Source organism: Pseudorca crassidens, chromosome 16 (genome assembly GCF_039906515.1).
Source record: "Pseudorca crassidens isolate mPseCra1 chromosome 16, mPseCra1.hap1, whole genome shotgun sequence".
Lineage (NCBI taxonomy): Eukaryota > Metazoa > Chordata > Mammalia > Artiodactyla > Delphinidae > Pseudorca > Pseudorca crassidens.
The window spans coordinates 86845818-86915899 of record NC_090311.1 but is presented as its reverse complement, the minus strand read 5'-3'; positions in this window follow the sequence as shown (position 1 = coordinate 86915899).

The window sequence follows — 70082 nt, the reverse complement described above, 5'->3', positions numbered from 1 at the left end:
ATTTTAAAGGAAGTACGCGTCCGGGGACTCCTAGGCCCCACGGGTGTGCATCGTTTTCCCTCCGAGGTCACTGAGTGCCTCCAGACACCTGTGGGCCGGCGGAGCAACGTCGAGGTCCATTGGTTGATCCCCTGGAGGACCTCTGTGCCTGCCGAGTGCTGGGCAGCAACACACTGCGCGTTCCTTGAGGAGAGCTACATCTCCAGAGCCTTCGAACGCCCTCGGGACAACATGGCTGGTGAGTGCGAAGTACCCAGGAAGACTCTGTCATGGAGCTTGTGTGAGCTGCCATGAGAGAACACTGTGCTTGGAACACTGCGAGGCCCGCCCCGTACCTGAAGTCACTCTGCTCGAGGAGAAAGTCAGCATCTTAGCACGCTGTGTCGCTACCGGCACACCCAGCATGAACCCATGCCTGGAAGTAAGGCCCTGTTTCGCCGTGCAGAAGCGGAGGCGTGCTGCAGCTTCCAGGAGGCAGTCGGCTCTGCTCTGCATGCCTTTAACGGCAGCACAGCTTTCTGGACACCTGGGAGGCTAGCCGGGGCACCCTGCTCCCGGCAGGAACACTGAGTACCCCCAGGTGCACCTGGGTCTGCTAAGCAACATCCAGGCCCGTAGCCCTTCAGAGCCCCCTGTGTGCAGGCCGAGCGTAGGGAAACGCACTGCCCTCTCCTTCGGAGCAGCTTAGTTTCCTCCGCACTCGCACACGTTCGCGAACACCGTTCTGGCACGTCCCACGTGGCCCAGAGGACTTACGCGGTGCCCTAATCGGACCTGCCCTCAGAGGAGACCTCGTCTTCGCGTTTCATCCAGGACCTCCTGACTGAAGTCACCGTGCCTCCTAGAGGACGGCGGCTTGGGTTCTTACTGCACTTCAAGTCCTGTTCCTTCTGCGGCACTGCAGGCAGCCCCAGGCCCAGAGGAGCAGCTACGGTGTTCCTCGGTTGAGACAGTTCGCCGGATGCGGGACTCCCTACTTCGATATGTTGATTCAGGGAAGGAAACGCAGGGTAACCGGTGTCTCTTGGGACTCCTTAGAAGCCACAGGGATGTACGCTGAGTGTACCCATGAAAACGGGGGCCTGCTGGAACTAGCCCTGCTTTCCCATTTTGAGGGCGGCATTCATGCCTGCCTTGAAGCTACCTGACATTCCCGGCTCCCGACAGGCCAGTGAGCCCTGGAAGAATGCTTCGGGGAAAATTATGAGTTTGCTCTCTCTAAACCAGGGGCTTCCGTGGCCGCAGCTCGGTCCGCATGACAGGCTCTAGAGCGAAAGGGAACCTCGACGTGAAAACTCGCCTCCAGGTTAGGCCCTGAGTAGCCGTGCAGAAAGGGAGGCATGCAGCTGTTTAAAGGAGTTCTCAGTCGCTTATGTCCTTTATTTTAAAGGAAGTACGCGTCCGGGGACTCCTAGGCCCCACGGGTGTGCATCGTTTTCCCTCCGAGGTCACTGAGTGCCTCCAGACACCTGTGGGCCGGCGGAGCAACGTCGAGGTCCATTGGTTGATCCCCTGGAGGACCTCTGTGCCTGCCGAATGCTGCGCAGCAACACACTGCGCGTTCCTTGAGGAGCACTACATCTCCAGAGCCCTCGAACGCCCTCGGGACAACATGGCTGGTGAGTGCGAAGTGCCCAGGAAGACTCTGTCATGGAGCTTGTGTGAGCTGCCATGAGAGAACACTGTGCTTGGAACACTGCGAGGCCCGCCCCGTACCTGAAGTCACTGTGCTCGAGGAGAAAGTCAGCATCTTAGCACGCTGTGTCGCTACCGGCACACCCAGCATGAACCCATGCCTGGAAGGAAGGCCCTGATTCGCCGTGCAGAAGCGGAGGCGTGCTGCAGCTTCCAGGAGGCGGTGGCCTCTGCTCTGCATGCCTTTAACGGCAGCACAGCTTTCTGGACACCTGGGAGGCTAGCCGGGGCACCCTGCTCCCGGCAGGAACACTGAGTACCCCCAGGTGCACCTGGGTCTGCTAAGCAACATCCAGGCCCGTAACCCTTCAGAGCCCCCTGTGTGCAGGCCGAGCGTAGGGAAACGCACTGCCCTCTCCATCGGAGAAGCTTAGTTTCCTCCGCACTCGCACAGGTTCGCGAACACCGTTCTGGCACGTCCCACGTGGCGCGGAGTTCTTACGCGGTGCCCTAATGGGAGCTGCCCTCAGAGGAGCCCTCGTCTTCGCGTTCCATCCAGGACCTCCTGACTGAAGTCACCGTGCCTCCTAGAGGACGGCGGCCTGGGTTCTTACTGCACTTCAAGTCCTGTTCCTTCTGCGGCACTGCAGGCAGCCGCAGGCCCAGAGGAGCAGCTACGGCGTTCCTCGGTTGAGACAGTTCGCCGGATGCGGGACTCCCTACTTCGATAAGTTAATTCAGGGAAGGAAACGCAGGATAACCGGTGTCTCTTGGGACTCGTTAGAAGCCACAGGGATGTACGCTGAGTGTTCCCATGAAAACGGGGGCCTGCTGGAACTAGACCTGCTTTTCCATTTTGAGGGCGGCATTCATGCCTGCCTTGAAGCTACCTGACATTCCCGGCTCCCGACAGGCCAGTGAGCCCTGGAAGAATGCTTCGGGGAAAATTATGAGTTTGCTCTCTCTAAACCAGGGGCTTCCGTGGCCGCGGCGGCGGTCCGCATGACAGGCTCTAGAGCGAAAGGGAACCTCGAAGTGAGAACTCGCCTCCAGGTTAGGCCCTGAGTAGCCGTGCAGAAAGGGAGGCATGCAGCTGTTTCCACAACTTCTCAGTCGCTTATGTGCTTTATTTTAAAGGAAGTACGCGTCCGGGGACTCCTAGGCCCCACGGGTGTGCATCGTTTTCCCTCCGAGGTCACTGAGTGCCTCCAGACACCTGTGGGCCGGCGGAGCAACGTCGAGGTCCATTGGTTGATCCCCTGGAGGACCTCTGTGCCTGCCGAGTGCTGGGCAGCAACACACTGCGCGTTCCTTGAGGAGAGCTACATCTCCAGAGCCTTCGAACGCCCTCGGGACAACATGGCTGGTGAGTGCGAAGTACCCAGGAAGACTCTGTCATGGAGCTTGTGTGAGCTGCCATGAGAGAACACTGTGCTTGGAACACTGCGAGGCCCGCCCCGTACCTGAAGTCACTCTGCTCGAGGAGAAAGTCAGCATCTTAGCACGCTGTGTCGCTACCGGCACACCCAGCATGAACCCATGCCTGGAAGTAAGGCCCTGTTTCGCCGTGCAGAAGCGGAGGCGTGCTGCAGCTTCCAGGAGGCAGTCGGCTCTGCTCTGCATGCCTTTAATGGCAGCACAGCTTTCTGGACACCTGGGAGGCTAGCCGGGGCACCCTGCTCCCGGCAGGAACACTGAGTACCCCCAGGTGCACCTGGGTCTGCTAAGCAACATCCAGGCCCGTAGCCCTTCAGAGCCCCCTGTGTGCAGGCCGAGCGTAGGGAAACGCACTGCCCTCTCCTTCGGAGCAGCTTAGTTTCCTCCGCACTCGCACACGTTCGCGAACACCGTTCTGGCACGTCCCACGTGGCCCGGAGGACTTACGCGGTGCCCTAATCGGACCTGCCCTCATAGGAGACCTCCTCTTTGCGTTTCATCCAGGACCTCCTGACTGAAGTCACCGTGCCTCCTAGAGGACGGCGGCTTGGGTTCTTACTGCACTTTAAGTCCTGTTCCTTCTGCGGCACTGCAGGCAGCCCCAGGCCCAGAGGAGCAGCTACGGCGTTCCTCGGTTGAGACAGTTCGCCGGATGCGGGACTCCCTACTTCGATATGTTGATTCAGGGAAGGAAACGCAGGGTAACCGGTGTCTCTTGGGACTCCTTAGAAGCCACAGGGATGTACGCTGAGTGTACCCATGAAAACGGGGGCCTGCTGGAACTAGCCCTGCTTTCCCATTTTGAGGGCGGCATTCATGCCTGCCTTGAAGCTACCTGACATTCCCGGCTCCCGACAGGCCAGTGAGCCCTGGAAGAATGCTTCGGGGAAAATTATGAGTTTGCTCTCTCTAAACCAGGGGCTTCCGTGGCCGCAGCTCGGTCCGCATGACAGGCTCTAGAGCGAAAGGGAACCTCGACGTGAAAACTCGCCTCCAGGTTAGGCCCTGAGTAGCCGTGCAGAAAGGGAGGCATGCAGCTGTTTAAAGGAGTTCTCAGTCGCTTATGTCCTTTATTTTAAAGGAAGTACGCGTCCGGGGACTCCTAGGCCCCACGGGTGTGCATCGTTTTCCCTCCGAGGTCACTGAGTGCCTCCAGACACCTGTGGGCCGGCGGAGCAACGTCGAGGTCCATTGGTTGATCCCCTGGAGGACCTCTGTGCCTGCCGAATGCTGCGCAGCAACACACTGCGCATTCCTTGAGGAGCACTACATCTCCAGAGCCCTCGAACGCCCTCGGGACAACATGGCTGGTGAGTGCGAAGTGCCCAGGAAGACTCTGTCATGGCCCTTGTGTGAGCTGCCATGAGAGAACACTGTGCTTGGAACACTGCGAGGCCCGCCCCGTACCTGAAGTCACTGTGCTCGAGGAGAAAGTCAGCATCTTAGCACGCTGTGTCGCTACCGGCACACCCAGCATGAACCCATGCCTGGAAGGAAGGCCCTGATTCGCCGTGCAGAAGCGGAGGCGTGCTGCAGCTTCCAGGAGGCGGTGGCCTCTGCTCTGCATGCCTTTAACGGCAGCACAGCTTTCTGGACACCTGGGAGGCTAGCCGGGGCACCCTGCTCCCGGCAGGAACACTGAGTAACCCCAGGTGCACCTGGGTCTGCTAAGCAACATCCAGGCCCGTAACCCTTCAGAGCCCCCTGTGTGCAGGCCGAGCATAGGGAAACGCACTGCCCTCTCCATCGGAGCAGCTTAGTTTCCTCCGCACTCGCACAGGTTCGCGAACACCGTTCTGGCACGTCCCACGTGGCGCGGAGTTCTTACGCGGTGCCCTAATGGGAGCTGCCCTCAGAGGAGCCCTCGTCTTCGCGTTCCATCCAGGACCTCCTGACTGAAGTCACCGTGCCTCCTAGAGGACGGCGGCTTGGGTTCTTACTGCACTTCAAGTCCTGTTCCTTCTGCGGCACTGCAGGCAGCCGCAGGCCCAGAGGAGCAGCTACGGCGTTCCTCGGTTGAGACAGTTCGCCGGATGCGGGACTCCCTACTTCGATAAGTTAATTCAGGGAAGGAAACGCAGGATAACCGGTGTCTCTTGGGACTCGTTAGAAGCCACAGGGATGTACGCTGAGTGTTCCCATGAAAACGGGGGCCTGCTGGAACTAGACCTGCTTTTCCATTTTGAGGGCGGCATTCATGCCTGCCTTGAAGCTACCTGACATTCCCGGCTCCCGACAGGCCAGTGAGCCCTGGAAGAATGCTTCGGGGAAAATTATGAGTTTGCTCTCTCTAAACCAGGGGCTTCCGTGGCCGCAGCTCGGTCCGCATGACAGGCTCTAGAGCGAAAGGGAACCTCGACGTGAAAACTCGCCTCCAGGTTAGGCCCTGAGTAGCCGTGCAGAAAGGGAGGCATGCAGCTGTTTAAAGGAGTTCTCAGTCGCTTATGTCCTTTATTTTAAAGGAAGTACGCGTCCGGGGACTCCTAGGCCCCACGGGTGTGCATCGTTTTCCCTCCGAGGTCACTGAGTGCCTCCAGACACCTGTGGGCCGGCGGAGCAACGTCGAGGTCCATTGGTTGATCCCCTGGAGGACCTCTGTGCCTGCCGAATGCTGCGCAGCAACACACTGCGCGTTCCTTGAGGAGAGCTACATCTCCAGAGCCCTCGAACGCCCTCGGGACAACATGGCTGGTGAGTGCGAAGTACCCAGGAAGACTCTGTCATGGAGCTTGTGTGAGCTGCCATGAGAGAACACTGTGCTTGGAACACTGCGAGGCCCGCCCCGTACCTGAAGTCACTCTGCTCGAGGAGAAAGTCAGCATCTTAGCACGCTGTGTCGCTACCGGCACACCCAGCATGAACCCATGCCTGGAAGTAAGGCGCTGTTTCGCCGTGCAGAAGCGGAGGCGTGCTGCAGCTTCCAGGAGGCAGTCGGCTCTGCTCTGCATGCCTTTAATGGCAGCACAGCTTTCTGGACACCTGGGAGGCTAGCCGGGGCACCCTGCTCCCGGCAGGAACACTGAGTACCCCCAGGTGCACCTGGGTCTGCTAAGCAACATCCAGGCCCGTAACCCTTCAGAGCCCCCTGTGTGCAGGCCGAGCGTAGGGAAACGCACTGCCCTCTCCTTCGGAGCAGCTTAGTTTCCTCCGCACTCGCACACGTTCGCGAACACCGTTCTGGCACGTCCCACGTGGCCCGGAGGACTTACGCGGTGCCCTAATCGGACCTGCCCTCAGAGGAGACCTCGTCTTCGCGTTTCATCCAGGACCTCCTGACTGAAGTCACCGTGCCTCCTAGAGGACGGCGGCTTGGGTTCTTACTGCACTTTAAGTCCTGTTCCTTCTGCGGCACTGCAGGCAGCCCCAGGCCCAGAGGAGCAGCTACGGCGTTCCTCGGTTGAGACAGTTCGCCGGATGCGGGACTCCCTACTTCGATATGTTGATTCAGGGAAGGAAACGCAGGGTAACCGGTGTCTCTTGGGACTCCTTAGAAGCCACAGGGATGTACGCTGAGTGTACCCATGAAAACGGGGGCCTGCTGGAACTAGCCCTGCTTTCCCATTTTGAGGGCGGCATTCATGCCTGCCTTGAAGCTACCTGACATTCCCGGCTCCCGACAGGCCAGTGAGCCCTGGAAGAATGCTTCGGGTAAAATTATGAGTTTGCTCTCTCTAAACCAGGGGCTTCCGTGGCCGCAGCTCGGTCCGCATGACAGGCTCTAGAGCGAAAGGGAACCTCGACGTGAAAACTCGCCTCCAGGTTAGGCCCTGAGTAGCCGTGCAGAAAGGGAGGCATGCAGCTGTTTAAAGGAGTTCTCAGTCGCTTATGTCCTTTATTTTAAAGGAAGTACGCGTCCGGGGACTCCTAGGCCCCACGGGTGTGCATCGTTTTCCCTCCGAGGTCACTGAGTGCCTCCAGACACCTGTGGGCCGGCGGAGCAACGTCGAGGTCCATTGGTTGATCCCCTGGAGGACCTCCGTGCCTGCCGAATGCTGCGCAGCAACACACTGCGCGTTCCTTGAGGAGCACTACATCTCCAGAGCCCTCGAACGCCCTCGGGACAACATGGCTGGTGAGTGCGAAGTGCCCAGGAAGACTCTGTCATGGCCCTTGTGTGAGCTGCCATGAGAGAACACTGTGCTTGGAACACTGCGAGGCCCGCCCCGTACCTGAAGTCACTGTGCTCGAGGAGAAAGTCAGCATCTTAGCACGCTGTGTCGCTACCGGCACACCCAGCATGAACCCATGCCTGGAAGGAAGGCCCTGATTTGCCGTGCAGAAGCGGAGGCGTGCTGCAGCTTCCAGGAGGCGGTGGCCTCTGCTCTGCATGCCTTTAACGGCAGCACAGCTTTCTGGACACCTGGGAGGCTAGCCGGGGCACCCTGCTCCCGGCAGGAACACTGAGTACCCCCAGGTGCACCTGGGTCTGCTAAGCAACATCCAGGCCCGTAACCCTTCAGAGCCCCCTGTGTGCAGGCCGAGCGTAGGGAAACGCACTGCCCTCTCCTTCGGAGCAGCTTAGTTTCCTCCGCACTCGCACACGTTCGCGAACACCGTTCTGGCACGTCCCACGTGGCCCGGAGGACTTACGCGGTGCCCTAATCGGACCTGCCCTCAGAGGAGACCTCGTCTTCGCGTTTCATCCAGGACCTCCTGACTGAAGTCACCGTGCCTCCTAGAGGACGGCGGCTTGGGTTCTTACTGCACTTCAAGTCCTGTTCCTTCTGCGGCACTGCAGGCAGCCCCAGGCCCAGAGGAGCAGCTACGGCGTTCCTCGGTTGAGACAGTTCGCCGGATGCGGGACTCCCTACTTCGATAAGTTAATTCAGGGAAGGAAACGCAGGATAACCGGTGTCTCTTGGGACTCGTTAGAAGCCACAGGGATGTACGCTGAGTGTTCCCATGAAAACGGGGGCCTGCTGGAACTAGACCTGCTTTTCCATTTTGAGGGCGGCATTCATGCCTGCCTTGAAGCTACCTGACATTCCCGGCTCCCGACAGGCCAGTGAGCCCTGGAAGAATGCTTCGGGGAAAATTATGAGTTTGCTCTCTCTAAACCAGGGGCTTCCGTGGCCGCGGCGGCGGTCCGCATGACAGGCTCTAGAGCGAAAGGGAACCTCGAAGTGAGAACTCGCCTCCAGGTTAGGCCCTGAGTAGCCGTGCAGAAAGGGAGGCATGCAGCTGTTTCCACAACTTCTCAGTCGCTTATGTGCTTTATTTTAAAGGAAGTACGCGTCCGGGGACTCCTAGGCCCCACGGGTGTGCATCGTTTTCCCTCCGAGGTCACTGAGTGCCTCCAGACACCTGTGGGCCGGCGGAGCAACGTCGAGGTCCATTGGTTGATCCCCTGGAGGACCTCTGTGCCTGCCGAGTGCTGGGCAGCAACACACTGCGCGTTCCTTGAGGAGAGCTACATCTCCAGAGCCTTCGAACGCCCTCGGGACAACATGGCTGGTGAGTGCGAAGTACCCAGGAAGACTCTGTCATGGAGCTTGTGTGAGCTGCCATGAGAGAACACTGTGCTTGGAACACTGCGAGGCCCGCCCCGTACCTGAAGTCACTCTGCTCGAGGAGAAAGTCAGCATCTTAGCACGCTGTGTCGCTACCGGCACACCCAGCATGAACCCATGCCTGGAAGTAAGGCCCTGTTTCGCCGTGCAGAAGCGGAGGCGTGCTGCAGCTTCCAGGAGGCAGTCGGCTCTGCTCTGCATGCCTTTAACGGCAGCACAGCTTTCTGGACACCTGGGAGGCTAGCCGGGGCACCCTGCTCCCGGCAGGAACACTGAGTACCCCCAGGTGCACCTGGGTCTGCTAAGCAACATCCAGGCCCGTAGCCCTTCAGAGCCCCCTGTGTGCAGGCCGAGCGTAGGGAAACGCACTGCCCTCTCCTTCGGAGCAGCTTAGTTTCCTCCGCACTCGCACACGTTCGCGAACACCGTTCTGGCACGTCCCACGTGGCCCGGAGGACTTACGCGGTGCCCTAATCGGACCTGCCCTCAGAGGAGACCTCGTCTTCGCGTTTCATCCAGGACCTCCTGACTGAAGTCACCGTGCCTCCTAGAGGACGGCGGCTTGGGTTCTTACTGCACTTCAAGTCCTGTTCCTTCTGCGGCACTGCAGGCAGCCCCAGGCCCAGAGGAGCAGCTACGGCGTTCCTCGGTTGAGACAGTTCGCCGGATGCGGGACTCCCTACTTCGATATGTTGATTCAGGGAAGGAAACGCAGGGTAACCGGTGTCTCTTGGGACTCCTTAGAAGCCACAGGGATGTATGCTGAGTGTACCCATGAAAACGGGGGCCTGCTGGAACTAGCCCTGCTTTCCCATTTTGAGGGCGGCATTCATGCCTGCCTTGAAGCTACCTGACATTCCCGGCTCCCGACAGGCCAGTGAGCCCTGGAAGAATGCTTCGGGGAAAATTATGAGTTTGCTCTCTCTAAACCAGGGGCTTCCGTGGCCGCAGCTCGGTCCGCATGACAGGCTCTAGAGCGAAAGGGAACCTCGACGTGAAAACTCGCCTCCAGGTTAGGCCCTGAGTAGCCGTGCAGAAAGGGAGGCATGCAGCTGTTTAAAGGAGTTCTCAGTCGCTTATGTGCTTTATTTTAAAGGAAGTATGCGTCCGGGGACTCCTAGGCCCCACGGGTGTGCATCGTTTTCCCTCCGAGGTCACTGAGTGCCTCCAGACACCTGTGGGCCGGCGGAGCAACGTCGAGGTCCATTGGTTGATCCCCTGGAGGACCTCTGTGCCTGCCGAATGCTGCGCAGCAACACACTGCGCGTTCCTTGAGGAGCACTACATCTCCAGAGCCCTCGATCGCCCTCGGGACAACATGGCTGGTGAGTGTGAAGTGCCCAGGAAGACTCTGTCATGGCCCTTGTGTGAGCTGCCATGAGAGAACACTGTGCTTGGAACACTGCGAGGCCCGCCCTGTACCTGAAGTCACTGTGCTCGAGGAGAAAGTCAGCATCTTAGCACGCTGTGTCGCTACCGGCACACCCAGCATGAACCCATGCCTGGAAGGAAGGCCCTGATTCGCCGTGCAGAAGCGGAGGTGTGCTGCAGCTTCCAGGAGGCGGTGGCCTCTGCTCTGCATGCCTTTAACGGCAGCACAGCTTTCTGGACACCTGGGAGGCTAGCCGGGGCACCCTGCTCCCGGCAGGAACACTGAGTACCCCCAGGTGCACCTGGGTCTGCTAAGCAACATCCAGGCCCGTAACCCTTCAGAGCCCCCTGTGTGCAGGCCGAGCATAGGGAAACGCACTGCCCTCTCCATCGGAGCAGCTTAGTTTCCTCCGCACTCGCACAGGTTCGCGAACACCGTTCTGGCACGTCCCACGTGGCGCGGAGTTCTTACGCGGTTCCCTAATGGGAGCTGCCCTCAGAGGAGCCCTCGACTTCGCGTTCCATCCAGGACCTCCTGACTGAAGTCACCGTGCCTCCTAGAGGACGGCGGCTTGGGTTCTTACTGCACTTCAAGTCCTGTTCCTTCTGCGGCACTGCAGGCAGCCGCAGGCCCAGAGGAGCAGCTACGGCGTTCCTCGGTTGAGACAGTTCGCCGGATGCGGGACTCCCTACTTCGATAAGTTAATTCAGGGAAGGAAACGCAGGATAACCGGTGTCTCTTGGGACTCGTTAGAAGCCACAGGGATGTACGCTGAGTGTTCCCATGAAAACGGGGGCCTGCTGGAACTAGACCTGCTTTTCCATTTTGAGGGCGGCATTCATGCCTGCCTTGAAGCTACCTGACATTCCCGGCTCCCGACAGGCCAGTGAGCCCTGGAAGAATGCTTCGGGGAAAATTATGAGTTTGCTCTCTCTAAACCAGGGGCTTCCGTGGCCGCGGCGGCGGTCCGCATGACAGGTTCTAGAGCGAAAGGGAACCTCGAAGTGAGAACTCGCCTCCAGGTTAGGCCCTGAGTAGCCATGCAGAAAGGGAGGCATGCAGCTGTTTCCACAACTTCTCAGTCGCTTATGTGCTTTATTTTAAAGGAAGTACGCGTCCGGGGACTCCTAGGCCCCACGGGTGTGCATCGTTTTCCCTCCGAGGTCACTGAGTGCCTCCAGACACCTGTGGGCCGGCGGAGCAACGTCGAGGTCCATTGGTTGATCCCCTGGAGGACCTCTGTGCCTGCCGAGTGCTGGGCAGCAACACACTGCGCGTTCCTTGAGGAGAGCTACATCTCCAGAGCCCTCGAACGCCCTCGGGACAACATGGCTGGTGAGTGCGAAGTACCCAGGAAGACTCTGTCATGGAGCTTGTGTGAGCTGCCATGAGAGAACACTGTGCTTGGAACACTGCGAGGCCCGCCCCGTACCTGAAGTCACTCTGCTCGAGGAGAAAGTCAGCATCTTAGCACGCTGTGTCGCTACCGGCACACCCAGCATGAACCCATGCCTGGAAGTAAGGCCCTGTTTCGCCGTGCAGAAGCGGAGGCGTGCTGCAGCTTCCAGGAGGCAGTCGGCTCTGCTCTGCATGCCTTTAATGGCAGCACAGCTTTCTGGACACCTGGGAGGCTAGCCGGGGCACCCTGCTCCCGGCAGGAACACTGAGTACCCCCAGGTGCACCTGGGTCTGCTAAGCAACATCCAGGCCCGTAGCCCTTCAGAGCCCCCTGTGTGCAGGCCGAGCGTAGGGAAACGCACTGCCCTCTCCTTCGGAGCAGCTTAGTTTCCTCCGCACTCGCACACGTTCGCGAACACCGTTCTGGCACGTCCCACGTGGCCCGGAGGACTTACGCGGTGCCCTAATCGGACCTGCCCTCAGAGGAGACCTCGTCTTCGCGTTTCATCCAGGACCTCCTGACTGAAGTCACCGTGCCTCCTAGAGGACGGCGGCTTGGGTTCTTACTGCACTTTAAGTCCTGTTCCTTCTGCGGCACTGCAGGCAGCCCCAGGCCCAGAGGAGCAGCTACGGCGTTCCTCGGTTGAGACAGTTCGCCGGATGCGGGACTCCCTACTTCGATATGTTGATTCAGGGAAGGAAACGCAGGGTAACCGGTGTCTCTTGGGACTCCTTAGAAGCCACAGGGATGTACGCTGAGTGTACCCATGAAAACGGGGGCCTGCTGGAACTAGCCCTGCTTTCCCATTTTGAGGGCGGCATTCATGCCTGCCTTGAAGCTACCTGACATTCCCGGCTCCCGACAGGCCAGTGAGCCCTGGAAGAATGCTTCGGGGAAAATTATGAGTTTGCTCTCTCTAAACCAGGGGCTTCCGTGGCCGCAGCTCGGTCCGCATGACAGGCTCTAGAGCGAAAGGGAACCTCGACGTGAAAACTCGCCTCCAGGTTAGGCCCTGAGTAGCCGTGCAGAAAGGGAGGCATGCAGCTGTTTAAAGGAGTTCTCAGTCGCTTATGTGCTTTATTTTAAAGGAAGTACGCGTCCGGGGACTCCTAGGCCCCACGGGTGTGCATCGTTTTCCCTCCGAGGTCACTGAGTGCCTCCAGACACCTGTGGGCCGGCGGAGCAACGTCGAGGTCCATTGGTTGATCCCCTGGAGGACCTCTGTGCCTGCCGAATGCTGCGCAGCAACACACTGCGCGTTCCTTGAGGAGCACTACATCTCCAGAGCCCTCGAACGCCCTCGGGACAACATGGCTGGTGAGTGCGAAGTGCCCAGGAAGACTCTGTCATGGCCCTTGTGTGAGCTGCCATGAGAGAACACTGTGCTTGGAACACTGCGAGGCCCGCCCCGTACCTGAAGTCACTGTGCTCGAGGAGAAAGTCAGCATCTTAGCACGCTGTGTCGCTACCGGCACACCCAGCATGAACCCATGCCTGGAAGGAAGGCCCTGATTCGCCGTGCAGAAGCGGAGGCGTGCTGCAGCTTCCAGGAGGCGGTGGCCTCTGCTCTGCATGCCTTTAACGGCAGCACAGCTTTCTGGACACCTGGGAGGCTAGCCGGGGCACCCTGCTCCCGGCAGGAACACTGAGTACCCCCAGGTGCACCTGGGTCTGCTAAGCAACATCCAGGCCCGTAACCCTTCAGAGCCCCCTGTGTGCAGGCCGAGCGTAGGGAAACGCACTGCCCTCTCCATCGGAGCAGCTTAGTTTCCTCCGCACTCGCACAGGTTCGCGAACACCGTTCTGGCACGTCCCACGTGGCGTGGAGTTCTTATGCGGTGCCCTAATCGGAGCTGCCCTCAGAGGAGCCCTCGTCTTCGCGTTCCATCCAGGACCTCCTGACTGAAGTCACCGTGCCTCCTAGAGGACGGCGGCTTGGGTTCTTACTGCACTTCAAGTCCTGTTCCTTCTGCGGCACTGCAGGCAGCCGCAGGCCCAGAGGAGCAGCTACGGCGTTCCTCGGTTGAGACAGTTCGCCGGATGCGGGACTCCCTACTTCGATAAGTTAATTCAGGGAAGGAAACGCAGGATAACCGGTGTCTCTTGGGACTCGTTAGAAGCCACAGGGATGTACGCTGAGTGTTCCCATGAAAACGGGGGCCTGCTGGAACTAGACCTGCTTTTCCATTTTGAGGGCGGCATTCATGCCTGCCTTGAAGCTACCTGACATTCCCGGCTCCCGACAGGCCAGTGAGCCCTGGAAGAATGCTTCGGGGAAAATTATGAGTTTGCTCTCTCTAAACCAGGGGCTTCCGTGGCCGCGGCGGCGGTCCGCATGACAGGTTCTAGAGCGAAAGGGAACCTCGAAGTGAGAACTCGCCTCCAGGTTAGGCCCTGAGTAGCCGTGCAGAAAGGGAGGCATGCAGCTGTTTCCACAACTTCTCAGTCGCTTATGTGCTTTATTTTAAAGGAAGTACGCGTCCGGGGACTCCTAGGCCCCACGGGTGTGCATCGTTTTCCCTCCGAGGTCACTGAGTGCCTCCAGACACCTGTGGGCCGGCGGAGCAACGTCGAGGTCCATTGGTTGATCCCCTGGAGGACCTCTGTGCCTGCCGAGTGCTGGGCAGCAATACACTGCGCGTTCCTTGAGGAGAGCTACATCTCCAGAGCCCTCGAACGCCCTCGGGACAACATGGCTGGTGAGTGCGAAGTACCCAGGAAGACTCTGTCATGGAGCTTGTGTGAGCTGCCATGAGAGAACACTGTGCTTGGAACACTGCGAGGCCCGCCCCGTACCTGAAGTCACTCTGCTCGAGGAGAAAGTCAGCATCTTAGCACGCTGTGTCGCTACCGGCACACCCAGCATGAACCCATGCCTGGAAGTAAGGCGCTGTTTCGCCGTGCAGAAGCGGAGGCGTGCTGCAGCTTCCAGGAGGCAGTCGGCTCTGCTCTGCATGCCTTTAATGGCAGCACAGCTTTCTGGACACCTGGGAGGCTAGCCGGGGCACCCTGCTCCCGGCAGGAACACTGAGTACCCCCAGGTGCACCTGGGTCTGCTAAGCAACATCCAGGCCCGTAGCCCTTCAGAGCCCCCTGTGTGCAGGCCGAGCGTAGGGAAACGCACTGCCCTCTCCTTCGGAGCAGCTTAGTTTCCTCCGCACTCGCACACGTTCGCGAACACCGTTCTGGCACGTCCCACGTGGCCCGGAGGACTTACGCGGTGCCCTAATCGGACCTGTCCTCAGAGGAGACCTCGTCTTCGCGTTTCATCCAGGACCTCCTGACTGAAGTCACCGTGCCTCCTAGAGGACGGCGGCTTGGGTTCTTACTGCACTTTAAGTCCTGTTCCTTCTGCGGCACTGCAGGCAGCCCCAGGCCCAGAGGAGCAGCTACGGCGTTCCTCGGTTGAGACAGTTCGCCGGATGCGGGACTCCCTACTTCGATATGTTGATTCAGGGAAGGAAACGCAGGGTAACCGGTGTCTCTTGGGACTCCTTAGAAGCCACAGGGATGTACGCTGAGTGTACCCATGAAAACGGGGGCCTGCTGGAACTAGCCCTGCTTTCCCATTTTGAGGGCGGCATTCATGCCTGCCTTGAAGCTACCTGACATTCCCGGCTCCCGACAGGCCAGTGAGCCCTGGAAGAATGCTTCGGGGAAAATTATGAGTTTGCTCTCTCTAAACCAGGGGCTTCCGTGGCCGCAGCTCGGTCCGCATGACAGGCTCTAGAGCGAAAGGGAACCTCGACGTGAAAACTCGCCTCCAGGTTAGGCCCTGAGTAGCCGTGCAGAAAGGGAGGCATGCAGCTGTTTAAAGGAGTTTTCAGTCGCTTATGTCCTTTATTTTAAAGGAAGTACGCATCCGGGGACTCCTAGGCCCCACGGGTGTGCATCGTTTTCCCTCCGAGGTCACTGAGTGCCTCCAGACACCTGTGGGCCGGCGGAGCAACGTCGAGGTCCATTGGTTGATCCCCTGGAGGACCTCTGTGCCTGCCGAATGCTGCGCAGCAACACACTGCGCGTTCCTTGAGGAGCACTACATCTCCAGAGCCCTCGAACGCCCTCGGGACAACATGGCTGGTGAGTGCGAAGTGCCCAGGAAGACTCTGTCATGGCCCTTGTGTGAGCTGCCATGAGAGAACACTGTGCTTGGAACACTGCGAGGCCCGCCCCGTACCTGAAGTCACTGTGCTCGAGGAGAAAGTCAGCATCTTAGCACGCTGTGTCGCTACCGGCACACCCAGCATGAACCCATGCCTGGAAGGAAGGCCCTGATTTGCCGTGCAGAAGCGGAGGCGTGCTGCAGCTTCCAGGAGGCGGTGGCCTCTGCTCTGCATGCCTTTAACGGCAGCACAGCTTTCTGGACACCTGGGAGGCTAGCCGGGGCACCCTGCTCCCGGCAGGAACACTGAGTACCCCCAGGTGCACCTGGGTCTGCTAAGCAACATCCAGGCCCGTAACCCTTCAGAGCCCCCTGTGTGCAGGCCGAGCGTAGGGAAACGCACTGCCCTCTCCTTCGGAGCAGCTTAGTTTCCTCCGCACTCGCACACGTTCGCGAACACCGTTCTGGCACGTCCCACGTGGCCCGGAGGACTTACGCGGTGCCCTAATCGGACCTGCCCTCAGAGGAGACCTCGTCTTCGCGTTTCATCCAGGACCTCCTGACTGAAGTCACCGTGCCTCCTAGAGGACGGCGGCTTGGGTTCTTACTGCACTTCAAGTCCTGTTCCTTCTGCGGCACTGCAGGCAGCCCCAGGCCCAGAGGAGCAGCTACGGCGTTCCTCGGTTGAGACAGTTCGCCGGATGCGGGACTCCCTACTTCGATATGTTGATTCAGGGAAGGAAACGCAGGGTAACCGGTGTCTCTTGGGACTCCTTAGAAGCCACAGGGATGTACGCTGAGTGTACCCATGAAAACGGGGGCCTGCTGGAACTAGCCCTGCTTTCCCATTTTGAGGGCGGCATTCATGCCTGCCTTGAAGCTACCTGACATTCCCGGCTCCCGACAGGCCAGTGAGCCCTGGAAGAATGCTTCGGGGAAAATTATGAGTTTGCTCTCTCTAAACCAGGGGCTTCCGTGGCCGCAGCTCGGTCCGCATGACAGGCTCTAGAGCGAAAGGGAACCTCGACGTGAAAACTCGCCTCCAGGTTAGGCCCTGAGTAGCCGTGCAGAAAGGGAGGCATGCAGCTGTTTAAAGGAGTTCTCAGTCGCTTATGTCCTTTATTTTAAAGGAAGTACGCGTCCGGGGACTCCTAGGCCCCACGGGTGTGCATCGTTTTCCCTCCGAGGTCACTGAGTGCCTCCAGACACCTGTGGGCCGGCGGAGCAACGTCGAGGTCCATTGGTTGATCCCCTGGAGGACCTCTGTGCCTGCCGAATGCTGCGCAGCAACACACTGCGCGTTCCTTGAGGAGCACTACATCTCCAGAGCCCTCGAACGCCCTCGGGACAACATGGCTGGTGAGTGCGAAGTGCCCAGGAAGACTCTGTCATGGCCCTTGTGTGAGCTGCCATGAGAGAACACTGTGCTTGGAACACTGCGAGGCCCGCCCCGTACCTGAAGTCACTGTGCTCGAGGAGAAAGTCAGCATCTTAGCACGCTGTGTCGCTACCGGCACACCCAGCATGAACCCATGCCTGGAAGGAAGGCCCTGATTCGCCGTGCAGAAGCGGAGGCGTGCTGCAGCTTCCAGGAGGCGGTGGCCTCTGCTCTGCATGCCTTTAACGGCAGCACAGCTTTCTGGACACCTGGGAGGCTAGCCGGGGCACCCTGCTCCCGGCAGGAACACTGAGTACCCCCAGGTGCACCTGGGTCTGCTAAGCAACATCCAGGCCCGTAACCCTTCAGAGCCCCCTGTGTGCAGGCCGAGCGTAGGGAAACGCACTGCCCTCTCCATCGGAGCAGCTTAGTTTCCTCCGCACTCGCACAGGTTCGCGAACACCGTTCTGGCACGTCCCACGTGGCGCGGAGTTCTTACGCGGTGCCCTAATGGGAGCTGCCCTCAGAGGAGCCCTCGTCTTCGCGTTCCATCCAGGACCTCCTGACTGAAGTCACCGTGCCTCCTAGAGGACGGCGGCCTGGGTTCTTACTGCACTTCAAGTCCTGTTCCTTCTGCGGCACTGCAGGCAGCCGCAGGCCCAGAGGAGCAGCTACGGCGTTCCTCGGTTGAGACAGTTCGCCGGATGCGGGACTCCCTACTTCGATAAGTTAATTCAGGGAAGGAAACGCAGGATAACCGGTGTCTCTTGGGACTCGTTAGAAGCCACAGGGATGTACGCTGAGTGTTCCCATGAAAACGGGGGCCTGCTGGAACTAGACCTGCTTTTCCATTTTGAGGGCGGCATTCATGCCTGCCTTGAAGCTACCTGACATTCCCGGCTCCCGACAGGCCAGTGAGCCCTGGAAGAATGCTTCGGGGAAAATTATGAGTTTGCTCTCTCTAAACCAGGGGCTTCCGTGGCCGCGGCGGCGGTCCGCATGACAGGCTCTAGAGCGAAAGGGAACCTCGAAGTGAGAACTCGCCTCCAGGTTAGGCCCTGAGTAGCCCTGCAGAAAGGGAGGCATGCAGCTGTTTCCACAACTTCTCAGTCGCTTATGTGCTTTATTTTAAAGGAAGTACGCGTCCGGGGACTCCTAGGCCCCACGGGTGTGCATCGTTTTCCCTCCGAGGTCACTGAGTGCCTCCAGACACCTGTGGGCCGGCGGAGCAACGTCGAGGTCCATTGGTTGATCCCCTGGAGGACCTCTGTGCCTGCCGAGTGCTGGGCAGCAACACACTGCGCGTTCCTTGAGGAGAGCTACATCTCCAGAGCCTTCGAACGCCCTCGGGACAACATGGCTGGTGAGTGCGAAGTACCCAGGAAGACTCTGTCATGGAGCTTGTGTGAGCTGCCATGAGAGAACACTGTGCTTGGAACACTGCGAGGCCCGCCCCGTACCTGAAGTCACTCTGCTCGAGGAGAAAGTCAGCATCTTAGCACGCTGTGTCGCTACCGGCACACCCAGCATGAACCCATGCCTGGAAGTAAGGCCCTGTTTCGCCGTGCAGAAGCGGAGGCGTGCTGCAGCTTCCAGGAGGCAGTCGGCTCTGCTCTGCATGCCTTTAATGGCAGCACAGCTTTCTGGACACCTGGGAGGCTAGCCGGGGCACCCTGCTCCCGGCAGGAACACTGAGTACCCCCAGGTGCACCTGGGTCTGCTAAGCAACATCCAGGCCCGTAGCCCTTCAGAGCCCCCTGTGTGCAGGCCGAGCGTAGGGAAACGCACTGCCCTCTCCTTCGGAGCAGCTTAGTTTCCTCCGCACTCGCACACGTTCGCGAACACCGTTCTGGCACGTCCCACGTGGCCCGGAGGACTTACGCGGTGCCCTAATCGGACCTGCCCTCATAGGAGACCTCGTCTTTGCGTTTCATCCAGGACCTCCTGACTGAAGTCACCGTGCCTCCTAGAGGACGGCGGCTTGGGTTCTTACTGCACTTTAAGTCCTGTTCCTTCTGCGGCACTGCAGGCAGCCCCAGGCCCAGAGGAGCAGCTACGGCGTTCCTCGGTTGAGACAGTTCGCCGGATGCGGGACTCCCTACTTCGATATGTTGATTCAGGGAAGGAAACGCAGGGTAACCGGTGTCTCTTGGGACTCCTTAGAAGCCACAGGGATGTACGCTGAGTGTACCCATGAAAACGGGGGCCTGCTGGAACTAGCCCTGCTTTCCCATTTTGAGGGCGGCATTCATGCCTGCCTTGAAGCTACCTGACATTCCCGGCTCCCGACAGGCCAGTGAGCCCTGGAAGAATGCTTCGGGGAAAATTATGAGTTTGCTCTCTCTAAACCAGGGGCTTCCGTGGCCGCAGCTCGGTCCGCATGACAGGCTCTAGAGCGAAAGGAAACCTCGACGTGAAAACTCGCCTCCAGGTTAGGCCCTGAGTAGCCGTGCAGAAAGGGAGGCATGCAGCTGTTTAAAGGAGTTCTCAGTCGCTTATGTCCTTTATTTTAAAGGAAGTACGCGTCCGGGGACTCCTAGGCCCCACGGGTGTGCATCGTTTTCCCTCCGAGGTCACTGAGTGCCTCCAGACACCTGTGGGCCGGCGGAGCAACGTCGAGGTCCATTGGTTGATCCCCTGGAGGACCTCTGTGCCTGCCGAATGCTGCGCAGCAACACACTGCGCGTTCCTTGAGGAGCACTACATCTCCAGAGCCCTCGAACGCCCTCGGGACAACATGGCTGGTGAGTGCGAAGTGCCCAGGAAGACTCTGTCATGGCCCTTGTGTGAGCTGCCATGAGAGAACACTGTGCTTGGAACACTGCGAGGCCCGCCCCGTACCTGAAGTCACTGTGCTCGAGGAGAAAGTCAGCATCTTAGCACGCTGTGTCGCTACCGGCACACCCAGCATGAACCCATGCCTGGAAGGAAGGCCCTGATTCGCCGTGCAGAAGCGGAGGCGCGCTGCAGCTTCCAGGAGGCGGTGGCCTCTGCTCTGCATGCCTTTAACGGCAGCACAGCTTTCTGGACACCTGGGAGGCTAGCCGGGGCACCCTGCTCCCGGCAGGAACACTGAGTACCCCCAGGTGCACCTGGGTCTGCTAAGCAACATCCAGGCCCGTAACCCTTCAGAGCCCCCTGTGTGCAGGCCGAGCATAGGGAAACGCACTGCCCTCTCCATCGGAGCAGCTTAGTTTCCTCCGCACTCGCACAGGTTCGCGAACACCGTTCTGGCACGTCCCACGTGGCGCGGAGTTCTTACGCGGTGCCCTAATCGGAGCTGCCCTCAGAGGAGCCCTCGTCTTCGCGTTCCATCCAGGACCTCCTGACTGAAGTCACCGTGCCTCCTAGAGGACGGCGGCTTGGGTTCTTACTGCACTTCAAGTCCTGTTCCTTCTGCGGCACTGCAGGCAGCCGCAGGCCCAGAGGAGCAGCTACGGCGTTCCTCGGTTGAGACAGTTCGCCGGATGCGGGACTCCCTACTTCGATAAGTTAATTCAGGGAAGGAAACGCAGGATAACCGGTGTCTCTTGGGACTCGTTAGAAGCCACAGGGATGTACGCTGAGTGTTCCCATGAAAACGGGGGCCTGCTGGAACTAGACCTGCTTTTCCATTTTGAGGGCGGCATTCATGCCTGCCTTGAAGCTACCTGACATTCCCGGCTCCCGACAGGCCAGTGAGCCCTGGAAGAATGCTTCGGGGAAAATTATGAGTTTGCTCTCTCTAAACCAGGGGCTTCCGTGGCCGCAGCTCGGTCCGCATGACAGGCTCTAGAGCGAAAGGGAACCTCGACGTGAAAACTCGCCTCCAGGTTAGGCCCTGAGTAGCCGTGCAGAAAGGGAGGCATGCAGCTGTTTAAAGGAGTTCTCAGTCGCTTATGTCCTTTATTTTAAAGGAAGTACGCGTCCGGGGACTCCTAGGCCCCACGGGTGTGCATCGTTTTCCCTCCGAGGTCACTGAGTGCCTCCAGACACCTGTGGGCCGGCGGAGCAACGTCGAGGTCCATTGGTTGATCCCCTGGAGGACCTCTGTGCCTGCCGAATGCTGCGCAGCAACACACTGCGCGTTCCTTGAGGAGAGCTACATCTCCAGAGCCCTCGAACGCCCTCGGGACAACATGGCTGGTGAGTGCGAAGTACCCAGGAAGACTCTGTCATGGAGCTTGTGTGAGCTGCCATGAGAGAACACTGTGCTTGGAACACTGCGAGGCCCGCCCCGTACCTGAAGTCACTCTGCTCGAGGAGAAAGTCAGCATCTTAGCACGCTGTGTCGCTACCGGCACACCCAGCATGAACCCATGCCTGGAAGTAAGGCGCTGTTTCGCCGTGCAGAAGCGGAGGCGTGCTGCAGCTTCCAGGAGGCAGTCGGCTCTGCTCTGCATGCCTTTAATGGCAGCACAGCTTTCTGGACACCTGGGAGGCTAGCCGGGGCACCCTGCTCCCGGCAGGAACACTGAGTACCCCCAGGTGCACCTGGGTCTGCTAAGCAACATCCAGGCCCGTAGCCCTTCAGAGCCCCCTGTGTGCAGGCCGAGCGTAGGGAAACGCACTGCCCTCTCCTTCGGAGCAGCTTAGTTTCCTCCGCACTCGCACACGTTCGCGAACACCGTTCTGGCACGTCCCACGTGGCCCGGAGGACTTACGCGGTGCCCTAATCGGACCTGCCCTCAGAGGAGACCTCGTCTTCGCGTTTCATCCAGGACCTCCTGACTGAAGTCACCGTGCCTCCTAGAGGACGGCGGCTTGGGTTCTTACTGCACTTTAAGTCCTGTTCCTTCTGCGGCACTGCAGGCAGCCCCAGGCCCAGAGGAGCAGCTACGGCGTTCCTCGGTTGAGACAGTTCGCCGGATGCGGGACTCCCTACTTCGATATGTTGATTCAGGGAAGGAAACGCAGGGTAACCGGTGTCTCTTGGGACTCCTTAGAAGCCACAGGGATGTACGCTGAGTGTTCCCATGAAAACGGGGGCCTGCTGGAACTAGACCTGCTTTTCCATTTTGAGGGCGGCATTCATGCCTGCCTTGAAGCTACCTGACATTCCCGGCTCCCGACAGGCCAGTGAGCCCTGGAAGAATGCTTCGGGGAAAATTATGAGTTTGCTCTCTCTAAACCAGGGGCTTCCGTGGCCGCAGCTCGGTCCGCATGACAGGCTCTAGAGCGAAAGGGAACCTCGACGTGAAAACTCGCCTCCAGGTTAGGCCCTGAGTAGCCGTGCAGAAAGGGAGGCATGCAGCTGTTTAAAGGAGTTCTCAGTCGCTTATGTCCTTTATTTTAAAGGAAGTACGCATCCGGGGACTCCTAGGCCCCACGGGTGTGCATCGTTTTCCCTCCGAGGTCACTGAGTGCCTCCAGACACCTGTGGGCCGGCGGAGCAACGTCGAGGTCCATTGGTTGATCCCCTGGAGGACCTCTGTGCCTGCCGAATGCTGCGCAGCAACACACTGCGCGTTCCTTGAGGAGCACTACATCTCCAGAGCCCTCGAACGCCCTCGGGACAACATGGCTGGTGAGTGCGAAGTGCCCAGGAAGACTCTGTCATGGCCCTTGTGTGAGCTGCCATGAGAGAACACTGTGCTTGGAACACTGCGAGGCCCGCCCCGTACCTGAAGTCACTGTGCTCGAGGAGAAAGTCAGCATCTTAGCACGCTGTGTCGCTACCGGCACACCCAGCATGAACCCATGCCTGGAAGGAAGGCCCTGATTTGCCGTGCAGAAGCGGAGGCGTGCTGCAGCTTCCAGGAGGCGGTGGCCTCTGCTCTGCATGCCTTTAACGGCAGCACAGCTTTCTGGACACCTGGGAGGCTAGCCGGGGCACCCTGCTCCCGGCAGGAACACTGAGTACCCCCAGGTGCACCTGGGTCTGCTAAGCAACATCCAGGCCCGTAACCCTTCAGAGCCCCCTGTGTGCAGGCCGAGCGTAGGGAAACGCACTGCCCTCTCCTTCAGAGCAGCTTAGTTTCCTCCGCACTCGCACACGTTCGCGAACACCGTTCTGGCACGTCCCACGTGGCGCGGAGGACTTACGCGGTGCCCTAATCGGACCTGCCCTCAGAGGAGACCTCGTCTTCGCGTTTCATCCAGGACCTCCTGACTGAAGTCACCGTGCCTCCTAGAGGACGGCGGCTTGGGTTCTTACTGCACTTCAAGTCCTGTTCCTTCTGCGGCACTGCAGGCAGCCCCAGGCCCAGAGGAGCAGCTACGGCGTTCCTCGGTTGAGACAGTTCGCCGGATGCGGGACTCCCTACTTCGATATGTTGATTCAGGGAAGGAAACGCAGGGTAACCGGTGTCTCTTGGGACTCCTTAGAAGCCACAGGGATGTACGCTGAGTGTACCCATGAAAACGGGGGCCTGCTGGAACTAGCCCTGCTTTCCCATTTTGAGGGCGGCATTCATGCCTGCCTTGAAGCTACCTGACATTCCCGGCTCCCGACAGGCCAGTGAGCCCTGGAAGAATGCTTCGGGGAAAATTATGAGTTTGCTCTCTCTAAACCAGGGGCTTCCGTGGCCGCAGCTCGGTCCGCATGACAGGCTCTAGAGCGAAAGGGAACCTCGACGTGAAAACTCGCCTCCAGGTTAGGCCCTGAGTAGCCGTGCAGAAAGGGAGGCATGCAGCTGTTTAAAGGAGTTCTCAGTCGCTTATGTCCTTTATTTTAAAGGAAGTACGCGTCCGGGGACTCCTAGGCCCCACGGGTGTGCATCGTTTTCCCTCCGAGGTCACTGAGTGCCTCCAGACACCTGTGGGCCGGCGGAGCAACGTCGAGGTCCATTGGTTGATCCCCTGGAGGACCTCTGTGCCTGCCGAATGCTGCGCAGCAACACACTGCGCGTTCCTTGAGGAGCACTACATCTCCAGAGCCCTCGAACGCCCTCGGGACAACATGGCTGGTGAGTGCGAAGTGCCCAGGAAGACTCTGTCATGGCCCTTGTGTGAGCTGCCATGAGAGAACACTGTGCTTGGAACACTGCGAGGCCCGCCCCGTACTTGAAGTCACTGTGCTCGAGGAGAAAGTCAGCATCTTAGCACGCTGTGTCGCTACCGGCACACCCAGCATGAACCCATGCCTGGAAGGAAGGCCCTGATTCGCCGTGCAGAAGCGGAGGCGTGCTGCAGCTTCCAGGAGGCGGTGGCCTCTGCTCTGCATGCCTTTAACGGCAGCACAGCTTTCTGGACACCTGGGAGGCTAGCCGGGGCACCCTGCTCCCGGCAGGAACACTGAGTACCCCCAGGTGCACCTGGGTCTGCTAAGCAACATCCAGGCCCGTAACCCTTCAGAGCCCCCTGTGTGCAGGCCGAGCGTAGGGAAACGCACTGCCCTCTCCATCGGAGCAGCTTAGTTTCCTCCGCACTCGCACAGGTTCGCGAACACCGTTCTGGCACGTCCCACGTGGCGCGGAGTTCTTACGCGGTGCCCTAATGGGAGCTGCCCTCAGAGGAGCCCTCGTCTTCGCGTTCCATCCAGGACCTCCTGACTGAAGTCACCGTGCCTCCTAGAGGACGGCGGCTTGGGTTCTTACTGCACTTCAAGTCCTGTTCCTTCTGCGGCACTGCAGGCAGCCGCAGGCCCAGAGGAGCAGCTACGGCGTTCCTCGGTTGAGACAGTTCGCCGGATGCGGGACTCCCTACTTCGATAAGTTAATTCAGGGAAGGAAACGCAGGATAACCGGTGTCTCTTGGGACTCGTTAGAAGCCACAGGGATGTACGCTGAGTGTTCCCATGAAAACGGGGGCCTGCTGGAACTAGACCTGCTTTTCCATTTTGAGGGCGGCATTCATGCCTGCCTTGAAGCTACCTGACATTCCCGGCTCCCGACAGGCCAGTGAGCCCTGGAAGAATGCTTCGGGGAAAATTATGAGTTTGCTCTCTCTAAACCAGGGGCTTCCGTGGCCGCGGCGGCGGTCCGCATGACAGGCTCTAGAGCGAAAGGGAACCTCGAAGTGAGAACTCGCCTCCAGGTTAGGCCCTGAGTAGCCGTGCAGAAAGGGAGGCATGCAGCTGTTTCCACAACTTCTCAGTCGCTTATGTGCTTTATTTTAAAGGAAGTACGCGTCCGGGGACTCCTAGGCCCCACGGGTGTGCATCGTTTTCCCTCCGAGGTCACTGAGTGCCTCCAGACACCTGTGGGCCGGCGGAGCAACGTCGAGGTCCATTGGTTGATCCCCTGGAGGACCTCTGTGCCTGCCGAGTGCTGGGCAGCAACACACTGCGCGTTCCTTGAGGAGAGCTACATCTCCAGAGCCTTCGAACGCCCTCGGGACAACATGGCTGGTGAGTGCGAAGTACCCAGGAAGACTCTGTCATGGAGCTTGTGTGAGCTGCCATGAGAGAACACTGTGCTTGGAACACTGCGAGGCCCGCCCCGTACCTGAAGTCACTCTGCTCGAGGAGAAAGTCAGCATCTTAGCACGCTGTGTCGCTACCGGCACACCCAGCATGAACCCATGCCTGGAAGTAAGGCCCTGTTTCGCCGTGCAGAAGCGGAGGCGTGCTGCAGCTTCCAGGAGGCAGTCGGCTCTGCTCTGCATGCCTTTAACGGCAGCACAGCTTTCTGGACACCTGGGAGGCTAGCCGGGGCACCCTGCTCCCGGCAGGAACACTGAGTACCCCCAGGTGCACCTGGGTCTGCTAAGCAACATCCAGGCCCGTAGCCCTTCAGAGCCCCCTGTGTGCAGGCCGAGCGTAGGGAAACGCACTGCCCTCTCCTTCGGAGCAGCTTAGTTTCCTCCGCACTCGCACACGTTCGCGAACACCGTTCTGGCACGTCCCACGTGGCCCGGAGGACTTACGCGGTGCCCTAATCGGACCTGCCCTCAGAGGAGACCTCGTCTTCGCGTTTCATCCAGGACCTCCTGACTGAAGTCACCGTGCCTCCTAGAGGACGGCGGCTTGGGTTCTTACTGCACTTCAAGTCCTGTTCCTTCTGCGGCACTGCAGGCAGCCCCAGGCCCAGAGGAGCAGCTACGGCGTTCCTCGGTTGAGACAGTTCGCCGGATGCGGGACTCCCTACTTCGATATGTTGATTCAGGGAAGGAAACGCAGGGTAACCGGTGTCTCTTGGGACTCCTTAGAAGCCACAGGGATGTACGCTGAGTGTACCCATGAAAACGGGGGCCTGCTGGAACTAGCCCTGCTTTCCCATTTTGAGGGCGGCATTCATGCCTGCCTTGAAGCTACCTGACATTCCCGGCTCCCGACAGGCCAGTGAGCCCTGGAAGAATGCTTCGGGGAAAATTATGAGTTTGCTCTCTCTAAACCAGGGGCTTCCGTGGCCGCAGCTCGGTCCGCATGACAGGCTCTAGAGCGAAAGGGAACCTCGACGTGAAAACTCGCCTCCAGGTTAGGCCCTGAGTAGCCGTGCAGAAAGGGAGGCATGCAGCTGTTTAAAGGAGTTCTCAGTCGCTTATGTGCTTTATTTTAAAGGAAGTACGCGTCCGGGGACTCCTAGGCCCCACGGGTGTGCATCGTTTTCCCTCCGAGGTCACTGAGTGCCTCCAGACACCTGTGGGCCGGCGGAGCAACGTCGAGGTCCATTGGTTGATCCCCTGGAGGACCTCTGTGCCTGCCGAATGCTGCGCAGCAACACACTGCGCGTTCCTTGAGGAGCACTACATCTCCAGAGCCCTCGAACGCCCTCGGGACAACATGGCTGGTGAGTGTGAAGTGCCCAGGAAGACTCTGTCATGGCCCTTGTGTGAGCTGCCATGAGAGAACACTGTGCTTGGAACACTGCGAGGCCCGCCCCGTACCTGAAGTCACTGTGCTCGAGGAGAAAGTCAGCATCTTAGCACGCTGTGTCGCTACCGGCACACCCAGCATGAACCCATGCCTGGAAGGAAGGCCCTGATTCGCCGTGCAGAAGCGGAGGTGTGCTGCAGCTTCCAGGAGGCGGTGGCCTCTGCTCTGCATGCCTTTAACGGCAGCACAGCTTTCTGGACACCTGGGAGGCTAGCCGGGGCACCCTGCTCCCGGCAGGAACACTGAGTACCCCCAGGTGCACCTGGGTCTGCTAAGCAACATCCAGGCCCGTAACCCTTCAGAGCCCCCTGTGTGCAGGCCGAGCATAGGGAAACGCACTGCCCTCTCCATCGGAGCAGCTTAGTTTCCTCCGCACTCGCACAGGTTCGCGAACACCGTTCTGGCACGTCCCACGTGGCGCGGAGTTCTTACGCGGTTCCCTAATGGGAGCTGCCCTCAGAGGAGCCCTCGACTTCGCGTTCCATCCAGGACCTCCTGACTGAAGTCACCGTGCCTCCTAGAGGACGGCGGCTTGGGTTCTTACTGCACTTCAAGTCCTGTTCCTTCTGCGGCACTGCAGGCAGCCGCAGGCCCAGAGGAGCAGCTACGGCGTTCCTCGGTTGAGACAGTTCGCCGGATGCGGGACTCCCTACTTCGATAAGTTAATTCAGGGAAGGAAACGCAGGATAACCGGTGTCTCTTGGAACTCGTTAGAAGCCACAGGGATGTACGCTGAGTGTTCCCATGAAAACGGGGGCCTGCTGGAACTAGACCTGCTTTTCCATTTTGAGGGCGGCATTCATGCCTGCCTTGAAGCTACCTGACATTCCCGGCTCCCGACAGGCCAGTGAGCCCTGGAAGAATGCTTCGGGGAAAATTATGAGTTTGCTCTCTCTAAACCAGGGGCTTCCGTGGCCGCGGCGGCGGTCCGCATGACAGGTTCTAGAGCGAAAGGGAACCTCGAAGTGAGAACTCGCCTCCAGGTTAGGCCCTGAGTAGCCGTGCAGAAAGGGAGGCATGCAGCTGTTTCCACAACTTCTCAGTCGCTTATGTGCTTTATTTTAAAGGAAGTACGCGTCCGGGGACTCCTAGGCCCCACGGGTGTGCATCGTTTTCCCTCCGAGGTCACTGAGTGCCTCCAGACACCTGTGGGCCGGCGGAGCAACGTCGAGGTCCATTGGTTGATCCCCTGGAGGACCTCTGTGCCTGCCGAGTGCTGGGCAGCAACACACTGCGCGTTCCTTGAGGAGAGCTACATCTCCAGAGCCCTCGAACGCCCTCGGGACAACATGGCTGGTGAGTGCGAAGTACCCAGGAAGACTCTGTCATGGACCTTGTGTGAGCTGCCATGAGAGAACACTGTGCTTGGAACACTGCGAGGCCCGCCCCGTACCTGAAGTCACTCTGCTCGAGGAGAAAGTCAGCATCTTAGCACGCTGTGTCGCTACCGGCACACCCAGCATGAACCCATGCCTGGAAGTAAGGCGCTGTTTCGCCGTGCAGAAGCGGAGGCGTGCTGCAGCTTCCAGGAGGCAGTCGGCTCTGCTCTGCATGCCTTTAATGGCAGCACAGCTTTCTGGACACCTGGGAGGCTAGCCGGGGCACCCTGCTCCCGGCAGGAACACTGAGTACCCCCAGGTGCACCTGGGTCTGCTAAGCAACATCCAGGCCCGTAGCCCTTCAGAGCCCCCTGTGTGCAGGCCGAGCGTAGGGAAACGCACTGCCCTCTCCTTCGGAGCAGCTTAGTTTCCTCCGCACTCGCACACGTTCGCGAACACCGTTCTGGCACGTCCCACGTGGCCCGGAGGACTTACGCGGTGCCCTAATCGGACCTGTCCTCAGAGGAGACCTCGTCTTCGCGTTTCATCCAGGACCTCCTGACTGAAGTCACCGTGCCTCCTAGAGGACGGCGGCTTGGGTTCTTACTGCACTTTAAGTCCTGTTCCTTCTGCGGCACTGCAGGCAGCCCCAGGCCCAGAGGAGCAGCTACGGCGTTCCTCGGTTGAGACAGTTCGCCGGATGCGGGACTCCCTACTTCGATATGTTGATTCAGGGAAGGAAACGCAGGGTAACCGGTGTCTCTTGGGACTCCTTAGAAGCCACAGGGATGTACGCTGAGTGTACCCATGAAAACGGGGGCCTGCTGGAACTAGCCCTGCTTTCCCATTTTGAGGGCGGCATTCATGCCTGCCTTGAAGCTACCTGACATTCCCGGCTCCCGACAGGCCAGTGAGCCCTGGAAGAATGCTTCGGGGAAAATTATGAGTTTGCTCTCTCTAAACCAGGGGCTTCCGTGGCCGCAGCTCGGTCCGCATGACAGGCTCTAGAGCGAAAGGGAACCTCGACGTGAAAACTCGCCTCCAGGTTAGGCCCTGAGTAGCCGTGCAGAAAGGGAGGCATGCAGCTGTTTAAAGGAGTTTTCAGTCGCTTATGTCCTTTATTTTAAAGGAAGTACGCATCCGGGGACTCCTAGGCCCCACGGGTGTGCATCGTTTTCCCTCCGAGGTCACTGAGTGCCTCCAGACACCTGTGGGCCGGCGGAGCAACGTCGAGGTCCATTGGTTGATCCCCTGGAGGACCTCTGTGCCTGCCGAATGCTGCGCAGCAACACACTGCGCGTTCCTTGAGGAGCACTACATCTCCAGAGCCCTCGAACGCCCTCGGGACAACATGGCTGGTGAGTGCGAAGTGCCCAGGAAGACTCTGTCATGGCCCTTGTGTGAGCTGCCATGAGAGAACACTGTGCTTGGAACACTGCGAGGCCCGCCCCGTACCTGAAGTCACTGTGCTCGAGGAGAAAGTCAGCATCTTAGCACGCTGTGTCGCTACCGGCACACCCAGCATGAACCCATGCCTGGAAGGAAGGCCCTGATTTGCCGTGCAGAAGCGGAGGCGTGCTGCAGATTCCAGGAGGCGGTGGCCTCTGCTCTGCATGCCTTTAACGGCAGCACAGCTTTCTGGACACCTGGGAGGCTAGCCGGGGCACCCTGCTCCCGGCAGGAACACTGAGTACCCCCAGGTGCACCTGGGTCTGCTAAGCAACATCCAGGCCCGTAACCCTTCAGAGCCCCCTGTGTGCAGGCCGAGCGTAGGGAAACGCACTGCCCTCTCCATCGGAGCAGCTTAGTTTCCTCCGCACTCGCACAGGTTCGCGAACACCGTTCTGGCACGTCCCACGTGGCGCGGAGTTCTTACGCGGTGCCCTAATGGGAGCTGCCCTCAGAGGAGCCCTCGTCTTCGCGTTCCATCCAGGACCTCCTGACTGAAGTCACCGTGCCTCCTAGAGGACGGCGGCTTGGGTTCTTACTGCACTTCAAGTCCTGTTCCTTCTGTGGCACTGCAGGCAGCCGCAGGCCCAGAGGAGCAGCTACGGCGTTCCTCGGTTGAGACAGTTCGCCGGATGCGGGACTCCCTACTTCGATAAGTTAATTCAGGGAAGGAAACGCAGGATAACCGGTGTCTCTTGGGACTCGTTAGAAGCCACAGGGATGTACGCTGAGTGTTCCCATGAAAACGGGGGCCTGCTGGAACTAGACCTGCTTTTCCATTTTGAGGGCGGCATTCATGCCTGCCTTGAAGCTACCTGACATTCCCGGCTCCCGACAGGCCAGTGAGCCCTGGAAGAATGCTTCGGGGAAAATTATGAGTTTGCTCTCTCTAAACCAGGGGCTTCCGTGGCCGCGGCGGCGGTCCGCATGACAGGCTCTAGAGCGAAAGGGAACCTCGAAGTGAGAACTCGCCTCCAGGTTAGGCCCTGAGTAGCCGTGCAGAAAGGGAGGCATGCAGCTGTTTCCACAACTTCTCAGTCGCTTATGTGCTTTATTTTAAAGGAAGTACGCGTCCGGGGACTCCTAGGCCCCACGGGTGTGCATCGTTTTCCCTCCGAGGTCACTGAGTGCCTCCAGACACCTGTGGGCCGGCGGAGCAACGTCGAGGTCCATTGGTTGATCCCCTGGAGGACCTCTGTGCCTGCCGAGTGCTGGGCAGCAACACACTGCGCGTTCCTTGAGGAGAGCTACATCTCCAGAGCCTTCGAACGCCCTCGGGACAACATGGCTGGTGAGTGCGAAGTACCCAGGAAGACTCTGTCATGGAGCTTGTGTGAGCTGCCATGAGAGAACACTGTGCTTGGAACACTGCGAGGCCCGCCCCGTACCTGAAGTCACTCTGCTCGAGGAGAAAGTCAGCATCTTAGCACGCTGTGTCGCTACCGGCACACCCAGCATGAACCCATGCCTGGAAGTAAGGCCCTGTTTCGCCGTGCAGAAGCGGAGGCGTGCTGCAGCTTCCAGGAGGCAGTCGGCTCTGCTCTGCATGCCTTTAATGGCAGCACAGCTTTCTGGACACCTGGGAGGCTAGCCGGGGCACCCTGCTCCCGGCAGGAACACTGAGTACCCCCAGGTGCACCTGGGTCTGCTAAGCAACATCCAGGCCCGTAGCCCTTCAGAGCCCCCTGTGTGCAGGCCGAGCGTAGGGAAACGCACTGCCCTCTCCTTCGGAGCAGCTTAGTTTCCTCCGCACTCGCACACGTTCGCGAACACCGTTCTGGCACGTCCCACGTGGCCCGGAGGACTTACGCGGTGCCCTAATCGGACCTGCCCTCAGAGGAGACCTCGTCTTCGCGTTTCATCCAGGACCTCCTGACTGAAGTCACCGTGCCTCCTAGAGGACGGCGGCTTGGGTTCTTACTGCACTTCAAGTCCTGTTCCTTCTGCGGCACTGCAGGCAGCCGCAGGCCCAGAGGAGCAGCTACGGCGTTCCTCGGTTGAGACAGTTCGCCGGATGCGGGACTCCCTAATTCGATAAGTTAATTCAGGGAAGGAAACGCAGGATAACCGGTGTCTCTTGGGACTCGTTAGAAGCCACAGGGATGTACGCTGAGTGTTCCCATGAAAACGGGGGCCTGCTGGAACTAGACCTGCTTTTCCATTTTGAGGGCGGCATTCATGCCTGCCTTGAAGCTACCTGACATTCCCGGCTCCCGACAGGCCAGTGAGCCCTGGAAGAATGCTTCGGGGAAAATTATGAGTTTGCTCTCTCTAAACCAGGGGCTTCCGTGGCCGCGGCGGCGGTCCGCATGACAGGTTCTAGAGCGAAAGGGAACCTCGAAGTGAGAACTCGCCTCCAGGTTAGGCCCTGAGTAGCCGTGCAGAAAGGGAGGCATGCAGCTGTTTCCACAACTTCTCAGTCGCTTATGTGCTTTATTTTAAAGGAAGTACGCGTCCGGGGACTCCTAGGCCCCACGGGTGTGCATCGTTTTCCCTCCGAGGTCACTGAGTGCCTCCAGACACCTGTGGGCCGGCGGAGCAACGTCGAGGTCCATTGGTTGATCCCCTGGAGGACCTCTGTGCCTGCCGAGTGCTGGGCAGCAACACACTGCGCGTTCCTTGAGGAGAGCTACATCTCCAGAGCCCTCGAACGCCCTCGGGACAACATGGCTGGTGAGTGCGAAGTACCCAGGAAGACTCTGTCATGGAGCTTGTGTGAGCTGCCATGAGAGAACACTGTGCTTGGAACACTGCGAGGCCCGCCCCGTACCTGAAGTCACTCTGCTCGAGGAGAAAGTCAGCATCTTAGCACGCTGTGTCGCTACCGGCACACCCAGCATGAACCCATGCCTGGAAGTAAGGCCCTGTTTCGCCGTGCAGAAGCGGAGGCGTGCTGCAGCTTCCAGGAGGCAGTCGGCTCTGCTCTGCATGCCTTTAATGGCAGCACAGCTTTCTGGACACCTGGGAGGCTAGCCGGGGCACCCTGCTCCCGGCAGGAACACTGAGTACCCCCAGGTGCACCTGGGTCTGCTAAGCAACATCCAGGCCCGTAGCCCTTCAGAGCCCCCTGTGTGCAGGCCGAGCGTAGGGAAACGCACTGCCCTCTCCTTCGGAGCAGCTTAGTTTCCTCCGCACTCGCACACGTTCGCGAACACCGTTCTGGCACGTCCCACGTGGCCCGGAGGACTTACGCGGTGCCCTAATCGGACCTGCCCTCAGAGGAGACCTCGTCTTCGCGTTTCATCCAGGACCTCCTGACTGAAGTCACCGTGCCTCCTAGAGGACGGCGGCTTGGGTTCTTACTGCACTTTAAGTCCTGTTCCTTCTGCGGCACTGCAGGCAGCCCCAGGCCCAGAGGAGCAGCTACGGCGTTCCTCGGTTGAGACAGTTCGCCGGATGCGGGACTCCCTACTTCGATATGTTGATTCAGGGAAGGAAACGCAGGGTAACCGGTGTCTCTTGGGACTCCTTAGAAGCCACAGGGATGTACGCTGAGTGTACCCATGAAAACGGGGGCCTGCTGGAACTAGCCCTGCTTTCCCATTTTGAGGGCGGCATTCATGCCTGCCTTGAAGCTACCTGACATTCCCGGCTCCCGACAGGCCAGTGAGCCCTGGAAGAATGCTTCGGGTAAAATTATGAGTTTGCTCTCTCTAAACCAGGGGCTTCCGTGGCCGCAGCTCGGTCCGCATGACAGGCTCTAGAGCGAAAGGGAACCTCGACGTGAAAACTCGCCTCCAGGTTAGGCCCTGAGTAGCCGTGCAGAAAGGGAGGCATGCAGCTGTTTAAAGGAGTTCTCAGTCGCTTATGTCCTTTATTTTAAAGGAAGTACGCGTCCGGGGACTCCTAGGCCCCACGGGTGTGCATCGTTTTCCCTCCGAGGTCACTGAGTGCCTCCAGACACCTGTGGGCCGGCGGAGCAACGTCGAGGTCCATTGGTTGATCCCCTGGAGGACCTCTGTGCCTGCCGAATGCTGCGCAGCAACACACTGCGCGTTCCTTGAGGAGCACTACATCTCCAGAGCCCTCGAACGCCCTCGGGACAACATGGCTGGTGAGTGCGAAGTGCCCAGGAAGACTCTGTCATGGCCCTTGTGTGAGCTGCCATGAGAGAACACTGTGCTTGGAACACTGTGAGGCCCGCCCCGTACCTGAAGTCACTGTGCTCGAGGAGAAAGTCAGCATCTTAGCACGCTGTGTCGCTACCGGCACACCCAGCATGAACCCATGCCTGGAAGGAAGGCCCTGATTCGCCGTGCAGAAGCGGAGGCGTGCTGCAGCTTCCAGGAGGCGGTGGCCTCTGCTCTGCATGCCTTTAACGGCAGCACAGCTTTCTGGACACCTGGGAGGCTAGCCGGGGCACCCTGCTCCCGGCAGGAACACTGAGTACCCCCAGGTGCACCTGGGTCTGCTAAGCAACATCCAGGCCCGTAGCCCTTCAGAGCCCCCTGTGTGCAGGCCGAGCGTAGGGAAACGCACTGCCCTCTCCTTCGGAGCAGCTTAGTTTCCTCCGCACTCGCACACGTTCGCGAACACCGTTCTGGCACGTCCCACGTGGCGCGGAGGTCTTACGCGGTGCCCTAATGGGAGCTGCCCTCAGAGGAGCCCTCGTCTTCGCGATCCATCCAGGACCTCCTGACTGAAGTCACCGTGCCTCCTAGAGGACGGCGGCCTGGGTTCTTACTGCACTTCAAGTCCTGTTCCTTCTGCGGCACTGCAGGCAGCCGCAGGCCCAGAGGAGCAGCTACGGCGTTCCTCGGTTGAGACAGTTCGCCGGATGCGGGACTCCCTACTTCGATAAGTTAATTCAGGGAAGGAAACGCAGGATAACCGGTGTCTCTTGGGACTCGTTAGAAGCCACAGGGATGTACGCTGAGTGTTCCCATGAAAACGGGGGCCTGCTGGAACTAGACCTGCTTTTCCATTTTGAGGGCGGCATTCATGCCTGCCTTGAAGCTACCTGACATTCCCGGCTCCCGACAGGCCAGTGAGCCCTGGAAGAATGCTTCGGGGAAAATTATGAGTTTGCTCTCTCTAAACCAGGGGCTTCCGTGGCCGCGGCGACGGTCCGCATGACAGGTTCTAGAGCGAAAGGGAACCTCGAAGTGAGAACTCGCCTCCAGGTTAGGCCCTGAGTAGCCGTGCAGAAAGGGAGGCATGCGGCTGTTTCCACAACTTCTCAGTCGCTTATGTGCTTTATTTTAAAGGAAGTACGCGTCCGGGGACTCCTAGGCCCCACGGGTGTGCATCGTTTTCCCTCCGAGGTCACTGAGTGCCTCCAGACACCTGTGGGCCGGCGGAGCAACGTCGAGGTCCATTGGTTGATCCCCTGGAGGACCTCTGTGCCTGCCGAGTGCTGGGCAGCAACACACTGCGCGTTCCTTGAGGAGAGCTACATCTCCAGAGCCCTCGAACGCCCTCGGGACAACATGGCTGGTGAGTGCGAAGTACCCAGGAAGACTCTGTCATGGAGCTTGTGTGAGCTGCCATGAGAGAACACTGTGCTTGGAACACTGCGAGGCCCGCCCCGTACCTGAAGTCACTCTGCTCGAGGAGAAAGTCAGCATCTTAGCACGCTGTGTCGCTACCGGCACACCCAGCATGAACCCATGCCTGGAAGTAAGGCCCTGTTTCGCCGTGCAGAAGCGGAGGCGTGCTGCAGCTTCCAGGAGGCAGTCGGCTCTGCTCTGCATGCCTTTAATGGCAGCACAGCTTTCTGGACACCTGGGAGGCTAGCCGGGGCACCCTGCTCCCGGCAGGAACACTGAGTACCCCCAGGTGCACCTGGGTCTGCTAAGCAACATCCAGGCCCGTAGCCCTTCAGAGCCCCCTGTGTGCAGGCCGAGCGTAGGGAAACGCACTGCCCTCTCCTTCGGAGCAGCTTAGTTTCCTCCGCACTCGCACACGTTCGCGAACACCGTTCTGGCACGTCCCACGTGGCCCGGAGGACTTACGCGGTGCCCTAATCGGACCTGCCCTCAGAGGAGACCTCGTCTTCGCGTTTCATCCAGGACCTCCTGACTGAAGTCACCGTGCCTCCTAGAGGACGGCGGCTTGGGTTCTTACTGCACTTTAAGTCCTGTTCCTTCTGCGGCACTGCAGGCAGCCCCAGGCCCAGAGGAGCAGCTACGGCGTTCCTCGGTTGAGACAGTTCGCCGGATGCGGGACTCCCTACTTCGATATGTTGATTCAGGGAAGGAAACGCAGGGTAACCGGTGTCTCTTGGGACTCCTTAGAAGCCACAGGGATGTACGCTGAGTGTACCCATGAAAACGGGGGCCTGCTGGAACTAGCCCTGCTTTCCCATTTTGAGGGCGGCATTCATGCCTGCCTTGAAGCTACCTGACATTCCCGGCTCCCGACAGGCCAGTGAGCCCTGGAAGAATGCTTCGGGTAAAATTATGAGTTTGCTCTCTCTAAACCAGGGGCTTCCGTGGCCGCAGCTCGGTCCGCATGACAGGCTCTAGAGCGAAAGGGAACCTCGACGTGAAAACTCGCCTCCAGGTTAGGCCCTGAGTAGCCGTGCAGAAAGGGAGGCATGCAGCTGTTTAAAGGAGTTCTCAGTCGCTTATGTCCTTTATTTTAAAGGAAGTACGCGTCCGGGGACTCCTAGGCCCCACGGGTGTGCATCGTTTTCCCTCCGAGGTCACTGAGTGCCTCCAGACACCTGTGGGCCGGCGGAGCAACGTCGAGGTCCATTGGTTGATCCCCTGGAGGACCTCTGTGCCTGCCGAATGCTGCGCAGCAACACACTGCGCGTTCCTTGAGGAGCACTACATCTCCAGAGCCCTCGAACGCCCTCGGGACAACATGGCTGGTGAGTGCGAAGTGCCCAGGAAGACTCTGTCATGGCCCTTGTGTGAGCTGCCATGAGAGAACACTGTGCTTGGAACACTGTGAGGCCCGCCCCGTACCTGAAGTCACTGTGCTCGAGGAGAAAGTCAGCATCTTAGCACGCTGTGTCGCTACCGGCACACCCAGCATGAACCCATGCCTGGAAGGAAGGCCCTGATTCGCCGTGCAGAAGCGGAGGCGTGCTGCAGCTTCCAGGAGGCGGTGGCCTCTGCTCTGCATGCCTTTAACGGCAGCACAGCTTTCTGGACACCTGGGAGGCTAGCCGGGGCACCCTGCTCCCGGCAGGAACACTGAGTACCCCCAGGTGCACCTGGGTCTGCTAAGCAACATCCAGGCCCGTAGCCCTTCAGAGCCCCCTGTGTGCAGGCCGAGCGTAGGGAAACGCACTGCCCTCTCCTTCGGAGCAGCTTAGTTTCCTCCGCACTCGCACACGTTCGCGAACACCGTTCTGGCACGTCCCACGTGGCGCGGAGGTCTTACGCGGTGCCCTAATGGGAGCTGCCCTCAGAGGAGCCCTCGTCTTCGCGTTCCATCCAGGACCTCCTGACTGAAGTCACCGTGCCTCCTAGAGGACGGCGGCCTGGGTTCTTACTGCACTTCAAGTCCTGTTCCTTCTGCGGCACTGCAGGCAGCCGCAGGCCCAGAGGAGCAGCTACGGCGTTCCTCGGTTGAGACAGTTCGCCGGATGCGGGACTCCCTACTTCGATAAGTTAATTCAGGGAAGGAAACGCAGGATAACCGGTGTCTCTTGGGACTCGTTAGAAGCCACAGGGATGTACGCTGAGTGTTCCCATGAAAACGGGGGCCTGCTGGAACTAGACCTGCTTTTCCATTTTGAGGGCGGCATTCATGCCTGCCTTGAAGCTACCTGACATTCCCGGCTCCCGACAGGCCAGTGAGCCCTGGAAGAATGCTTCGGGGAAAATTATGAGTTTGCTCTCTCTAAACCAGGGGCTTCCGTGGCCGCGGCGACGGTCCGCATGACAGGTTCTAGAGCGAAAGGGAACCTCGAAGTGAGAACTCGCCTCCAGGTTAGGCCCTGAGTAGCCGTGCAGAAAGGGAGGCATGCGGCTGTTTCCACAACTTCTCAGTCGCTTATGTGCTTTATTTTAAAGGAAGTATGCGTCCGGGGACTCCTAGGCCCCACGGGTGTGCATCGTTTTCCCTCCGAGGTCACTGAGTGCCTCCAGACACCTGTGGGCCGGCGGAGCAACGTCGAGGTCCATTGGTTGATCCCCTGGAGGACCTCTGTGCCTGCCGAGTGCTGGGCAGCAACACACTGCGCGTTCCTTGAGGAGAGCTACATCTCCAGAGCCCTCGAACGCCCTCGGGACAACATGGCTGGTGAGTGCGAAGTACCCAGGAAGACTCTGTCATGGAGCTTGTGTGAGCTGCCATGAGAGAACACTGTGCTTGGAACACTGCGAGGCCCGCCCCGTACCTGAAGTCACTCTGCTCGAGGAGAAAGTCAGCATCTTAGCACGCTGTGTCGCTACCGGCACACCCAGCATGAACCCATGCCTGGAAGTAAGGCCCTGTTTCGCCGTGCAGAAGCGGAGGCGTGCTGCAGCTTCCAGGAGGCAGTCGGCTCTGCTCTGCATGCCTTTAATGGCAGCACAGCTTTCTGGACACCTGGGAGGCTAGCCGGGGCACCCTGCTCCCGGCAGGAACACTGAGTACCCCCAGGTGCACCTGGGTCTGCTAAGCAACATCCAGGCCCGTAGCCCTTCAGAGCCCCCTGTGTGCAGGCCGAGCGTAGGGAAACGCACTGCCCTCTCCTTCGGAGCAGCTTAGTTTCCTCCGCACTCGCACACGTTCGCGAACACCGTTCTGGCACGTCCCACGTGGCCCGGAGGACTTACGCGGTGCCCTAATCGGACCTGCCCTCAGAGGAGACCTCGTCTTCGCGTTTCATCCAGGACCTCCTGACTGAAGTCACCGTGCCTCCTAGAGGACGGCGGCTTGGGTTCTTACTGCACTTTAAGTCCTGTTCCTTCTGCGGCACTGCAGGCAGCCCCAGGCCCAGAGGAGCAGCTACGGCGTTCCTCGGTTGAGACAGTTCGCCGGATGCGGGACTCCCTACTTCGATATGTTGATTCAGGGAAGGAAACGCAGGGTAACCGGTGTCTCTTGGGACTCCTTAGAAGCCACAGGGATGTACGCTGAGTGTACCCATGAAAACGGGGGCCTGCTGGAACTAGCCCTGCTTTCCCATTTTGAGGGCGGCATTCATGCCTGCCTTGAAGCTACCTGACATTCCCGGCTCCCGACAGGCCAGTGAGCCCTGGAAGAATGCTTCGGGGAAAATTATGAGTTTGCTCTGTCTAAACCAGGGGCTTCCGTGGCCGCAGCTCGGTCCGCATGACAGGCTCTAGAGCGAAAGGGAACCTCGACGTGAAAACTCGCCTCCAGGTTAGGCCCTGAGTAGCCGTGCAGAAAGGGAGGCATGCAGCTGTTTAAAGGAGTTCTCAGTCGCTTATGTCCTTTATTTTAAAGGAAGTACGCGTCCGGGGACTCCTAGGCCCCACGGGTGTGCATCGTTTTCCCTCCGAGGTCACTGAGTGCCTCCAGACACCTGTGGGCCGGCGGAGCAACGTCGAGGTCCATTGGTTGATCCCCTGGAGGACCTCTGTGCCTGCCGAATGCTGCGCAGCAACACACTGCGCGTTCCTTGAGGAGCACTACATCTCCAGAGCCCTCGAACGCCCTCGGGACAACATGGCTGGTGAGTGCGAAGTGCCCAGGAAGACTCTGTCATGGCCCTTGTGTGAGCTGCCATGAGAGAACACTGTGCTTGGAACACTGTGAGGCCCGCCCCGTACCTGAAGTCACTGTGCTCGAGGAGAAAGTCAGCATCTTAGCACGCTGTGTCGCTACCGGCACACCCAGCATGAACCCATGCCTGGAAGGAAGGCCCTGATTCGCCGTGCAGAAGCGGAGGCGTGCTGCAGCTTCCAGGAGGCGGTGGCCTCTGCTCTGCATGCCTTTAACGGCAGCACAGCTTTCTGGACACCTGGGAGGCTAGCCGGGGCACCCTGCTCCCGGCAGGAACACTGAGTACCCCCAGGTGCACCTGGGTCTGCTAAGCAACATCCAGGCCCGTAGCCCTTCAGAGCCCCCTGTGTGCAGGCCGAGCGTAGGGAAACGCACTGCCCTCTCCTTCGGAGCAGCTTAGTTTCCTCCGCACTCGCACACGTTCGCGAACACCGTTCTGGCACGTCCCACGTGGCGCGGAGGTCTTACGCGGTGCCCTAATGGGAGCTGCCCTCAGAGGAGCCCTCGTCTTCGCGTTCCATCCAGGACCTCCTGACTGAAGTCACCGTGCCTCCTAGAGGACGGCGGCCTGGGTTCTTACTGCACTTCAAGTCCTGTTCCTTCTGCGGCACTGCAGGCAGCCGCAGGCCCAGAGGAGCAGCTACGGCGTTCCTCGGTTGAGACAGTTCGCCGGATGCGGGACTCCCTACTTCGATAAGTTAATTCAGGGAAGGAAACGCAGGATAACCGGTGTCTCTTGGGACTCGTTAGAAGCCACAGGGATGTACGCTGAGTGTTCCCATGAAAACGGGGGCCTGCTGGAACTAGACCTGCTTTTCCATTTTGAGGGCGGCATTCATGCCTGCCTTGAAGCTACCTGACATTCCCGGCTCCCGACAGGCCAGTGAGCCCTGGAAGAATGCTTCGGGGAAAATTATGAGTTTGCTCTCTCTAAACCAGGGGCTTCCGTGGCCGCGGCGACGGTCCGCATGACAGGTTCTAGAGCGAAAGGGAACCTCGAAGTGAGAACTCGCCTCCAGGTTAGGCCCTGAGTAGCCGTGCAGAAAGGGAGGCATGCGGCTGTTTCCACAACTTCTCAGTCGCTTATGTGCTTTATTTTAAAGGAAGTATGCGTCCGGGGACTCCTAGGCCCCACGGGTGTGCATCGTTTTCCCTCCGAGGTCACTGAGTGCCTCCAGACACCTGTGGGCCGGCGGAGCAACGTCGAGGTCCATTGGTTGATCCCCTGGAGGACCTCTGTGCCTGCCGAGTGCTGGGCAGCAACACACTGCGCGTTCCTTGAGGAGAGCTACATCTCCAGAGCCCTCGAACGCCCTCGGGACAACATGGCTGGTGAGTGCGAAGTACCCAGGAAGACTCTGTCATGGAGCTTGTGTGAGCTGCCATGAGAGAACACTGTGCTTGGAACACTGCGAGGCCCGCCCCGTACCTGAAGTCACTCTGCTCGAGGAGAAAGTCAGCATCTTAGCACGCTGTGTCGCTACCGGCACACCCAGCATGAACCCATGCCTGGAAGTAAGGCCCTGTTTCGCCGTGCAGAAGCGGAGGCGTGCTGCAGCTTCCAGGAGGCAGTCGGCTCTGCTCTGCATGCCTTTAATGGCAGCACAGCTTTCTGGACACCTGGGAGGCTAGCCGGGGCACCCTGCTCCCGGCAGGAACACTGAGTACCCCCAGGTGCACCTGGGTCTGCTAAGCAACATCCAGGCCCGTAGCCCTTCAGAGCCCCCTGTGTGCAGGCCGAGCGTAGGGAAACGCACTGCCCTCTCCTTCGGAGCAGCTTAGTTTCCTCCGCACTCGCACACGTTCGCGAACACCGTTCTGGCACGTCCCACGTGGCCCGGAGGACTTACGCGGTGCCCTAATCGGACCTGCCCTCAGAGGAGACCTCGTCTTCGCGTTTCATCCAGGACCTCCTGACTGAAGTCACCGTGCCTCCTAGAGGACGGCGGCTTGGGTTCTTACTGCACTTTAAGTCCTGTTCCTTCTGCGGCACTGCAGGCAGCCCCAGGCCCAGAGGAGCAGCTACGGCATTCCTCGGTTGAGACAGTTCGCCGGATGCGGGACTCCCTACTTCGATATGTTGATTCAGGGAAGGAAACGCAGGGTAACCGGTGTCTCTTGGGACTCCTTAGAAGCCACAGGGATGTACGCTGAGTGTACCCATGAAAACGGGGGCCTGCTGGAACTAGCCCTGCTTTCCCATTTTGAGGGCGGCATTCATGCCTGCCTTGAAGCTACCTGACATTCCCGGCTCCCGACAGGCCAGTGAGCCCTGGAAGAATGCTTCGGGTAAAATTATGAGTTTGCTCTCTCTAAACCAGGGGCTTCCGTGGCCGCAGCTCGGTCCGCATGACAGGCTCTAGAGCGAAAGGGAACCTCGACGTGAAAACTCGCCTCCAGGTTAGGCCCTGAGTAGCCGTGCAGAAAGGGAGGCATGCAGCTGTTTAAAGGAGTTCTCAGTCGCTTATGTCCTTTATTTTAAAGGAAGTACGCGTCCGGGGACTCCTAGGCCCCACGGGTGTGCATCGTTTTCCCTCCGAGGTCACTGAGTGCCTCCAGACACCTGTGGGCCGGCGGAGCAACGTCGAGGTCCATTGGTTGATCCCCTGGAGGACCTCTGTGCCTGCCGAATGCTGCGCAGCAACACACTGCGCGTTCCTTGAGGAGCACTACATCTCCAGAGCCCTCGAACGCCCTCGGGACAACATGGCTGGTGAGTGCGAAGTGCCCAGGAAGACTCTGTCATGGCCCTTGTGTGAGCTGCCATGAGAGAACACTGTGCTTGGAACACTGTGAGGCCCGCCCCGTACCTGAAGTCACTGTGCTCGAGGAGAAAGTCAGCATCTTAGCACGCTGTGTCGCTACCGGCACACCCAGCATGAACCCATGCCTGGAAGGAAGGCCCTGATTCGCCGTGCAGAAGCGGAGGCGTGCTGCAGCTTCCAGGAGGCGGTGGCCTCTGCTCTGCATGCCTTTAACGGCAGCACAGCTTTCTGGACACCTGGGAGGCTAGCCGGGGCACCCTGCTCCCGGCAGGAACACTGAGTACCCCCAGGTGCACCTGGGTCTGCTAAGCAACATCCAGGCCCGTAGCCCTTCAGAGCCCCCTGTGTGCAGGCCGAGCGTAGGGAAACGCACTGCCCTCTCCTTCGGAGCAGCTTAGTTTCCTCCGCACTCGCACACGTTCGCGAACACCGTTCTGGCACGTCCCACGTGGCGCGGAGGTCTTACGCGGTGCCCTAATGGGAGCTGCCCTCAGAGGAGCCCTCGTCTTCGCGTTCCATCCAGGACCTCCTGACTGAAGTCACCGTGCCTCCTAGAGGACGGCGGCCTGGGTTCTTACTGCACTTCAAGTCCTGTTCCTTCTGCGGCACTGCAGGCAGCCGCAGGCCCAGAGGAGCAGCTACGGCGTTCCTCGGTTGAGACAGTTCGCCGGATGCGGGACTCCCTACTTCGATAAGTTAATTCAGGGAAGGAAACGCAGGATAACCGGTGTCTCTTGGGACTCGTTAGAAGCCACAGGGATGTACGCTGAGTGTTCCCATGAAAACGGGGGCCTGCTGGAACTAGACCTGCTTTTCCATTTTGAGGGCGGCATTCATGCCTGCCTTGAAGCTACCTGACATTCCCGGCTCCCGACAGGCCAGTGAGCCCTGGAAGAATGCTTCGGGGAAAATTATGAGTTTGCTCTCTCTAAACCAGGGGCTTCCGTGGCCGCGGCGACGGTCCGCATGACAGGTTCTAGAGCGAAAGGGAACCTCGAAGTGAGAACTCGCCTCCAGGTTAGGCCCTGAGTAGCCGTGCAGAAAGGGAGGCATGCGGCTGTTTCCACAACTTCTCAGTCGCTTATGTGCTTTATTTTAAAGGAAGTATGCGTCCGGGGACTCCTAGGCCCCACGGGTGTGCATCGTTTTCCCTCCGAGGTCACTGAGTGCCTCCAGACACCTGTGGGCCGGCGGAGCAACGTCGAGGTCCATTGGTTGATCCCCTGGAGGACCTCTGTGCCTGCCGAGTGCTGGGCAGCAACACACTGCGCGTTCCTTGAGGAGAGCTACATCTCCAGAGCCCTCGAACGCCCTCGGGACAACATGGCTGGTGAGTGCGAAGTACCCAGGAAGACTCTGTCATGGAGCTTGTGTGAGCTGCCATGAGAGAACACTGTGCTTGGAACACTGCGAGGCCCGCCCCGTACCTGAAGTCACTCTGCTCGAGGAGAAAGTCAGCATCTTAGCACGCTGTGTCGCTACCGGCACACCCAGCATGAACCCATGCCTGGAAGTAAGGCCCTGTTTCGCCGTGCAGAAGCGGAGGCGTGCTGCAGCTTCCAGGAGGCAGTCGGCTCTGCTCTGCATGCCTTTAATGGCAGCACAGCTTTCTGGACACCTGGGAGGCTAGCCGGGGCACCCTGCTCCCGGCAGGAACACTGAGTACCCCCAGGTGCACCTGGGTCTGCTAAGCAACATCCAGGCCCGTAGCCCTTCAGAGCCCCCTGTGTGCAGGCCGAGCGTAGGGAAACGCACTGCCCTCTCCTTCGGAGCAGCTTAGTTTCCTCCGCACTCGCACACGTTCGCGAACACCGTTCTGGCACGTCCCACGTGGCCCGGAGGACTTACGCGGTGCCCTAATCGGACCTGCCCTCAGAGGAGACCTCGTCTTCGCGTTTCATCCAGGACCTCCTGACTGAAGTCACCGTGCCTCCTAGAGGACGGCGGCTTGGGTTCTTACTGCACTTTAAGTCCTGTTCCTTCTGCGGCACTGCAGGCAGCCCCAGGCCCAGAGGAGCAGCTACGGCATTCCTCGGTTGAGACAGTTCGCCGGATGCGGGACTCCCTACTTCGATATGTTGATTCAGGGAAGGAAACGCAGGGTAACCGGTGTCTCTTGGGACTCCTTAGAAGCCACAGGGATGTACGCTGAGTGTACCCATGAAAACGGGGGCCTGCTGGAACTAGCCCTGCTTTCCCATTTTGAGGGCGGCATTCATGCCTGCCTTGAAGCTACCTGACATTCCCGGCTCCCGACAGGCCAGTGAGCCCTGGAAGAATGCTTCGGGTAAAATTATGAGTTTGCTCTCTCTAAACCAGGGGCTTCCGTGGCCGCAGCTCGGTCCGCATGACAGGCTCTAGAGCGAAAGGGAACCTCGACGTGAAAACTCGCCTCCAGGTTAGGCCCTGAGTAGCCGTGCAGAAAGGGAGGCATGCAGCTGTTTAAAGGAGTTCTCAGTCGCTTATGTCCTTTATTTTAAAGGAAGTACGCGTCCGGGGACTCCTAGGCCCCACGGGTGTGCATCGTTTTCCCTCCGAGGTCACTGAGTGCCTCCAGACACCTGTGGGCCGGCGGAGCAACGTCGAGGTCCATTGGTTGATCCCCTGGAGGACCTCTGTGCCTGCCGAATGCTGCGCAGCAACACACTGCGCGTTCCTTGAGGAGCACTACATCTCCAGAGCCCTCGAACGCCCTCGGGACAACATGGCTGGTGAGTGCGAAGTGCCCAGGAAGACTCTGTCATGGCCCTTGTGTGAGCTGCCATGAGAGAACACTGTGCTTGGAACACTGTGAGGCCCGCCCCGTACCTGAAGTCACTGTGCTCGAGGAGAAAGTCAGCATCTTAGCACGCTGTGTCGCTACCGGCACACCCAGCATGAACCCATGCCTGGAAGGAAGGCCCTGATTCGCCGTGCAGAAGCGGAGGCGTGCTGCAGCTTCCAGGAGGCGGTGGCCTCTGCTCTGCATGCCTTTAACGGCAGCACAGCTTTCTGGACACCTGGGAGGCTAGCCGGGGCACCCTGCTCCCGGCAGGAACACTGAGTACCCCCAGGTGCACCTGGGTCTGCTAAGCAACATCCAGGCCCGTAGCCCTTCAGAGCCCCCTGTGTGCAGGCCGAGCGTAGGGAAACGCACTGCCCTCTCCTTCGGAGCAGCTTAGTTTCCTCCGCACTCGCACACGTTCGCGAACACCGTTCTGGCACGTCCCACGTGGCGCGGAGGTCTTACGCGGTGCCCTAATGGGAGCTGCCCTCAGAGGAGCCCTCGTCTTCGCGTTCCATCCAGGACCTCCTGACTGAAGTCACCGTGCCTCCTAGAGGACGGCGGCCTGGGTTCTTACTGCACTTCAAGTCCTGTTCCTTCTGCGGCACTGCAGGCAGCCGCAGGCCCAGAGGAGCAGCTACGGCGTTCCTCGGTTGAGACAGTTCGCCGGATGCGGGACTCCCTACTTCGATAAGTTAATTCAGGGAAGGAAACGCAGGATAACCGGTGTCTCTTGGGACTCGTTAGAAGCCACAGGGATGTACGCTGAGTGTTCCCATGAAAACGGGGGCCTGCTGGAACTAGACCTGCTTTTCCATTTTGAGGGCGGCATTCATGCCTGCCTTGAAGCTACCTGACATTCCCGGCTCCCGACAGGCCAGTGAGCCCTGGAAGAATGCTTCGGGGAAAATTATGAGTTTGCTCTCTCTAAACCAGGGGCTTCCGTGGCCGCGGCGACGGTCCGCATGACAGGTTCTAGAGCGAAAGGGAACCTCGAAGTGAGAACTCGCCTCCAGGTTAGGCCCTGAGTAGCCGTGCAGAAAGGGAGGCATGCGGCTGTTTCCACAACTTCTCAGTCGCTTATGTGCTTTATTTTAAAGGAAGTATGCGTCCGGGGACTCCTAGGCCCCACGGGTGTGCATCGTTTTCCCTCCGAGGTCACTGAGTGCCTCCAGACACCTGTGGGCTGGCGGAGCAACGTCGAGGTCCATTGGTTGATCCCCTGGAGGACCTCTGTGCCTGCCGAGTGCTGGGCAGCAACACACTGCGCGTTCCTTGAGGAGAGCTACATCTCCAGAGCCCTCGAACGCCCTCGGGACAACATGGCTGGTGAGTGCGAAGTACCCAGGAAGACTCTGTCATGGAGCTTGTGTGAGCTGCCATGAGAGAACACTGTGCTTGGAACACTGCGAGGCCCGCCCCGTACCTGAAGTCACTCTGGTCGAGGAGAAAGTCAGCATCTTAGCACGCTGTGTCGCTACCGGCACACCCAGCATGAACCCATGCCTGGAAGTAAGGCCCTGTTTCGCCGTGCAGAAGCGGAGGCGTGCTGCAGCTTCCAGGAGGCAGTCGGCTCTGCTCTGCATGCCTTTAATGGCAGCACAGCTTTCTGGACACCTGGGAGGCTAGCCGGGGCACCCTGCTCCCGGCAGGAACACTGAGTACCCCCAGGTGCACCTGGGTCTGCTAAGCAACATCCAGGCCCGTAGCCCTTCAGAGCCCCCTGTGTGCAGGCCGAGCGTAGGGAAACGCACTGCCCTCTCCTTCGGAGCAGCTTAGTTTCCTCCGCACTCGCACACGTTCGCGAACACCGTTCTGGCACGTCCCACGTGGCCCGGAGGACTTACGCGGTGCCCTAATCGGACCTGCCCTCAGAGGAGACCTCGTCTTCGCGTTTCATCCAGGACCTCCTGACTGAAGTCACCGTGCCTCCTAGAGGACGGCGGCTTGGGTTCTTACTGCACTTTAAGTCCTGTTCCTTCTGCGGCACTGCAGGCAGCCCCAGGCCCAGAGGAGCAGCTACGGCGTTCCTCGGTTGAGACAGTTCGCCGGATGCGGGACTCCCTACTTCGATATGTTGATTCAGGGAAGGAAACGCAGGGTAACCGGTGTCTCTTGGGACTCCTTAGAAGCCACAGGGATGTACGCTGAGTGTACCCATGAAAACGGGGGCCTGCTGGAACTAGCCCTGCTTTCCCATTTTGAGGGCGGCATTCATGCCTGCCTTGAAGCTACCTGACATTCCCGGCTCCCGACAGGCCAGTGAGCCCTGGAAGAATGCTTCGGGTAAAATTATGAGTTTGCTCTCTCTAAACCAGGGGCTTCCGTGGCCGCAGCTCGGTCCGCATGACAGGCTCTAGAGCGAAAGGGAACCTCGACGTGAAAACTCGCCTCCAGGTTAGGCCCTGAGTAGCCGTGCAGAAAGGGAGGCATGCAGCTGTTTAAAGGAGTTCTCAGTCGCTTATGTGCTTTATTTTAAAGGAAGTACGCGTCCGGGGACTCCTAGGCCCCACGGGTGTGCATCGTTTTCCCTCCGAGGTCACTGAGTGCCTCCAGACACCTGTGGGCCGGCGGAGCAACGTCGAGGTCCATTGGTTGATCCCCTGGAGGACCTCTGTGCCTGCCGAATGCTGCGCAGCAACACACTGCGCGTTCCTTGAGGAGCACTACATCTCCAGAGCCCTCGAACGCCCTCGGGACAACATGGCTGGTGAGTGCGAAGTGCCCAGGAAGACTCTGTCATGGCCCTTGTGTGAGCTGCCATGAGAGAACACTGTGCTTGGAACACTGCGAGGCCCGCCCCGTACCTGAAGTCACTGTGCTCGAGGAGAAAGTCAGCATCTTAGCACGCTGTGTCGCTACCGGCACACCCAGCATGAACCCATGCCTGGAAGGAAGGCCCTGATTCGCCGTGCAGAAGCGGAGGCGTGCTGCAGCTTCCAGGAGGCGGTGGCCTCTGCTCTGCATGCCTTTAACGGCAGCACAGCTTTCTGGACACCTGGGAGGCTAGCCGGGGCACCCTGCTCCCGGCAGGAACACTGAGTACCCCCAGGTGCACCTGGGTCTGCTAAGCAACATCCAGGCCCGTAACCCTTCAGAGCCCCCTGTGTGCAGGCCGAGCGTAGGGAAACGCACTGCCCTCTCCATCGGAGCAGCTTAGTTTCCTCCGCACTCGCACAGGTTCGCGAACACCGTTCTGGCACGTCCCACGTGGCGTGGAGTTCTTACGCGGTGCCCTAATCGGAGCTGCCCTCAGAGGAGCCCTCGTCTTCGCGTTCCATCCAGGACCTCCTGACTGAAGTCACCGTGCCTCCTAGAGGACGGCGGCTTGGGTTCTTACTGCACTTCAAGTCCTGTTCCTTCTGCGGCACTGCAGGCAGCCGCAGGCCCAGAGGAGCAGCTACGGCGTTCCTCGGTTGAGACAGTTCGCCGGATGCGGGACTCCCTACTTCGATAAGTTAATTCAGGGAAGGAAACGCAGGATAACCGGTGTCTCTTGGGACTCGTTAGAAGCCACAGGGATGTACGCTGAGTGTTCCCATGAAAACGGGGGCCTGCTGGAACTAGACCTGCTTTTCCATTTTGAGGGCGGCATTCATGCCTGCCTTGAAGCTACCTGACATTCCCGGCTCCCGACAGGCCAGTGAGCCCTGGAAGAATGCTTCGGGGAAAATTATGAGTTTGCTCTCTCTAAACCAGGGGCTTCCGTGGCCGCGGCGGCGGTCCGCATGACAGGCTCTAGAGCGAAAGGGAACCTCGAAGTGAGAACTCGCCTCCAGGTTAGGCCCTGAGTAGCCGTGCAGAAAGGGAGGCATGCAGCTGTTTCCACAACTTCTCAGTCGCTTATGTGCTTTATTTTAAAGGAAGTACGCGTCCGGGGACTCCTAGGCCCCACGGGTGTGCATCGTTTTCCCTCCGAGGTCACTGAGTGCCTCCAGACACCTGTGGGCCGGCGGAGCAACGTCGAGGTCCATTGGTTGATCCCCTGGAGGACCTCTGTGCCTGCCGAGTGCTGGGCAGCAACACACTGCGCGTTCCTTGAGGAGAGCTACATCTCCAGAGCCCTCGAACGCCCTCGGGACAACATGGCTGGTGAGTGCGAAGTACCCAGGAAGACTCTGTCATGGACCTTGTGTGAGCTGCCATGAGAGAACACTGTGCTTGGAACACTGCGAGGCCCGCCCCGTACCTGAAGTCACTCTGCTCGAGGAGAAAGTCAGCATCTTAGCACGCTGTGTCGCTACCGGCACACCCAGCATGAACCCATGCCTGGAAGTAAGGCGCTGTTTCGCCGTGCAGAAGCGGAGGCGTGCTGCAGCTTCCAGGAGGCAGTCGGCTCTGCTCTGCATGCCTTTAATGGCAGCACAGCTTTCTGGACACCTGGGAGGCTAGCCGGGGCACCCTGCTCCCGGCAGGAACACTGAGTACCCCCAGGTGCACCTGGGTCTGCTAAGCAACATCCAGGCCCGTAGCCCTTCAGAGCCCCCTGTGTGCAGGCCGAGCGTAGGGAAACGCACTGCCCTCTCCTTCGGAGCAGCTTAGTTTCCTCCGCACTCGCACACGTTCGCGAACACCGTTCTGGCACGTCCCACGTGGCCCGGAGGACTTACGCGGTGCCCTAATCGGACCTGCCCTCAGAGGAGACCTCGTCTTCGCGTTTCATCCAGGACCTCCTGACTGAAGTCACCGTGCCTCCTAGAGGACGGCGGCTTGGGTTCTTACTGCACTTTAAGTCCTGTTCCTTCTGCGGCACTGCAGGCAGACCCAGGCCCAGAGGAGCAGCTACGGCGTTCCTCGGTTGAGACAGTTCGCCGGATGCGGGACTCCCTACTTCGATATGTTGATTCAGGGAAGGAAACGCAGGGTAACCGGTGTCTCTTGGGACTCCTTAGAAGCCACAGGGATGTACGCTGAGTGTACCCATGAAAACGGGGGCCTGCTGGAACTAGCCCTGCTTTCCCATTTTGAGGGCGGCATTCATGCCTGCCTTGAAGCTACCTGACATTCCCGGCTCCCGACAGGCCAGTGAGCCCTGGAAGAATGCTTCGGGGAAAATTATGAGTTTGCTCTCTCTAAACCAGGGGCTTCCGTGGCCGCAGCTCGGTCCGCATGACAGGCTCTAGAGCGAAAGGGAACCTCGACGTGAAAACTCGCCTCCAGGTTAGGCCCTGAGTAGCCGTGCAGAAAGGGAGGCATGCAGCTGTTTAAAGGAGTTCTCAGTCGCTTATGTCCTTTATTTTAAAGGAAGTACGCATCCGGGGACTCCTAGGCCCCACGGGTGTGCATCGTTTTCCCTCCGAGGTCACTGAGTGCCTCCAGACACCTGTGGGCCGGCGGAGCAACGTCGAGGTCCATTGGTTGATCCCCTGGAGGACCTCTGTGCCTGCCGAATGCTGCGCAGCAACACACTGCGCGTTCCTTGAGGAGCACTACATCTCCAGAGCCCTCGAACGCCCTCGGGACAACATGGCTGGTGAGTGCGAAGTGCCCAGGAAGACTCTGTCATGGCCCTTGTGTGAGCTGCCATGAGAGAACACTGTGCTTGGAACACTGCGAGGCCCGCCCCGTACCTGAAGTCACTGTGCTCGAGGAGAAAGTCAGCATCTTAGCACGCTGTGTCGCTACCGGCACACCCAGCATGAACCCATGCCTGGAAGGAAGGCCCTGATTTGCCGTGCAGAAGCGGAGGCGTGCTGCAGCTTCCAGGAGGCGGTGGCCTCTGCTCTGCATGCCTTTAACGGCAGCACAGCTTTCTGGACACCTGGGAGGCTAGCCGGGGCACCCTGCTCCCGGCAGGAACACTGAGTACCCCCAGGTGCACCTGGGTCTGCTAAGCAACATCCAGGCCCGTAACCCTTCAGAGCCCCCTGTGTGCAGGCCGAGCGTAGGGAAACGCACTGCCCTCTCCTTCGGAGCAGCTTAGTTTCCTCCGCACTCGCACACGTTCGCGAACACCGTTCTGGCACGTCCCACGTGGCCCGGAGGACTTACGCGGTGCCCTAATCGGACCTGCCCTCAGAGGAGACCTCGTCTTCGCGTTTCATCCAGGACCTCCTGACTGAAGTCACCGTGCCTCCTAGAGGACGGCGGCTTGGGTTCTTACTGCACTTCAAGTCCTGTTCCTTCTGCGGCACTGCAGGCAGCCCCAGGCCCAGAGGAGCAGCTACGGCGTTCCTCGGTTGAGACAGTTCGCCGGATGCGGGACTCCCTACTTCGATATGTTGATTCAGGGAAGGAAACGCAGGGTAACCGGTGTCTCTTGGGACTCCTTAGAAGCCACAGGGATGTACGCTGAGTGTACCCATGAAAACGGGGGCCTGCTGGAACTAGCCCTGCTTTCCCATTTTGAGGGCGGCATTCATGCCTGCCTTGAAGCTACCTGACATTCCCGGCTCCCGACAGGCCAGTGAGCCCTGGAAGAATGCTTCGGGGAAAATTATGAGTTTGCTCTCTCTAAACCAGGGGCTTCCGTGGCCGCAGCTCGGTCCGCATGACAGGCTCTAGAGCGAAAGGGAACCTCGACGTGAAAACTCGCCTCCAGGTTAGGCCCTGAGTAGCCGTGCAGAAAGGGAGGCATGTAGCTGTTTAAAGGAGTTCTCAGTCGCTTATGTCCTTTATTTTAAAGGAAGTACGCGTCCGGGGACTCCTAGGCCCCACGGGTGTGCATCGTTTTCCCTCCGAGGTCACTGAGTGCCTCCAGACACCTGTGGGCCGGCGGAGCAACGTCGAGGTCCATTGGTTGATCCCCTGGAGGACCTCTGTGCCTGCCGAATGCTGCGCAGCAACACACTGCGCGTTCCTTGAGGAGCACTACATCTCCAGAGCCCTCGAACGCCCTCGGGACAACATGGCTGGTGAGTGCGAAGTGCCCAGGAAGACTCTGTCATGGCCCTTGTGTGAGCTGCCATGAGAGAACACTGTGCTTGGAACACTGCGAGGCCCGCCCCGTACCTGAAGTCACTGTGCTCGAGGAGAAAGTCAGCATCTTAGCACGCTGTGTCGCTACCGGCACACCCAGCATGAACCCATGCCTGGAAGGAAGGCCCTGATTCGCCGTGCAGAAGCGGAGGCGTGCTGCAGCTTCCAGGAGGCGGTGGCCTCTGCTCTGCATGCCTTTAACGGCAGCACAGCTTTCTGGACACCTGGGAGGCTAGCCGGGGCACCCTGCTCCCGGCAGGAACACTGAGTACCCCCAGGTGCACCTGGGTCTGCTAAGCAACATCCAGGCCCGTAACCCTTCAGAGCCCCCTGTGTGCAGGCCGAGCGTAGGGAAACACACTGCCCTCTCCATCGGAGCAGCTTAGTTTCCTCCGCACTCGCACAGGTTCGCGAACACCGTTCTGGCACGTCCCACGTGGCGCGGAGTTCTTACGCGGTGCCCTAATGGGAGCTGCCCTCAGAGGAGCCCTCGTCTTCGCGTTCCATCCAGGACCTCCTGACTGAAGTCACCGTGCCTCCTAGAGGACGGCGGCTTGGGTTCTTACTGCACTTCAAGTCCTGTTCCTTCTGCGGCACTGCAGGCAGCCGCAGGCCCAGAGGAGCAGCTACGGCGTTCCTCGGTTGAGACAGTTCGCCGGATGCGGGACTCCCTACTTCGATAAGTTAATTCAGGGAAGGAAACGCAGGATAACCGGTGTCTCTTGGGACTCGTTAGAAGCCACAGGGATATACGCTGAGTGTTCCCATGAAAACGGGGGCCTGCTGGAACTAGACCTGCTTTTCCATTTTGAGGGCGGCATTCATGCCTGCCTTGAAGCTACCTGACATTCCCGGCTCCCGACAGGCCAGTGAGCCCTGGAAGAATGCTTCGGGGAAAATTATGAGTTTGCTCTCTCTAAACCAGGGGCTTCCGTGGCCGCGGCGGCGGTCCGCATGACAGGCTCTAGAGCGAAAGGGAACCTCGAAGTGAGAACTCGCCTCCAGGTTAGGCCCTGAGTAGCCGTGCAGAAAGGGAGGCATGCAGCTGTTTCCACAACTTCTCAGTCGCTTATGTGCTTTATTTTAAAGGAAGTACGCGTCCGGGGACTCCTAGGCCCCACGGGTGTGCATCGTTTTCCCTCCGAGGTCACTGAGTGCCTCCAGACACCTGTGGGCCGGCGGAGCAACGTCGAGGTCCATTGGTTGATCCCCTGGAGGACCTCTGTGCCTGCCGAGTGCTGGGCAGCAACACACTGCGCGTTCCTTGAGGAGAGCTACATCTCCAGAGCCCTCGAACGCCCTCGGGACAACATGGCTGGTGAGTGCGAAGTACCCAGGAAGACTCTGTCATGGAGCTTGTGTGAGCTGCCATGAGAGAACACTGTGCTTGGAACACTGCGAGGCCCGCCCCGTACCTGAAGTCACTCTGCTCGAGGAGAAAGTCAGCATCTTAGCACGCTGTGTCGATACCTGCACACCCAGCATGAACCCATGCCTGGAAGTAAGGCCCTGTTTCGCCGTGCAGAAGCGGAGGCGTGCTGCAGCTTCCAGGAGGCAGTCGGCTCTGCTCTGCATGCCTTTAATGGCAGCACAGCTTTCTGGACACCTGGGAGGCTAGCCGGGGCACCCTGCTCCCGGCAGGAACACTGAGTACCCCCAGGTGCACCTGGGTCTGCTAAGCAACATCCAGGCCCGTAGCCCTTCAGAGCCCCCTGTGTGCAGGCCGAGCGTAGGGAAACGCACTGCCCTCTCCTTCGGAGCAGCTTAGTTTCCTCCGCACTCGCACACGTTCACGAACACCGTTCTGGCACGTCCCACGTGGCCCGGAGGACTTACGCGGTGCCCTAATCGGACCTGCCCTCAGAGGAGACCTCGTCTTCGCGTTTCATCCAGGACCTCCTGACTGAAGTCACCGTGCCTCCTAGAGGACGGCGGCTTGGGTTCTTACTGCACTTTAAGTCCTGTTCCTTCTGCGGCACTGCAGGCAGCCCCAGGCCCAGAGGAGCAGCTACGGCGTTCCTCGGTTGAGACAGTTCGCCGGATGCGGGACTCCCTACTTCGATATGTTGATTCAGGGAAGGAAACGCAGGGTAACCGGTGTCTCTTGGGACTCCTTAGAAGCCACAGGGATGTACGCTGAGTGTACCCATGAAAACGGGGGCCTGCTGGAACTAGCCCTGCTTTCCCATTTTGAGGGCGGCATTCATGCCTGCCTTGAAGCTACCTGACATTCCCGGCTCCCGACAGGCCAGTGAGCCCTGGAAGAATGCTTCGGGGAAAATTATGAGTTTGCTCTCTCTAAACCAGGGGCTTCCGTGGCCGCAGCTCGGTCCGCATGACAGGCTCTAGAGCGAAAGGGAACCTCGACGTGAAAACTCGCCTCCAGGTTAGGCCCTGAGTAGCCGTGCAGAAAGGGAGGCATGCAGCTGTTTAAAGGAGTTCTCAGTCGCTTATGTGCTTTATTTTAAAGGAAGTACGCGTCCGGGGACTCCTAGGCCCCACGGGTGTGCATCGTTTTCCCTCCGAGGTCACTGAGTGCCTCCAGACACCTGTGGGCCGGCGGAGCAACGTCGAGGTCCATTGGTTGATCCCCTGGAGGACCTCTGTGCCTGCCGAATGCTGCGCAGCAACACACTGCGCATTCCTTGAGGAGCACTACATCTCCAGAGCCCTCGAACGCCCTCGGGACAACATGGCTGGTGAGTGCGAAGTGCCCAGGAAGACTCTGTCATGGCCCTTGTGTGAGCTGCCATGAGAGAACACTGTGCTTGGAACACTGCGAGGCCCGCCCCGTACCTGAAGTCACTGTGCTCGAGGAGAAAGTCAGCATCTTAGCACGCTGTGTCGCTACCGGCACACCCAGCATGAACCCATGCCTGGAAGGAAGGCCCTGATTTGCCGTGCAGAAGCGGAGGTGTGCTGCAGCTTCCAGGAGGCGGTGGCCTCTGCTCTGCATGCCTTTAACGGCAGCACAGCTTTCTGGACACCTGGGAGGCTAGCCGGGGCACCCTGCTCCCGGCAGGAACACTGAGTACCCCCAGGTGCACCTGGGTCTGCTAAGCAACATCCAGGCCCGTAACCCTTCAGAGCCCCCTGTGTGCAGGCCGAGCGTAGGGAAACGCACTGCCCTCTCCATCGGAGCAGCTTAGTTTCCTCCGCACTCGCACAGGTTCGCGAACACCGTTCTGGCACGTCCCACGTGGCGTGGAGTTCTTATGCGGTGCCCTAATCGGAGCTGCCCTCAGAGGAGCCCTCGTCTTCGCGTTCCATCCAGGACCTCCTGACTGAAGTCACCGTGCCTCCTAGAGGACGGCGGCTTGGGTTCTTACTGCACTTCAAGTCCTGTTCCTTCTGCGGCACTGCAGGCAGCCGCAGGCCCAGAGGAGCAGCTACGGCGTTCCTCGGTTGAGACAGTTCGCCGGATGCGGGACTCCCTACTTCGATAAGTTAATTCAGGGAAGGAAACGCAGGATAACCGGTGTCTCTTGGGACTCGTTAGAAGCCACAGGGATGTACGCTGAGTGTTCCCATGAAAACGGGGGCCTGCTGGAACTAGACCTGCTTTTCCATTTTGAGGGCGGCATTCATGCCTGCCTTGAAGCTACCTGACATTCCCGGCTCCCGACAGGCCAGTGAGCCCTGGAAGAATGCTTCGGGGAAAATTATGAGTTTGCTCTCTCTAAACCAGGGGCTTCCGTGGCCGCGGCGGCGGTCCGCATGACAGGTTCTAGAGCGAAAGGGAACCTCGAAGTGAGAACTCGCCTCCAGGTTAGGCCCTGAGTAGCCGTGCAGAAAGGGAGGCATGCAGCTGTTTCCACAACTTCTCAGTCGCTTATGTGCTTTATTTTAAAGGAAGTACGCGTCCGGGGACTCCTAGGCCCCACGGGTGTGCATCGTTTTCCCTCCGAGGTCACTGAGTGCCTCCAGACACCTGTGGGCCGGCGGAGCAACGTCGAGGTCCATTGGTTGATCCTCTGGAGGACCTCTGTGCCTGCCGAGTGCTGGGCAGCAACACACTGCGCGTTCCTTGAGGAGAGCTACATCTCCAGAGCCCTCGAACGCCCTCGGGACAACATGGCTGGTGAGTGCGAAGTACCCAGGAAGACTCTGTCATGGAGCTTGTGTGAGCTGCCATGAGAGAACACTGTGCTTGGAACACTGCGAGGCCTGCCCCGTACCTGAAGTCACTCTGCTCGAGGAGAAAGTCAGCATCTTAGCACGCTGTGTCGCTACCGGCACACCCAGCATGAACCCATGCCTGGAAGTAAGGCGCTGTTTCGCCGTGCAGAAGCGGAGGCGTGCTGCAGCTTCCAGGAGGCAGTCGGCTCTGCTCTGCATGCCTTTAATGGCAGCACAGCTTTCTGGACACCTGGGAGGCTAGCCGGGGCACCCTGCTCCCGGCAGGAACACTGAGTACCCCCAGGTGCACCTGGGTCTGCTAAGCAACATCCAGGCCCGTAGCCCTTCAGAGCCCCCTGTGTGCAGGCCGAGCGTAGGGAAACGCACTGCCCTCTCCTTCGGAGCAGCTTAGTTTCCTCCGCACTCGCACACGTTCGCGAACACCGTTCTGGCACGTCCCACGTGGCCCGGAGGACTTACGCGGTGCCCTAATCGGACCTGCCCTCAGAGGAGACCTCGTCTTCGCGTTTCATCCAGGACCTCCTGACTGAAGTCACCGTGCCTCCTAGAGGACGGCGGCTTGGGTTCTTACTGCACTTTAAGTCCTGTTCCTTCTGCGGCACTGCAGGCAGCCCCAGGCCCAGAGGAGCAGCTACGGCGTTCCTCGGTTGAGACAGTTCGCCGGATGCGGGACTCCCTACTTCGATATGTTGATTCAGGGAAGGAAACGCAGGGTAACCGGTGTCTCTTGGGACTCCTTAGAAGCCACAGGGATGTACGCTGAGTGTACCCATGAAAACGGGGGCCTGCTGGAACTAGCCCTGCTTTCCCATTTTGAGGGCGGCATTCATGCCTGCCTTGAAGCTACCTGACATTCCCGGCTCCCGACAGGCCAGTGAGCCCTGGAAGAATGCTTCGGGGAAAATTATGAGTTTGCTCTCTCTAAACCAGGGGCTTCCGTGGCCGCAGCTCGGTCCGCATGACAGGCTCTAGAGCGAAAGGGAACCTCGACGTGAAAACTCGCCTCCAGGTTAGGCCCTGAGTAGCCGTGCAGAAAGGGAGGCATGCAGCTGTTTAAAGGAGTTCTCAGTCGCTTATGTCCTTTATTTTAAAGGAAGTACGCGTCCGGGGACTCCTAGGCCCCACGGGTGTGCATCGTTTTCCCTCCGAGGTCACTGAGTGCCTCCAGACACCTGTGGGCCGGCGGAGCAACGTCGAGGTCCATTGGTTGATCCCCTGGAGGACCTCTGTGCCTGCCGAATGCTGCGCAGCAACACACTGCGCGTTCCTTGAGGAGCACTACATCTCCAGAGCCCTCGAACGCCCTCGGGACAACATGGCTGGTGAGTGCGAAGTGCCCAGGAAGACTCTGTCATGGCCCTTGTGTGAGCTGCCATGAGAGAACACTGTGCTTGGAACACTGCGAGGCCCGCCCCGTACCTGAAGTCACTGTGCTCGAGGAGAAAGTCAGCATCTTAGCACGCTGTGTCGCTACCGGCACACCCAGCATGAACCCATGCCTGGAAGGAAGGCCCTGATTTGCCGTGCAGAAGCGGAGGCGTGCTGCAGCTTCCAGGAGGCGGTGGCCTCTGCTCTGCATGCCTTTAACGGCAGCACAGCTTTCTGGACACCTGGGAGGCTAGCCGGGGCACCCTGCTCCCGGCAGGAACACTGAGTACCCCCAGGTGCACCTGGGTCTGCTAAGCAACATCCAGGCCCGTAACCCTTCAGAGCCCCCTGTGTGCAGGCCGAGCGTAGGGAAACGCACTGCCCTCTCCTTCGGAGCAGCTTAGTTTCCTCCGCACTCGCACACGTTCGCGAACACCGTTCTGGCACGTCCCACGTGGCCCCGAGGACTTACGCGGTGCCCTAATCGGACCTGCCCTCAGAGGAGACCTCGTCTTCGCGTTTCATCCAGGACCTCCTGACTGAAGTCACCGTGCCTCCTAGAGGACGGCGGCTTGGGTTCTTACTGCACTTCAAGTCCTGTTCCTTCTGCGGCACTGCAGGCAGCCCCAGGCCCAGAGGAGCAGCTACGGCGTTCCTCGGTTGAGACAGTTCGCCGGATGCGGGACTCCCTACTTCGATATGTTGATTCAGGGAAGGAAACGCAGGGTAACCGGTGTCTCTTGGGACTCCTTAGAAGCCACAGGGATGTACGCTGAGTGTACCCATGAAAACGGGGGCCTGCTGGAACTAGCCCTGCTTTCCCATTTTGAGGGCGGCATTCATGCCTGCCTTGAAGCTACCTGACATTCCCGGCTCCCGACAGGCCAGTGAGCCCTGGAAGAATGCTTCGGGGAAAATTATGAGTTTGCTCTCTCTAAACCAGGGGCTTCCGTGGCCGCAGCTCGGTCCGCATGACAGGCTCTAGAGCGAAAGGGAACCTCGACGTGAAAACTCGCCTCCAGGTTAGGCCCTGAGTAGCCGTGCAGAAAGGGAGGCATGCAGCTGTTTAAAGGAGTTCTCAGTCGCTTATGTGCTTTATTTTAAAGGAAGTACGCGTCCGGGGACTCCTAGGCCCCACGGGTGTGCATCGTTTTCCCTCCGAGGTCACTGAGTGCCTCCAGACACCTGTGGGCCGGCGGAGCAACGTCGAGGTCCATTGGTTGATCCCCTGGAGGACCTCTGTGCCTGCCGAATGCTGCGCAGCAACACACTGCGCGTTCCTTGAGGAGCACTACATCTCCAGAGCCCTCGAACGCCCTCGGGACAACATGGCTGGTGAGTGCGAAGTGCCCAGGAAGACTCTGTCATGGCCCTTGTGTGAGCTGCCATGAGAGAACACTGTGCTTGGAACACTGCGAGGCCCGCCCCGTACCTGAAGTCACTGTGCTCGAGGAGAAAGTCAGCATCTTAGCACGCTGTGTCGCTACCGGCACACCCAGCATGAACCCATGCCTGGAAGGAAGGCCCTGATTCGCCGTGCAGAAGCGGAGGCGTGCTGCAGCTTCCAGGAGGCGGTGGCCTCTGCTCTGCATGCCTTTAACGGCAGCACAGCTTTCTGGACACCTGGGAGGCTAGCCGGGGCACCCTGCTCCCGGCAGGAACACTGAGTACCCCCAGGTGCACCTGGGTCTGCTAAGCAACATCCAGGCCCGTAACACTTCAGAGCCCCCTGTGTGCAGGCCGAGCGTAGGGAAACGCACTGCCCTCTCCATCGGAGCAGCTTAGTTTCCTCCGCACTCGCACAGGTTCGCGAACACCGTTCTGGCACGTCCCACGTGGCGCGGAGTTCTTACGCGGTGCCCTAATGGGAGCTGCCCTCAGAGGAGCCCTCGTCTTCGCGTTCGATCCAGGACCTCCTGACTGAAGTCACCGTGCCTCCTAGAGGACGGCGGCTTGGGTTCTTACTGCACTTCAAGTCCTGTTCCTTCTGCGGCACTGCAGGCAGCCGCAGGCCCAGAGGAGCAGCTACGGCGTTCCTCGGTTGAGACAGTTCGCCGGATGCGGGACTCCCTACTTCGATAAGTTAATTCAGGGAAGGAAACGCAGGATAACCGGTGTCTCTTGGGACTCGTTAGAAGCCACAGGGATGTACGCTGAGTGTTCCCATGAAAACGGGGGCCTGCTGGAACTAGACCTGCTTTTCCATTTTGAGGGCGGCATTCATGCCTGCCTTGAAGCTACCTGACATTCCCGGCTCCCGACAGGCCAGTGAGCCCTGGAAGAATGCTTCGGGGAAAATTATGAGTTTGCTCTCTCTAAACCAGGGGCTTCCGTGGCCGCGGCGGCGGTCCGCATGACAGGCTCTAGAGCGAAAGGGAACCTCGAAGTGAGAACTCGCCTCCAGGTTAGGCCCTGAGTAGCCGTGCAGAAAGGGAGGCATGCAGCTGTTTCCACAACTTCTCAGTCGCTTATGTGCTTTATTTTAAAGGAAGTACGCGTCCGGGGACTCCTAGGCCCCACGGGTGTGCATCGTTTTCCCTCCGAGGTCACTGAGTGCCTCCAGACACCTGTGGGCCGGCGGAGCAACGTCGAGGTCCATTGGTTGATCCCCTGGAGGACCTCTGTGCCTGCCGAGTGCTGGGCAGCAACACACTGCGCGTTCCTTGAGGAGAGCTACATCTCCAGAGCCCTCGAACGCCCTCGGGACAACATGGCTGGTGAGTGCGAAGTACCCAGGAAGACTCTGTCATGGAGCTTGTGTGAGCTGCCATGAGAGAACACTGTGCTTGGAACACTGCGAGGCCCGCCCCGTACCTGAAGTCACTCTGCTCGAGGAGAAAGTCAGCATCTTAGCACGCTGTGTCGCTACCGGCACACCCAGCATGAACCCATGCCTGGAAGTAAGGCCCTGTTTCGCCGTGCAGAAGCGGAGGCGTGCTGCAGCTTCCAGGAGGCAGTCGGCTCTGCTCTGCATGCCTTTAATGGCAGCACAGCTTTCTGGACACCTGGGAGGCTAGCCGGGGCACCCTGCTCCCGGCAGGAACACTGAGTACCCCCAGGTGCACCTGGGTCTGCTAAGCAACATCCAGGCCCGTAGCCCTTCAGAGCCCCCTGTGTGCAGGCCGAGCGTAGGGAAACGCACTGCCCTCTCCTTCGGAGCAGCTTAGTTTCCTCCGCACTCGCACACGTTCGCGAACACCGTTCTGGCACGTCCCATGTGGCCCGGAGGACTTACGCGGTGCCCTAATCGGACCTGCCCTCAGAGGAGACCTCGTCTTCGCGTTTCATCCAGGACCTCCTGACTGAAGTCACCGTGCCTCCTAGAGGACGGCGGCTTGGGTTCTTACTGCACTTTAAGTCCTGTTCCTTCTGCGGCACTGCAGGCAGCCCCAGGCCCAGAGGAGCAGCTACGGCGTTCCTCGGTTGAGACAGTTCGCCGGATGCGGGACTCCCTACTTCGATATGTTGATTCAGGGAAGGAAACGCAGGGTAACCGGTGTCTCTTGGGACTCCTTAGAAGCCACAGGGATGTACGCTGAGTGTACCCATGAAAACGGGGGCCTGCTGGAACTAGCCCTGCTTTCCCATTTTGAGGGCGGCATTCATGCCTGCCTTGAAGCTACCTGACATTCCCGGCTCCCGACAGGCCAGTGAGCCCTGGAAGAATGCTTCGGGGAAAATTATGAGTTTGCTCTCTCTAAACCAGGGGCTTCCGTGGCCGCAGCTCGGTCCGCATGACAGGCTCTAGAGCGAAAGGGAACCTCGACGTGAAAACTCGCCTCCAGGTTAGGCCCTGAGTAGCCGTGCAGAAAGGGAGGCATGCAGCTGTTTAAAGGAGTTCTCAGTCGCTTATGTGCTTTATTTTAAAGGAAGTACGCGTCCGGGGACTCCTAGGCCCCACGGGTGTGCATCGTTTTCCCTCCGAGGTCACTGAGTGCCTCCAGACACCTGTGGGCCGGCGGAGCAACGTCGAGGTCCATTGGTTGATCCCCTGGAGGACCTCTGTGCCTGCCGAATGCTGCGCAGCAACACACTGCGCGTTCCTTGAGGAGCACTACATCTCCAGAGCCCTCGAACGCCCTCGGGACAACATGGCTGGTGAGTGCGAAGTGCCCAGGAAGACTCTGTCATGGCCCTTGTGTGAGCTGCCATGAGAGAACACTGTGCTTGGAACACTGCGAGGCCCGCCCCGTACCTGAAGTCACTGTGCTCGAGGAGAAAGTCAGCATCTTAGCACGCTGTGTCGCTACCGGCACACCCAGCATGAACCCATGCCTGGAAGGAAGGCCCTGATTTGCCGTGCAGAAGCGGAGGCGTGCTGCAGCTTCCAGGAGGCGGTGGCCTCTGCTCTGCATGCCTTTAACGGCAGCACAGCTTTCTGGACACCTGGGAGGCTAGCCGGGGCACCCTGCTCCCGGCAGGAACACTGAGTACACCCAGGTGCACCTGGGTCTGCTAAGCAACATCCAGGCCCGTAACCCTTCAGAGCCCCCTGTGTGCAGGCCGAGCGTAGGGAAACGCACTGCCCTCTCCTTCGGAGCAGCTTAGTTTCCTCCGCACTCGCACACGTTCGCGAACACCGTTCTGGCACGTCCCACGTGGCGCGGAGTTCTTACGCGGTTCCCTAATGGGAGCTGCCCTCAGAGGAGCCCTCGACTTCGCGTTCCATCCAGGACCTCCTGACTGAAGTCACCGTGCCTCCTAGAGGACGGCGGCTTGGGTTCTTACTGCACTTCAAGTCCTGTTCCTTCTGCGGCACTGCAGGCAGCCGCAGGCCCAGAGGAGCAGCTACGGCGTTCCCCGGTTGAGACAGTTCGCCGGATGCGGGACTCCCTACTTCGATAAGTTAATTCAGGGAAGGAAACGCAGGATAACCGGTGTCTCTTGGGACTCGTTAGAAGCCACAGGGATGTACGCTGAGTGTTCCCATGAAAACGGGGGCCTGCTGGAACTAGACCTGCTTTTCCATTTTGAGGGCGGCATTCATGCCTGCCTTGAAGCTACCTGACATTCCCGGCTCCCGACAGGCCAGTGAGCCCTGGAAGAATGCTTCGGGGAAAATTATGAGTTTGCTCTCTCTAAACCAGGGGCTTCCGTGGCCGCGGCGGCGGTCCGCATGACAGGTTCTAGAGCGAAAGGGAACCTCGAAGTGAGAACTCGCCTCCAGGTTAGGCCCTGAGTAGCCGTGCAGAAAGGGAGGCATGCAGCTGTTTCCACAACTTCTCAGTCGCTTATGTGCTTTATTTTAAAGGAAGTACGCGTCCGGGGACTCCTAGGCCCCACGGGTGTGCATCGTTTTCCCTCCGAGGTCACTGAGTGCCTCCAGACACCTGTGGGCCGGCGGAGCAACGTCGAGGTCCATTGGTTGATCCCCTGGAGGACCTCTGTGCCTGCCGAGTGCTGGGCAGCAACACACTGCGCGTTCCTTGAGGAGAGCTACATCTCCAGAGCCCTCGAACGCCCTCGGGACAACATGGCTGGTGAGTGCGAAGTACCCAGGAAGACTCTGTCATGGAGCTTGTGTGAGCTGCCATGAGAGAACACTGTGCTTGGAACACTGCGAGGCCCGCCCCGTACCTGAAGTCACTCTGCTCGAGGAGAAAGTCAGCATCTTAGCACGCTGTGTCGCTACCGGCACACCCAGCATGAACCCATGCCTGGAAGTAAGGCGCTGTTTCGCCGTGCAGAAGCGGAGGCGTGCTGCAGCTTCCAGGAGGCAGTCGGCTCTGCTCTGCATGCCTTTAATGGCAGCACAGCTTTCTGGACACCTGGGAGGCTAGCCGGGGCACCCTGCTCCCGGCAGGAACACTGAGTACCCCCAGGTGCACCTGGGTCTGCTAAGCAACATCCAGGCCCGTAGCCCTTCAGAGCCCCCTGTGTGCAGGCCGAGCGTAGGGAAACGCACTGCCCTCTCCTTCGGAGCAGCTTAGTTTCCTCCGCACTCGCACACGTTCGCGAACACCGTTCTGGCACGTCCCACGTGGCCCGGAGGACTTACGCGGTGCCCTAATCGGACCGGCCCTCAGAGGAGACCTCGTCTTCGCGTTTCATCCAGGACCTCCTGACTGAAGTCACCGTGCCTCCTAGAGGACGGCGGCTTGGGTTCTTACTGCACTTTAAGTCCTGTTCCTTCTGCGGCACTGCAGGCAGCCCCAGGCCCAGAGGAGCAGCTACGGCGTTCCTCGGTTGAGACAGTTCGCCGGATGCGGGACTCCCTACTTCGATATGTTGATTCAGGGAAGGAAACGCAGGGTAACCGGTGTCTCTTGGGACTCCTTAGAAGCCACAGGGATGTACGCTGAGTGTACCCATGAAAACGGGGGCCTGCTGGAACTAGCCCTGCTTTCCCATTTTGAGGGCGGCATTCATGCCTGCCTTGAAGCTACCTGACATTCCCGGCTCCCGACAGGCCAGTGAGCCCTGGAAGAATGCTTCGGGGAAAATTATGAGTTTGCTCTCTCTAAACCAGGGGCTTCCGTGGCCGCAGCTCGGTCCGCATGACAGGCTCTAGAGCGAAAGGGAACCTCGACGTGAAAACTCGCCTCCAGGTTAGGCCCTGAGTAGCCGTGCAGAAAGGGAGGCATGCAGCTGTTTAAAGGAGTTCTCAGTCGCTTATGTGCTTTATTTTAAAGGAAGTACGCGTCCGGGGACTCCTAGGCCCCACGGGTGTGCATCGTTTTCCCTCCGAGGTCACTGAGTGCCTCCAGACACCTGTGGGCCGGCGGAGCAACGTCGAGGTCCATTGGTTGATCCCCTGGAGGACCTCTGTGCCTGCCGAATGCTGCGCAGCAACACACTGCGCGTTCCTTGAGGAGCACTACATCTCCAGAGCCCTCGAACGCCCTCGGGACAACATGGCTGGTGAGTGCGAAGTGCCCAGGAAGACTCTGTCATGGCCCTTGTGTGAGCTGCCATGAGAGAACACTGTGCTTGGAACACTGCGAGGCCCGCCCCGTACCTGAAGTCACTGTGCTCGAGGAGAAAGTCAGCATCTTAGCACGCTGTGTCGCTACCGGCACACCCAGCATGAACCCATGCCTGGAAGGAAGGCCCTGATTTGCCGTGCAGAAGCGGAGGCGTGCTGCAGCTTCCAGGAGGCGGTGGCCTCTGCTCTGCATGCCTTTAACGGCAGCACAGCTTTCTGGACACCTGGGAGGCTAGCCGGGGCACCCTGCTCCCGGCAGGAACACTGAGTACACCCAGGTGCACCTGGGTCTGCTAAGCAACATCCAGGCCCGTAACCCTTCAGAGCCCCCTGTGTGCAGGCCGAGCGTAGGGAAACGCACTGCCCTCTCCTTCGGAGCAGCTTAGTTTCCTCCGCACTCGCACACGTTCGCGAACACCGTTCTGGCACGTCCCACGTGGCGCGGAGTTCTTACGCGGTTCCCTAATGGGAGCTGCCCTCAGAGGAGCCCTCGACTTCGCGTTCCATCCAGGACCTCCTGACTGAAGTCACCGTGCCTCCTAGAGGACGGCGGCTTGGGTTCTTACTGCACTTCAAGTCCTGTTCCTTCTGCGGCACTGCAGGCAGCCGCAGGCCCAGAGGAGCAGCTACGGCGTTCCCCGGTTGAGACAGTTCGCCGGATGCGGGACTCCCTACTTCGATAAGTTAATTCAGGGAAGGAAACGCAGGATAACCGGTGTCTCTTGGGACTCGTTAGAAGCCACAGGGATGTACGCTGAGTGTTCCCATGAAAACGGGGGCCTGCTGGAACTAGACCTGCTTTTCCATTTTGAGGGCGGCATTCATGCCTGCCTTGAAGCTACCTGACATTCCCGGCTCCCGACAGGCCAGTGAGCCCTGGAAGAATGCTTCGGGGAAAATTATGAGTTTGCTCTCTCTAAACCAGGGGCTTCCGTGGCCGCGGCGGCGGTCCGCATGACAGGTTCTAGAGCGAAAGGGAACCTCGAAGTGAGAACTCGCCTCCAGGTTAGGCCCTGAGTAGCCGTGCAGAAAGGGAGGCATGCAGCTGTTTCCACAACTTCTCAGTCGCTTATGTGCTTTATTTTAAAGGAAGTACGCGTCCGGGGACTCCTAGGCCCCACGGGTGTGCATCGTTTTCCCTCCGAGGTCACTGAGTGCCTCCAGACACCTGTGGGCCGGCGGAGCAACGTCGAGGTCCATTGGTTGATCCCCTGGAGGACCTCTGTGCCTGCCGAGTGCTGGGCAGCAACACACTGCGCGTTCCTTGAGGAGAGCTACATCTCCAGAGCCCTCGAACGCCCTCGGGACAACATGGCTGGTGAGTGCGAAGTACCCAGGAAGACTCTGTCATGGAGCTTGTGTGAGCTGCCATGAGAGAACACTGTGCTTGGAACACTGCGAGGCCCGCCCCGTACCTGAAGTCACTCTGCTCGAGGAGAAAGTCAGCATCTTAGCACGCTGTGTCGCTACCGGCACACCCAGCATGAACCCATGCCTGGAAGTAAGGCGCTGTTTCGCCGTGCAGAAGCGGAGGCGTGCTGCAGCTTCCAGGAGGCAGTCGGCTCTGCTCTGCATGCCTTTAATGGCAGCACAGCTTTCTGGACACCTGGGAGGCTAGCCGGGGCACCCTGCTCCCGGCAGGAACACTGAGTACCCCCAGGTGCACCTGGGTCTGCTAAGCAACATCCAGGCCCGTAGCCCTTCAGAGCCCCCTGTGTGCAGGCCGAGCGTAGGGAAACGCACTGCCCTCTCCTTCGGAGCAGCTTAGTTTCCTCCGCACTCGCACACGTTCGCGAACACCGTTCTGGCACGTCCCACGTGGCCCGGAGGACTTACGCGGTGCCCTAATCGGACCGGCCCTCAGAGGAGACCTCGTCTTCGCGTTTCATCCAGGACCTCCTGACTGAAGTCACCGTGCCTCCTAGAGGACGGCGGCTTGGGTTCTTACTGCACTTTAAGTCCTGTTCCTTCTGCGGCACTGCAGGCAGCCCCAGGCCCAGAGGAGCAGCTACGGCGTTCCTCGGTTGAGACAGTTCGCCGGATGCGGGACTCCCTACTTCGATATGTTGATTCAGGGAAGGAAACGCAGGGTAACCGGTGTCTCTTGGGACTCCTTAGAAGCCACAGGGATGTACGCTGAGTGTACCCATGAAAACGGGGGCCTGCTGGAACTAGCCCTGCTTTCCCATTTTGAGGGCGGCATTCATGCCTGCCTTGAAGCTACCTGACATTCCCGGCTCCCGACAGGCCAGTGAGCCCTGGAAGAATGCTTCGGGGAAAATTATGAGTTTGCTCTCTCTAAACCAGGGGCTTCCGTGGCCGCAGCTCGGTCCGCATGACAGGCTCTAGAGCGAAAGGGAACCTCGACGTGAAAACTCGCCTCCAGGTTAGGCCCTGAGTAGCCGTGCAGAAAGGGAGGCATGCAGCTGTTTAAAGGAGTTCTCAGTCGCTTATGTGCTTTATTTTAAAGGAAGTACGCGTCCGGGGACTCCTAGGCCCCACGGGTGTGCATCGTTTTCCCTCCGAGGTCACTGAGTGCCTCCAGACACCTGTGGGCCGGCGGAGCAACGTCGAGGTCCATTGGTTGATCCCCTGGAGGACCTCTGTGCCTGCCGAATGCTGCGCAGCAACACACTGCGCGTTCCTTGAGGAGCACTACATCTCCAGAGCCCTCGAACGCCCTCGGGACAACATGGCTGGTGAGTGCGAAGTGCCCAGGAAGACTCTGTCATGGCCCTTGTGTGAGCTGCCATGAGAGAACACTGTGCTTGGAACACTGCGAGGCCCGCCCCGTACCTGAAGTCACTGTGCTCGAGGAGAAAGTCAGCATCTTAGCACGCTGTGTCGCTACCGGCACACCCAGCATGAACCCATGCCTGGAAGGAAGGCCCTGATTCGCCGTGCAGAAGCGGAGGCGTGCTGCAGCTTCCAGGAGGCGGTGGCCTCTGCTCTGCATGCCTTTAACGGCAGCACAGCTTTCTGGACACCTGGGAGGCTAGCCGGGGCACCCTGCTCCCGGCAGGAACACTGAGTACCCCCAGGTGCACCTGGGTCTGCTAAGCAACATCCAGGCCCGTAACCCTTCAGAGCCCCCTGTGTGCAGGCCGAGCGTAGGGAAACGCACTGCCCTCTCCATCGGAGCAGCTTAGTTTCCTCCGCACTCGCACAGGTTCGCGAACACCGTTCTGGCACGTCCCACGTGGCGCGGAGGTCTTACGCGGTGCCCTAATGGGAGCTGCCCTCAGAGGAGCCCTCGTCTTCGCGTTCCATCCAGGACCTCCTGACTGAAGTCACCGTGCCTCCTAGAGGACGGCGGCCTGGGTTCTTACTGCACTTCAAGTCCTGTTCCTTCTGCGGCACTGCAGGCAGCCGCAGGCCCAGAGGAGCAGCTACGGCGTTCCTCGGTTGAGACAGTTCGCCGGATGCGGGACTCCCTACTTCGATAAGTTAATTCAGGGAAGGAAACGCAGGATAACCGGTGTCTCTTGGGACTCGTTAGAAGCCACAGGGATGTACGCTGAGTGTTCCCATGAAAACGGGGGCCTGCTGGAACTAGACCTGCTTTTCCATTTTGAGGGCGGCATTCATGCCTGCCTTGAAGCTACCTGACATTCCCGGCTCCCGACAGGCCAGTGAGCCCTGGAAGAATGCTTCGGGGAAAATTATGAGTTTGCTCTCTCTAAACCAGGGGCTTCCGTGGCCGCGGCGGCGGTCCGCATGACAGGTTCTAGAGCGAAAGGGAACCTCGAAGTGAGAACTCGCCTCCAGGTTAGGCCCTGAGTAGCCGTGCAGAAAGGGAGGCATGCAGCTGTTTCCACAACTTCTCAGTCGCTTATGTGCTTTATTTTAAAGGAAGTACGCGTCCGGGGACTCCTAGGCCCCACGGGTGTGCATCGTTTTCCCTCCGAGGTCACTGAGTGCCTCCAGACACCTGTGGGCCGGCGGAGCAACGTCGAGGTCCATTGGTTGATCCCCTGGAGGACCTCTGTGCCTGCCGAGTGCTGGGCAGCAACACACTGCGCGTTCCTTGAGGAGAGCTACATCTCCAGAGCCCTCGAACGCCCTCGGGACAACATGGCTGGTGAGTGCGAAGTACCCAGGAAGACTCTGTCATGGAGCTTGTGTGAGCTGCCATGAGAGAACACTGTGCTTGGAACACTGCGAGGCCCGCCCCGTACCTGAAGTCACTCTGCTCGAGGAGAAAGTCAGCATCTTAGCACGCTGTGTCGCTACCGGCACACCCAGCATGAACCCATGCCTGGAAGTAAGGCCCTGTTTCGCCGTGCAGAAGCGGAGGCGTGCTGCAGCTTCCAGGAGGCAGTCGGCTCTGCTCTGCATGCCTTTAATGGCAGCACAGCTTTCTGGACACCTGGGAGGCTAGCCGGGGCACCCTGCTCCCGGCAGGAACACTGAGTACCCCCAGGTGCACCTGGGTCTGCTAAGCAACATCCAGGCCCGTAGCCCTTCAGAGCCCCCTGTGTGCAGGCCGAGCGTAGGGAAACGCACTGCCCTCTCCTTCGGAGCAGCTTAGTTTCCTCCGCACTCGCACACGTTCGCGAACACCGTTCTGGCACGTCCCACGTGGCCCGGAGGACTTACGCGGTGCCCTAATCGGACCTGCCCTCAGAGGAGACCTCGTCTTCGCGTTTCATCCAGGACCTCCTGACTGAAGTCACCGTGCCTCCTAGAGGACGGCGGCTTGGGTTCTTACTGCACTTTAAGTCCTGTTCCTTCTGCGGCACTGCAGGCAGCCCCAGGCCCAGAGGAGCAGCTACGGCGTTCCTCGGTTGAGACAGTTCGCCGGATGCGGGACTCCCTACTTCGATATGTTGATTCAGGGAAGGAAACGCAGGGTAACCGGTGTCTCTTGGGACTCCTTAGAAGCCACAGGGATGTACGCTGAGTGTACCCATGAAAACGGGGGCCTGCTGGAACTAGCCCTGCTTTCCCATTTTGAGGGCGGCATTCATGCCTGCCTTGAAGCTACCTGATATTCCCGGCTCCCGACAGGCCAGTGAGCCCTGGAAGAATGCTTCGGGGAAAATTATGAGTTTGCTCTCTCTAAACCAGGGGCTTCCGTGGCCGCAGCTCGGTCCGCATGACAGGCTCTAGAGCGAAAGGGAACCTCGACGTGAAAACTCGCCTCCAGGTTAGGCCCTGAGTAGCCGTGCAGAAAGGGAGGCATGCAGCTGTTTAAAGGAGTTCTCAGTCGCTTATGTGCTTTATTTTAAAGGAAGTACGCGTCCGGGGACTCCTAGGCCCCACGGGTGTGCATCGTTTTCCCTCTGAGGTCACTGAGTGCCTCCAGATACCTGTGGGCCGGCGGAGCAACGTCGAGGTCCATTGGTTGATCCCCTGGAGGACCTCTGTGCCTGCCGAATGCTGCGCAGCAACACACTGCGCGTTCCTTGAGGAGCACTACATCTCCAGAGCCCTCGAACGCCCTCGGGACAACATGGCTGGTGAGTGCGAAGTGCCCAGGAAGACTCTGTCATGGCCCTTGTGTGAGCTGCCATGAGAGAACACTGTGCTTGGAACACTGCGAGGCCCGCCCCGTACCTGAAGTCACTGTGCTCGAGGAGAAAGTCAGCATCTTAGCACGCTGTGTCGCTACCGGCACACCCAGCATGAACCCATGCCTGGAAGGAAGGCCCTGATTCGCCGTGCAGAAGCGGAGGCGTGCTGCAGCTTCCAGGAGGCGGTGGCCTCTGCTCTGCATGCCTTTAACGGCAGCACAGCTTTCTGGACACCTGGGAGGCTAGCCGGGGCACCCTGCTCCCGGCAGGAACACTGAGTACCCCCAGGTGCACCTGGGTCTGCTAAGCAACATCCAGGCCCGTAACCCTTCAGAGCCCCCTGTGTGCAGGCCGAGCGTAGGGAAACGCACTGCCCTCTCCATCGGAGCAGCTTAGTTTCCTCCGCACTCGCACAGGTTCGCGAACACCGTTCTGGCACGTCCCACGTGGCGTGGAGTTCTTATGCGGTGCCCTAATCGGAGCTGCCCTCAGAGGAGCCCTCGTCTTCGCGTTCCATCCAGGACCTCCTGACTGAAGTCACCGTGCCTCCTAGAGGACGGCGGCTTGGGTTCTTACTGCACTTCAAGTCCTGTTCCTTCTGCGGCACTGCAGGCAGCCGCAGGCCCAGAGGAGCAGCTACGGCGTTCCTCGGTTGAGACAGTTCGCCGGATGCGGGACTCCCTACTTCGATAAGTTAATTCAGGGAAGGAAACGCAGGA